This window comes from Triticum urartu, chromosome 4A (genome assembly GCF_056163025.1).
Source record: "Triticum urartu cultivar PI428250 chromosome 4A, HENAU_Tu73, whole genome shotgun sequence".
Taxonomy (NCBI): Eukaryota; Viridiplantae; Streptophyta; class Magnoliopsida; order Poales; family Poaceae; genus Triticum; species Triticum urartu.
Genome location: NC_141876.1, coordinates 595,919,347 through 595,989,659, shown reverse-complemented (window position 1 = coordinate 595,989,659; position 70,313 = coordinate 595,919,347). Strand labels below are relative to the sequence as shown.

The 70,313-nt window shown below is 45.8% G+C and overlaps 5 protein-coding genes, 1 non-coding gene and 4 pseudogenes across 10 annotated transcripts; 4 read left to right on the top strand and 6 right to left on the bottom strand.

The window, feature by feature from the left end:
• Positions 1–4,091: 4,091 nt before the first annotated feature.
• Positions 4,092–5,794, bottom strand: LOC125553108 (uncharacterized). Its single transcript, XM_048716883.2, has one exon. The coding sequence runs from the start codon at positions 5,687–5,689 to the stop codon at positions 4,397–4,399; it is 1,293 nt and encodes a 430-aa protein (XP_048572840.2). The 5' UTR covers positions 5,690–5,794; the 3' UTR covers positions 4,092–4,396.
• Positions 5,795–15,702: 9,908 nt separating this feature from the next.
• On the top strand, positions 15,703–18,583 carry LOC125553107 (uncharacterized). Of its 2 annotated transcripts, XM_048716882.2 has the most exons (3): positions 15,703–15,882; positions 17,026–18,128; positions 18,253–18,583. In XM_048716882.2, exons 1-3 carry the CDS (start codon positions 15,788–15,790, stop codon positions 18,390–18,392), a joined length of 1,338 nt encoding a protein of 445 aa, XP_048572839.1. In that variant the 5' UTR covers positions 15,703–15,787; the 3' UTR covers positions 18,393–18,583. The 2 variants fall into 2 exon arrangements, with proteins under 2 accessions (XP_048572839.1, XP_087375268.1); XM_087519142.1 differs by having other exon boundaries at positions 17,026–18,393.
• Positions 18,584–31,115: 12,532 nt separating this feature from the next.
• LOC125554957 (prohibitin-1, mitochondrial-like) lies at positions 31,116–43,604 on the top strand. 4 transcript variants are annotated; one of them, XM_087519145.1, is made up of 13 exons: positions 31,116–31,359; positions 31,467–31,580; positions 32,454–32,616; positions 32,720–32,932; positions 34,237–34,569; positions 35,214–35,359; positions 35,467–35,712; positions 40,281–41,020; positions 41,114–41,178; positions 41,330–41,443; positions 41,577–41,660; positions 42,117–42,245; positions 43,074–43,604. In XM_087519145.1, the coding sequence occupies exons 3-5, from the start codon at positions 32,563–32,565 to the stop codon at positions 34,357–34,359; spliced, it is 390 nt and encodes a 129-aa protein (XP_087375271.1). In that variant the 5' UTR covers positions 31,116–31,359; positions 31,467–31,580; positions 32,454–32,562; the 3' UTR covers positions 34,360–34,569; positions 35,214–35,359; positions 35,467–35,712; positions 40,281–41,020; positions 41,114–41,178; positions 41,330–41,443; positions 41,577–41,660; positions 42,117–42,245; positions 43,074–43,604. The 4 variants fall into 4 exon arrangements, with proteins under 4 accessions (XP_087375271.1, XP_087375272.1, XP_087375270.1 ...); XM_087519146.1 differs by having other exon boundaries at positions 34,233–34,569; XM_087519144.1 differs by lacking the exon at positions 34,237–34,569 and having other exon boundaries at positions 42,117–42,228.
• Positions 35,725–38,447, top strand: LOC147977017 (uncharacterized; annotated as a pseudogene).
• LOC147977016 (uncharacterized) lies at positions 39,038–39,815 on the bottom strand (annotated as a pseudogene).
• LOC125553109 (two-component response regulator ORR24 pseudogene) lies at positions 39,841–41,104 on the bottom strand (annotated as a pseudogene).
• A 1,631-nt stretch (positions 43,605–45,235) lies between the features above and the next one.
• Positions 45,236–45,428, bottom strand: LOC125555205 (U2 spliceosomal RNA). Its single transcript, XR_007304638.2, has one exon. It is a non-coding gene; the product is annotated as a U2 spliceosomal RNA (small nuclear RNA).
• Positions 45,429–45,641: 213 nt separating this feature from the next.
• LOC125554958 (uncharacterized) lies at positions 45,642–48,356 on the top strand (annotated as a pseudogene).
• Positions 48,357–48,997: 641 nt separating this feature from the next.
• LOC125553106 (putative FBD-associated F-box protein At5g53640) lies at positions 48,998–52,042 on the bottom strand. The gene is made up of 4 exons (XM_048716879.2): positions 51,724–52,042; positions 50,265–51,161; positions 49,893–50,042; positions 48,998–49,622 (listed from the first exon to the last, which is right to left on the bottom strand). The coding sequence occupies exons 1-4, from the start codon at positions 51,751–51,753 to the stop codon at positions 49,296–49,298; spliced, it is 1,404 nt and encodes a 467-aa protein (XP_048572836.2). The 5' UTR covers positions 51,754–52,042; the 3' UTR covers positions 48,998–49,295.
• Positions 52,043–62,040: 9,998 nt separating this feature from the next.
• On the bottom strand, positions 62,041–63,249 carry LOC125553111 (uncharacterized). Its single transcript, XM_048716887.2, has one exon. The coding sequence runs from the start codon at positions 63,181–63,183 to the stop codon at positions 62,326–62,328; it is 858 nt and encodes a 285-aa protein (XP_048572844.2). The 5' UTR covers positions 63,184–63,249; the 3' UTR covers positions 62,041–62,325.
• Positions 63,250–70,313: the final 7,064 nt, after the last annotated feature.

The window sequence follows — 70,313 nt, the reverse complement described above, 5'->3', positions numbered from 1 at the left end:
ACTCATTCGGAAGCCCCAGCCGAGCCACATACCGGGTCTGGAACACAATCCGGTCAGACGCACTCGTGTGTCGTCGCCGCCATGTTCCACAGGTCTTCAGATCATATTGAGGCTTCTGCCTTGTCTGGCCACTCTGCCATCGATGTCACCATGACGCCAGACAACAACCTCCTCCTGCGCGAGTCCAGCACCACGCATCGGGCGCCGAGTCTCCACTGCACCACACCGCCGAGATCCGCCGTCATCAATGTGCAGGATGAAGCACCGCTCCACCAAAAAACCGCCCACTGGTCCCTCGAACCCATGTACGCCTCCAAGAATGACGCCCCCAAGGAGGAAACGACACCAACACGCCGCCGTCATCTGATCAACTGATCTAGGGTTTCCTCCGGAGGTAGCGGATAGAGGTCTGGAGCTTCTCCACGGCGAGGCCTTCAAGAAGGTAATGACACGAGAAAGTGCCGCCAACACCGGTCTTGGCATCAAGCCAAGAACTAGGTTTTCACCCGGATTCGCTGAAAGAACCGCCATCCAGCATCGTGTGCACGGGTCGCCGCCGATCTGAGCCGCCGCACATTGTGGTCGCACTGGCCAGATCAGATCTGTCCGGAGGGCAATCCACACATGACGCCGACCCAACCCAGGCCCTCCATGCCGCCTAGGGCCAGAGGCGCCGGGGCCTCCACCACGCGCAGTCGCCCTGCCACCCACGCGGTCCAGGACGGCCAGCACCGCCACATCCCGTCGACGATGCGCGCCCACCAGATCCGAGCAGAACGCCCCGATCCGCCGCCAAAACGGTCATCCGCCGCTCCTCCACCGCGAGGAAGAGAGGAGGGCACCGCCGCCCCAGCATCCAGCGCCACCGCGCCATAGAAGAGGCCGGAGGGCCAGATCCATGCCGGCGCACAGCTCCGCGTCGCACGGCGCGCCGTCCAGGGCTGACCTCCATGCGTGACGGGAGAGGAAAGGCCCGCCGCCGCCGGCAACTGCACGGGCTTTGCCCGACGGGGACGCTCGACGGCGGCGAGGGGGAGGGAGCAAGAGGGGGGTGGCGGCGGCGGCGGGGTTAGGTCACCCGAGCCGCCCCCCTGGAGAGCGACGCGGGTCCTTGTCCTTTTAAAATGGGGAAGAATTTCACTTCACCGGCCTCTGCACCAACTAGGGATGCATACGACCATTTTAGTATGAGTACCAAGATAAACATGGTCCTCAGAAATTTTTTAAATGAGTATCAAGATATTTTTCGATGAATGGTTTCACCACACACCAAACTTGATCCTCGATAAATGAGGGAAAACCCTGTGCATCACCTGTCAATTCTAGAAATTGAACTCAGATCGTTAGGCTGCACAACCGCACGCCCAACCATTGAGCCAAGGCTCTCTTTGCATGGCATGTTTACTGCTGTGCCAAACCGGTCTATACAAGTTCAAGGTCGAGATTGACCGGGATCAATGAGTACAGGGTATCGATTTCAGAGATTTAGAGTTCAGGGTTCAATTTCGACTAACCGTATGAATTTAAGGTTTAAAATAGACTTTACTCTTGCGAGGACATTCGGCTTAGTGCAATGTGCGCCGAGTGTTTTCGGTAAGCCGACCGTTTTTTTAGGCGTGTCACGGCGTACTTGGATGTACGCCGAGTCTCGTGGCTTCGCCGTGCTCCGCAGATGCACTGCTTATCGCCTTGTACGCCGGGTGGCCGATATAAACTCTTGGCGTGCGCGCGTTGACACAAGGCGAAAATGATTTTCCTGTAGTGGCGCTCCTCCGCCCGCGCCGTGGCCACCACGTTGATTTGCCGTTGTAGTGGCCATGCCAATCGGTTGTGCCCCTGCGTGGTGGCCCAGTGGCCACCGGAGCTCCACAGCCGGTCGCCCCACCGCCACGGCTGAGTGGAGGGTCGGCGACATTTGGGCGGCAATGGCGCAACGTCTCCGAGTTCCGGACGCATAGCCGCCGTTTGCATGTCGAGGTAGCACTTCGTGGCCGTTGTCCATCCCCTCCTGACAGCCGCAAGCCACCGACAACTCGCCGGCCGGATTTCTCCACCTCGCACAATAGGTGTTAGATGAAATATCAACAAAGGTAAAAAAATCTTTTGCACTTTTTATATGCATTTGTAGAACTATAGGTCGATAGATAGCTTCGTATTGGATGAGTTCTTGCGACTCCAACTATTACAATGATTCCAGACTATTTTTGTACAATCTGTAGTTTTCGATGCAAATTTGTAACTCTTTTTTCCATGCAAATTTACAGGTTTTTCAGGCCAACTACCTTTTCCAAGCTCGAAAAGTACTTACCGACAAAAACAGTGTGAAATGAGTGTAGCTAGGAGACCGGCTTTTCTACCATGCACGGGAGATACCATGCATGGCCAATCAACTCCATTATGACAGTCAACACACCTACTTTACCCTATTCCCTACTTATATCCCCTCTCTCTCTCTCTCCTCAATGCACCCATGCATTTAAGTTTACTCTCAAATTTAAAACTGTCATAGTTTTTAAACAATCTTTTTGCTTTCTGATCTGTTTAGATATTTGCATTTACGGCGACGAGATCTTTTCAACAAGATTAAACATGACTATATTTCCATCAATTTTGAAATATGATGAAACTATAAAAACTGTGATTGTTAGAGTAACCAAAAAAATTCTTGTTTCATCGTGTTTCGGAGCGCATTATAATGTTATATTCTGTGTCGGTGTAATACCTTGGTTTTACCTTGTTCTGTTATATTTCATTGTGTTGCACACCATTTTCTACATGTTTCACCGTGTTTCAAAAACTCAAAATTCAAAATTGTCAAAACCCATTAAATATTAAGCTTGTTTCCAAGATATTATTGAAAAAAAGACACACGTTCAAAGGGACTGTTTATCCTATATTTGTTTTAAAATATATGGTTATTTAAAGAGGAATAAAAATAAAATCTATGTGCTAGTGTGCAGCATAAAGAACTAGTACTAGGTGGGAGAGAGGAATGAACTGCATCGCAGTACTTTGCCGTAGCATTTCTCCATGAAGTTGTCAGAGGACTTTAGATACAAGATTAAATATATGGCATAGGTGCATGAATCTCTAATAAAGATGGACGCCTCACCCGTGCATGGTAGAATCACTTTTCTCGTGTAGGTAGCACAAAAACAGCGTAATTTTTTACAGACCGCGTCTCAGACGCGTAGGGCTGCTTGTGCAAGTGCTGCATGCATGTATGTCCGGCAGGGAGCTCATGCAAGTGAAGGAAAGGAATAAAAACAAGGAGAATTGCCATCATGGGAGAAATTTTACCGTAGGAGAAAAAAAAATCAAACATGGATGCATGTCACAGACAGAGAGAGAATGCACGAGGAGGAGGAGGATGTACGTGGAACAAGAGGAGGAAAATAAGGAGGAGGAAGAAAAAGGACAAAACAAAACCAATAATTCTCTGCAGCCAGTCAAAGCCATGCATGGACACACATGACTACATGAGAGAGAGAGAGAGAGAGACCTCCAAAGCCAGTCAAAGTCAGGTCGAGAGAGAGAGAGAGAGACCTCCAAAGCCAGTCAAAGTCAGGTCGAGTGCAGCTCATGCAAGTGGGTACATGCGAACGTCCAACCCATCTGTATATGAACCCTGCACTGCCACAGCCTCGTCGTAACCTCAACAATGCTACACATACAAGTTTTTACAGAAGTTTACATGATTAATTTTACGTGGCGGTTTTTGATTGGGTGTTAGTTGGGGAGCCCATGAAAATCAGGGGGGGAGGGCGATGTTTATGAAGTTTCGAAGGAGCCTGTAAACTCTTGTAAAACCCTGTAGATGTAGCATTTTTGTCGTAACCTAGCAACAACAGCTTATCCTACCCAACTTCAGTCCGTACCCACTTCCCCACCTCACAATTTGTATTTATCCGCAAAGAATAAGCTGTTGTTGACAATTAGCACTAATGGCGCTGAATAGCCATGGCCAATTCGAAACTATCAAGTAAGGGATCATTCAACAGGATTCACACATCTAATAACAATAACCACAAGCTGTGACAAAGACATTCATCGATAGACGACGAGTGCATCGTTGGATATAATTCTCATGATAGGCTGGAAGTTAACATTCATATTGCAAGTACAAAAATACAAACTACTCCATCTGTTTCTAAATATAAGTCCTTTTAGAAAATTTAATACGGATGTATATAATTGCGGAAATTTAAATATGCTAAAAACAGTAAAGATACAAAAGATCTTTATGGTGCCCTCCCAAACTTGGAACAAGATATTGGAATGGGGTCCATGTACCCAGGTTTTCAGTTCTGAGTGAAGAACGTCTTCTGTTCACGACTCTCTTTGTTGTGCTCTGGGATCTCGCACTTGTAGATGGAATCGATCCACTTATAGACCATTAACCGTCGGTTACAATTTTGTTGCTCCCGGATACGACATGGTTGCTCCCAGATACCGTATTGTTGCTTCCAGATACGGCATTGTTGCTACCGGATACGGTATGGTGGCTCCCGGATACATTATTGGTGCACCCAGATACTTTATTGTAGCTGTTAGTTACAATATGGTTGCTCCCAGATACGACATGGTGATCCCCAGTTAGAACATTGTTGTCCCCACATACAAGGGTGTTGAAGCTCCCAGACACAGCGTTGTTGTCTCCGGATATGACAGTGTTATCATTCCCAGACATGCTGTTGTTGCGCCCAGATCTGACAGTGTTGTTGCTCCCCGTTATGGTATTTGGTTGTTCCTCGAGTGCTCTTCTTTTGTCATTTACATACAATAGCATGTTAGTGAAAACCATACCCGATGAACGACCAGCGGTGGCGAGGCCCTTGAGCCGTAACAAACTTTTGGGTACCTCGCCAACGAATGAATTATTTGAGAGATTCAAGTACCAAAGGTGGTCAAACTCACCAATCCACGACGGGATGGTGCCAACCAATGTGTTGTTGGCAAGGTTGAGCGACTTGAGCTCACCACAGCCCGCAAGGCTGGCCGGGAGCCACCCAGTCAGGTAGTTTGTGGAGAAGTCAACGGAAGCAAGAAGTGGCATGCCGGAGAAGCTAACACGAGCAATCGGGCCGGACAAGGTGTTGTTCCGGAGGTTGAGCTCACGGAGAGATGATAATGATGACAGAGACGGCGGTAAGAAGCTGGAGAAGCCATTGGAGTATGCGGCCAAATGTTCTAGCGATGTGAGATCGTCGAACACGTCCGGGAGGCGGCCGAAGAAGCGGTTGGCGGACAAATCCAACAAGGTGAGGTGTGTGAGCTTGCCGAGGCGTGAGCTCACCTGGCCGGTGAGCTTGTTGGATGCGAGTGAAAGCTTCCTTAGCCTGGCGAGGCCGAAGAGCTCGTCTGGGAGGACGCCCACGAAAGAGTTAGAGCCGAGGAAGAGTTCCTCGAGCCACACGAGGCCCGCTAGAGAGGCTCCTGGGATGGGCCCCGTGAGGCCGTGCCGGGGGAGCCGCAGCACCGTGACGCGACCGCTGGTGCTATCGCAGCCCACACCTTCCCAGCTGCAGCACGAGGCGCCGGACCATGCGGTGCGGAGCTGGACGGCCCCGCCGCTGAGGTCTCCGGCGAAACCCCGCAGCGAGCGAAGGTCGTCGGGGTGACACGGCACCGCGCTGGCCGCCGGCCAGAGGAACGCCCAGAAGAGGAGCAGCAGGCAGCATCTCGCCATGGACTCAGCTGTGGTATGCTACGTATCCGCAAACGCAACTACTAGGCCGGAAGCCTTTTCTGGAATGCAAAGTGATTCCCAAGTGTTGTTGGCAAAACTGCTTGGGCGGTGCATCTATCTTATAGCGTCTGCGCGCGCGCGCAGTAAGCATGCGTGCTGCAAGTGCTTCAACACTATCCATTCTTAAATAAATATAAGAGTGTTTAGATCACTATTAGTCTTGGCCACAATTAATTCAATCTTGGTTTTTGTTGTTGTCTGCCGACTGAAACCTGTGGGTGGGATGGACTCATGCTGGCTAGTCCTCCTTCTCAACTCTAATTGTCGTGGACAGTTTCGGCCCTAGTCCATCAATGCGTGCGGATGTTTCTCCCTGGAACCTACAGGGCAATGCTACTGTATACTCATGGGTGTCATGGGCTCAAGCTCGTGTAGTGGCAACTAGACGAGCACAGCTCCGCCATAGTCCATCAATGCTTGTCGTGGACAGGATGCTGGAGAGGAGATTTCCTTATGCAAGCACAGGTACGGCTCTTGTCACATATGCCTAGTTCACTGATCCTGTGCGGGTGCGGCCACAGTTGCAGTCGTCAAAAGTCAGGATGCACTGTGGCGCTCGTCTCGTCTCATGTACACCACGCGAGAAGATCTTGAAAGAGACGGCCGTATTGTGACCGGCCTAGGGCAGGCAAGGGCTACATTGACTTTCCTTACGCCGACTGATTATATCCGATTATATATAAGAAAATTGTGGGAAAATGCTGCAGCGCTATAAATAAATGCTCCCTCTATCCCAATTAGATGCCGCATAAAATAAGTCAAAAAATCAACCCTTTCTAAGTTTGATGACTTTGACCACATCTACAGAAGAAAATATCTACAAGAAAAATATCGTCGGTGCGCTTGCGTGGAGCCTTTCGATCAGAAAAAAAAAACACCGTGTCATCCTCTTGCAGGTAAAGGCGAGCGGACGCGTCGGTGCTGGTTGCGGAGGTCCGGTAATGCATGTGTGCCGGCCAGAGAGGTATAGCGGCGGCGTCGAAGTGGGAGAGTGCGGATGCAAAGTAAGGAGGAGAAGGGGCGGAATGGAAGGAAATGGAACCGGGAGGGGGATTTAGTGAGACGGTGGTGTCGGAGTTCCGCAAAGCCCCCCCCCCCCCCCCCCTTTGTTTCCGGTTTGCAGGGAAAAGTGCGTCCGGATCGCTCGGCGAACCAATAGAGACCCACGTTGGATGGCATAACATGTCCGGACAGCGCGGTCTGGATGTATGCAGGCGGTTTAAGAGTCGGCGTTGGAGACGCCCTAAGATCAAAATCACAAAGGAACATGTTCGTTTTATCTTGAAAAGGATCCAGATATATTATAAAGGTTCATCAAAAGTATAAAACACACAAAAATACTGAGAATTACATCGAGATCCTTGAGCCATCGAACGTCCATTACCGCAAAAACGAGACTTTGACGTGCCATAGTCACCACTGATTACAGAAACGGACTTAAGTGTTGTGCATGTGCCCTTTGGGACCAGTGTGCCAATGCTGCAGCTTTTGCCATTGAGATCTTGAATTGAACCGAAGTGGCTGACACTAAATTTCGCCGTCTTGCACTCATGACTGGAATCTACACTGCACCTTAGTTGATTTCATCCCGATGAATAAACTCGAGGAGGATCAAAACCCGAAAGACCAGCTCAAAGATGAAGCGACGCCATCAGCCACAGTACCACCTCTGCGAGGACTAAAAAAAACTCTAACCAAAATTACTAGCCGGACCATGCAAGGCACCGAGACTCCCCTCCCCCCGTCAACCACCAGAGCAGCAGACGGGGGGGGGGGGGGGGGGGGTCCGTGGGCTCATGGAGGGGAAGGAATAGATTAGTTTTTCATGCCTGTATTCTTGTGTGCCCATATATTTCTGAGCGAGGGGTCTTCATTGCAACATAATTGTAATGTACTCCTTTTGTTTTTATTTACCCCGCGTATTAGTTTTGGTCAAGGTCAAGCTTTGTAAACTTTGACAAAGTTTGGAGACAAAAATATTAACATATACAATAACAAATCAATACCATTAGATTCCTTATTGAATGTACTTCACATCATATAAATTTATTATAGTAAATATTTATATTATTTTCTCTAAACTTGGTTAAACTTTGCAAAGTTTGACTTTAGTCAAATCTAATATGCAGACAAATAAAAACAGAGGGAGTAATTAGCAAGCAACAAGTTCGCTACAAAGTCTAGATTGCCCTCTAATATAATTCCAGATAATCGCATCATGCACTTCAAAAACAATAATACATCATGTTGTACTCTCAATGGCATGTGTAATAGTTACAAAACTAGACAGAAATTGAAACTTGGTTTTTATTGTTGTCTGTCGATTGGACCTCGTTGGACTATAGTCAATTATTCTAGTTATATCAGAAACCTAGGGAAATGTCCTAAAAAAAACCTAGGGAAATGATGTTGTATACTTAAATCCCGCAAAAAAAAGATGATGTATACTTGAAAATTGGAATACGTTGGACTCTAGTCCATTAAATAAGATAGAGGAGATTGCTTTATGCAAGCACAGAAATCGGTTAGAAAATATGTAGCCAATATTTTACGGAAATCGGTCAGTTAAACGTATTTTCATCACCATGGTCCCGTGGCTAGCAGTTGCAGGTTGACAAAAAGAAGAATGACCAATTGTCGAATTCATCCGTCAATTCACTTGTTCTGACCCTCGCCAGAAGAAATCACTTGTTATGAGATAATTACAGCATATATTTATCAGAATTCATGGGAACGGTACAGTTTTTGGACACGTCCATGCATCAGACTTTGATCAGCAGATTGTCCACACCCCATGCGTGCTGCTGGTGTAGAGAGGGGACGAGCGGAGGGCTGCCGTCCACTTCAGGGCGTCCAGAGGTCGCTGAGTAAGGCCAGACCCGCAGTCACCGTCACTCGGGTCCTTGTCAAGTATCCGATCCGTTATCCCACAAAAAAAAAAGAATATCTGTTCCGTTACGGATCAGATCTGCAGCACATCAATTGTTTCTTCCTCGGCGATCTTTCCCAATACATTCACGGTTGCTGCGCGGCCCCGTTGAAGACAACGTCGGTGTGGTGTGTCCACAGACTCTAGAGCACAAATATGATTTCCGTATACATGTCCTTTGCATAGGCGAATGAACACCGGAAAAGGAGTATCTATTGTTTAATACTGAAATAGATGTATTCGAAACAGATGTATCTAGAGCTAAGGGTAAGGGCCGAGCATACATGCAGGACATGGAGTCAGGATCAGGATAGAGGAAACATATGGTGATAAGAATGGAAAATGAAAGGCCGTGTGATGGTTGCGAGAGGGGGCAAGCAAGAGGACAATGTAGCGGGGGAGGCTACCCATTTGTGCAATTGTGCAATGTATGACCTTTCAATAAATTGTTCAAATTTATACGTCTCCTTGTTATTCCAAAGCAAAGTATGGTCGGGTGGTGGTTAATTTCATGTTTGGTGAGACCATAATAGACCTCAATAATCTCGTAATTATCACCCATACAAATGAAGAGCACATAATTTGAAAATTAAGGAGAGTTAATTATATATGCATTTTTAACACGGTACAATCAAAGTCGCACACATACATAAGCATACACTCACCTCTATAAACGCACACACGCACATCCTACCCCTATGAGCACCTCCAGCGACTTGAACTCTGGTGGACAGAGGATACCACTGTCCTCCTAACCATCCAACCACAGGTTGGTTCGCATTATAAATGTAGTAAACATAAGCAATATGGACAATAGCAGCAAGCATCCATAGGAAAAAAAACATACTATAGCAGTGCACTAGCAAGACAACACAACATTGATCAGCCCCTATTGATGCCAAGTTTCATGTCTTCAGCTACATTTACCTTTTCTGGAATTATAACACGATAAGCTCAATGTTTGGGGTCGAGTCTTGGCACCCTAATATTTGGGATGCCTTTTCTTTTCCCCGGATAAGATCTAAAAATAAACTCATTAATACAAATAGAATTTCTCAACTCATTTTCAACAACATTTTCATGCATCTGCAGTTCAAATTTGAAGCATATCCGTTAATTGTTTAGAAAATCACTTAATAACTTAAAATATAGCAAACAAATTCTGAAAATGCCAAATTGTGACATGTAGCATATGATGGCGTATGTTGAGTGTAGAAAAAAGTTTCAAGGTCCAATAAGCTCAATGTTTGGGATAGAGTCTTGGCCCACTAATGTTGGGGGGATGCCTTTCATTTTCTTCTATCAGGTCTAAACATAGACGCAGTAACACAAATAGAGGATTTTTAACCCATTTTATCAACTTTTTCCTGCATTTACATTTTAAATTTTAGATTATATTTTTAATGCCAATAAATACACTTAATTGCTTAAAATATAGCAACAATTTTTTGTAGAACATGCCTGATTTTTGCAAATGGAACTTATTACATTGTGTTGCTAATGCCAAACTTGCCATTTTCTGGAACCATTTGCTAATTTGAAGACATGAATTGCATTTCTAGATATTTATCAAATAATGTCCAAATTTGAACTATATGTATAAGAATAATGATATATAATTTAAAGAAAAACAATCATTTTTAGGAACTTATATATATTTAATGTGCCCTCCAAAAAGTAACTCAACATTCAAAAATTGTATCATGATAATTCAAATGAACACATGCATTTTATTGCTTTATTTTTTGCCAAGTGTCTTATAAAAACACTAGGCAAAGACCTTACTTTGTTGAATGTAACACTCGGCAAAGCATATGTTTGCCGAGTGTCATTTTTTTCTTGCTGAATGTTGTCGTCGATACCCTCGACAAAGGGCTTATTTGTCGAGTGCTCGATAAAATACCCCCGGCATACAATATTTTCCCGTAGCGATGCTTGAGATCTAAGCCTATAGTCTAACAAATATCTTAATGGTGGTTTCTAATGTACTATTAGGTAAGTGTATTTATAGAAAATTGTAGAATGTAAATTGAACCATTGGCATTGCCTTGCAGGGTTTTTTGGGGGAACCATTGAGCTTTATTAATCACCGAATAGGACTACAATCATGCTGAATAGTATCAGCATGGAAGGTTAGGTTTGGTTGACAACATGTGCATGCTTTGTACTTGATGTATTATGGTAATCACTAGTGGTTGGGGCGCCACCCTGTGGCGCCGCTTGAGAGGAAGTTGTGCGCATATTTTTATTTTAAAAAATACATAGAGTCCTCGCCTCCATCTAAAAACACATCTCAAAAAAAAAACCCTCACCTTTATCTAAAAAAGAAGTAAAAAAGAAAAAAGAAAAAATTACCACAACAGCCTACCGGCGAGTGCCACTTTGCATAACCCTCCATTTAAAAATACCAGAGGTCCTCATTTTCATCTAAAAAAATACATTTTAAAAAATAATCCACACCTTCATCTAAAAAGAATTCCAAAAAATTTCTCACTGCGGCCAACTAGCTTGCGCCATGTGGCATAGTTGGTTGATCGCCCTTCACGCGTAGCTTAATGGTTTTAATAAGTGAATGTAAAAAATGTCTTCAGTATTTTTGCATTCATATAATTTGATTTGTCCATCTACAACACATTTCGTCTCATTTGGAGTAAATAGCATAAAACTACTACTTTACAGGCTAGGGTTCCAAAAAACTACCGGATTTTATTTTTTCTCAGAAAACTACCAAATGGGTGGTCGGCTGTTTCAAAAAACCCAAATCGTCGAGTCTTTATCAGTTGATCACGATTATGACAGGTTGAGCCCACAGCTAAACAAACCGTTTGTTTGACCGTTTACTTTGACCGTTAACTTACATCTAGGTCCCATATGTCAGTTTTGTAAAAAGCAATCGGGTCCCTACAAGTTTTCTAAAAAAGCAATCAAGTCCCTATAAGTTTTCTAAAAAAAGCAATCGGGTCCCCGTGGCAGCCTCGAGCTCGATCCCACTCGGCAGGGCAGCGCTGCCTCCTCCGGCCGGCGAGCCGCGCCCGCAGCGGCCGGGTCCATGCCGGCGGCCGGCGAGCCACGCCCGCCATGCAGTGCCTTGCCTGCCCTGCAGCCGCCGCCACGCCATGCCTCGCCTGCCCCGCGGCCACCGCCACGCCATGCCCCGCCTGCCTCGCGGCGGCCGCCGCCACGCCGTGCCTCGCCCGCGGCCGCCGCCATTCCCTGGCGCGAGCTCCTCAAGCTCAACGCAGATGGCTTGCACCGCTGCTGGAGTGCCGCGGACGAGGCCGGCCTTGTCGCAACCGTCGCCACCAGGAGCTCCGGCTTCGCCGGCTTGGGAGGGGAAGGGGGTCGCCGGCTTGGGAGGGGAAGGGGGTCGCCGGATTGGGAGGGGAAGGGGGTTGCCTACTCGGGGGGGGGGGGGGGGGGGGGGGGGGGGGAAGGGGGTCGCCGGCTTGGGAGAGGAGCCTCAGGGCCGCCGTGCCGCCAGAGGAGCGGTTCCTGGTGGGCAGGGTCGAGCGACCGAGGCATAGCAGCGGGCGGCGACGGTGCCGCACTACCCGTGCCGGATTTCGCCGGCCCCGTGAGAGAGGAAGTGGTTGGCGACGACTCCAAGTGGCACCCCATGGCTCGCGGCAGCGTCTCCAGCAGCGCCATGGTGCGCGACGGCGACCCCGAGGCGTGGATTCTAGGTGGCGGCGACATGGCCGGGGATGGCCGGCGGGATTTACTGGGCCGGATTGCTTTTGTAAAATTGTTGAGGGGCTTGATTGCTTTCTTTAAAATATTTGCAGGACCCAGTTTTTTAAAAGAGACAGTGACATGTGGGCCTCAAATGTCAGCTAACGGTCAAACAAACAGTCAAACAGACGGTGCGTTTAGTGGCGGGCCCGACTTGTCATAAACATGTTTAATTTTTTAACAAAGAGGATTTGGGGTTTTTTGAAACAGCCGACCGCTCGTTTGGTAGCTTTCTGAGAAAAATTAAAAAGTGGTAGTTTTTTGAAACCCTAGCCTGTAAAGTAGTAGTTTTATGCTATTTACTCTCTCATTTGGGGTGCAAGAACTTCGGCAAATTTTTTGGAATAAAAGGTTGTGCATGAACTTAGAAATCTAGCAATACAATCTAGAGGACGTCCATCATAGAGAAAATAACAAGCTAACTAAACTCACCGTCGCGAGATTAGTTTGTTCTACTTTTTTTTTGAGAAAAGGTCTAAAGCCATATATTAAGTGTCAAAGGTCCTTACAAATACACTCTTCCAGAAAAATTGAAATACATTCAAAATCTTTGGGGTGACCAAGTGTTCTTGTTGCATCCACGGCGGCGCGCCGTGAGCATAACTTGATGCCACTTTTGGGCATCTGCCTCAGTGGTGCAAACATTTTCAAACCCATGTGCTTGTAGAAGCATTGACCGAGAAGTCGTCGATGTAGATTAGGAGGCGCCGACGATCACGATCTACGAAGAAAATTGTCGCCCTAGAGAAAAAAACATCAATAAGAGCATGTAGAAACTCCGAAAGCCAGCCGAATCTAGATGGATTCATCGGAAACCTAAACGGACCGGATCCCAGAAGACCCACCGGAGTCACAGCTCCACACGCCTCCACCGGTGAAAGACACACCAATGCAATCGGGATAGGGTGGAGAGAACATTATTCCTACCCCTGGGCAACGCCACGGCTTTGTCGCCCGACCCAAACCAAACATAAAGAGAAAACCTGAAAAACGCCCATGTCGTTATTCGATAAGTTTGGATCTGATGTTGAGCTCGCTGTCAGTTAGAACTGTGCACCGACGCCTTCGTCTCTGATGCTCTGGCCAAGCCGGGCCACCGATGAATACCTTCGCCCTAGATCCCACTGATCGTCGTCGGCTTCACCAACACGAATGTCCCGCACTGCCGTTCGAGCACCCATGTCTTTCGCCGTCCCACAACAACCCTCCAATGCCTCCAAAGTAGCCCCCCCCCCCCCCGATACGGACCTCCCCGCCAGCGTCGACGACGCGCCTTAGCGGCGGCGAGAGGAGTAGATGAACGAGTGACAGCTAGGGTTTGTCCGTCGCATTCTTAGTCATTTTGTCCCTGCCTGATTGGCTTGTTCTACATACACACACCATTGGTCCATCATGTAGAAAGTTCTACAATAATCATGTGCGCACTTGCGAGAATGGTTAGCTTCAAGTCTAGTCAGTAGAGGTCTTTTTTTAGAACAATTGTTCGATGTCAGAATGAGCAATGTGACACCACAATCGCCTTCCTGCTTTTGTTTTCAAATTGTTCTGTCGTCACGAGGAATGAGATTGTGGAACTTTTCAAAATGCATAGCAAGGGTTTGGCAAGGGAGTGGATGCGGCGCATACGCTAAGGCGGTGGTGAGGACACCAAAGGGGCCACCGACAGATCATAGTGAGGTGCAGGATGCATCCTAATTTTGCTTCTTTCGAGGTCCTTCTTGTAATTGTGCTTTATATGTTTATTGTCATTTATAAAGCAGGATTTTAGTATTCAAAAAATATTTTATTCTAAATATTTTTATGTCTCTCATAACCTGTCTTTGCTTTTTGAGAAGAAGAAAATAAAATATACTCCCTCCGTTCCTAAATATAAGTCTTTGTAGAGATTCCACTATAGACTACATACAGAGCAAAATGAATGAATTTATAATCTAAAATGCATCTATATACATCCGTATGTGGTCCATAGTGAAATCTCTACAAAGACTTATATTTAGAAATGGAGGGAGTATAATATAAAATAAAAAGGTGAAGTGGGCCGACTTGTTTATCTGCTGGCTGAGGCCCATATATCTTTACCTATACTAATAAAGCGGCTATCGCTTCTGGTCGTCTGTCATTAAAATTACTCTTCAATTTGATAAAAATTATCCATCAATGCCACCCGTAAGTGAAAAACGATTCATTTTTTCGACCAAAAATCGCCGCCTCCTACACTGTTTTATAGGTGCGAGACGAGTAGAAGTCAATGAGTGATGAGTAGCAGGGTGGTTGTTCGATTGCTCCTCTAGCGACAAGACTAGGGTTCGATCCCCAGCTTCTAAAATTTTGTCGTTCTTTTCTCACGCATGACCCATCTATGCATTCATGGGCCGGCCCATATGCGGGACTTTACTCCCCTGTTTCTTCTCATTTTACTTTTTTGTCTTTTCTGTTTTCTTTCTTCTTTAAATTAATTCGGGATCTAATATTCTAAAGTTACGAGTTTTCAAACAAAATGTTTGAGAAATCATACAATATATGTGAATTCAAAAATGTTTAGAAAATCATAAAAAATTGCAGATTTAAAAAATGTTGGTGGTTTTGCAAAATTGTTTGCAATCTTATAAAAGAATCACAATTTGGAAAAATGGTCGGGAAATAAAATCATGTTCATGATTTTGAAAAAAATGATCGTGTAGTCAAAACATATTCGAAAATCTGAAAAAAAAATGTCCATGACATTTTAGAAAATGTTCACAAAAAAATTATTTTTAAAATTTGTTCCCCAATTTTAAAAAAAATCATCGATTCAAAAAATGTTTGTTGAGTCAAAAATGTTAATGAATTTGAAACCGTTTCATACATTTAAAAAAGTTTGTAAACAAAACTAAAGCTTATTATTTTTTTGAGAAAATAAAAGTTTCAAAAAAACATGTTTGTCGATTCGAAAAACTGTTCACTGATTCAAAAGTATTTTATGTTTAGGATTCGATTAGTTTTTTGAAAGTCTTTATATGTCTTGGCGTTGGGAGTAGTTCGTAGTCAATGAGATTTGTTTTTAAAGTTTTAAACGTTCCCTTGCGCAACATAATAACAAATATGGCATGCACTGGCAAACTCATAGCCTTGTGATTTACTGCATCGAATGTATTATGATCACGTGGACATCGCGATCATCGGCTAGGGTGAGAAAAAGAATAGAAACATGGTGATCCACTGTGTTAAAATAGAGTATGCTTATATGTCAGGATATTGAGTCATACTTATTTGGTTAGCCATATTTTTTTGTCTTCCGTGCAACCCACCGGCATATTTGCTAGTGCTAACCAAAGCCAGTGCAAGGTCTCCCACGAGGGACGAAGCGGAGGGGAAACTTATAGTGGTGCGCCGCCCCCATGGCCGGAAGCCGTCGCCGCCGCCGCGCTAGAGAGCTGCTGCCGCAGCAGGGCACCGAACCCTCGCCGCCGGAAGACGCCGCTCTGAGCTCGAGGTCTGCACCCTGACCGCAACCGTAACCTCGCTCGTCTCTCCTTTTTCTTCCAAATTTTATCTAGGGTTTGTTTATTTATTATAAGCGGACGCGAGTGGTCCATCGAAACTAGAATCAGTACGCGCTCTAGTGATTTCGTAGTGAAATTTAGTAGTGGTTGTAGTGCACTGGCCTCCCCTGAATTTGGATCTGCAGCACTGTCTAGTGTCTACCAGGTGCGTCTGTACTAGCAATGTAACATTGAACAATTTCACTCGGATCAGTTGTTGATAACTTCATTGTCTCTCATCAGTGAGATGGTTTCGTTCCTTAACTACAATGCTGTAGATGCGTATTACAGTTTTGATAGCTTTTGTTTTGGCCGTGGTCATATTGCTGCCTTGGTTCAGTCAGCCATGAACTGAAACTCGTTGTCAAATGTGATTTGGTGGATACTTTTAGAGACTATTATTGAGAAGGAATAAGTTTTAAAAATTATCGAACTTGTCCACATAAACAGGGGACGGATTATCATCCTTTTTTGTGTTATGGAAATGTATATTCATCACTTGATGTGATTCAATTTATTGCATGGTTGGGTTGGATCCAAAGTAAAATCAGCAATGAGTGCGTCTCATTTCATCAGCATATGGTCTCTTGTTCATTTGGTCTTTCTCATGGAGCATGGTCATGGTGCTGCCATGAACAATAATAGATAACGGCCAAGTGAATTGCAGAGTACCATGAAAGACTCATCACATAAAGTTTTCTAGAAGAAGGGGTGCATACTATTGCGTTTTTAGCAAAATTATCACAGAGACCAAGTAAATTGCAGATAAGAAAAATCATCACATAAAAGTTTTCTAGAAGAAGGGGACCATACTATTGCGTGTTTGCGTCGAAGAAAATCATCACTATAATGCACCCCCTCTGTCAAGATATATAAAAAAAGCAAGTAGAAAAGGAACGCAAGTCGTAGGTGGTGCTGGAATAGCTTCTTCTAATTGAAGTTTGGTGTGTCACAGTTGACATTCCTGTTTGCCTTATTGTTCAGTTAAAGCGTATTGCATTTCTTGTAGTATATTAACTCCTGAAATATTCATTAAAATATTTATGTTCCAGTTCTTTATTTTGATCCATTATTCTTGAATTTCTATGTGGCAGAGAAGTTACCACTGTGGAGAGTCCCTGCCCTGCCTCAGCCTCTACCTCTTCGCCTTTGTCTGGACCTCATGTTTGTGCAGATCTCCTGGACAGCCTGCTTCACGAAATAATTGCTCTCTTTAACTCATTCCAAGACTTCCTTGCTTTCATTGGCACCTGCCACTCATGGCGCACTGCAGTCTCTACCTTTCCCTTTGTGTATACATTCAGCTTCCCGCCACTCCATTTCAAACCAGATGGTCCATATGTTCATCCACATAGTGGCGATATCAAGCCCATCCTTTTATCTAATTGCAGATGGCAGCTCAGTGATCCTACCAAGAAAAACTTATCCCTTGTGTGCTCAGTGCCTGAAAATAGTCCAAATGCAATGCACTATTTGGGCTGCTCATATGGGTATCTTATCTTCTCCTACGAGGAGCACTGCCTCCTTGTGGATGTGTACACTGGTAGCAAGGTGAAGCCCCCCAAACTCCCACCCAACAACAATCTTGGGTACTTTTGTGGCATAGGCATCCTTACGGCTCCATTAATTTCAGCCAACTCTCGCCTCCTCCTTTTCTCGAGGGCTTCCATGTTTGAGTGGCAGGTTGGAACAAACTCCTGGTCAGAGCACCCTCTTGATCTTGGCCGCGAACGCATCTATCAGATTGTGTTCTTCAAAGGTGATATCTTTGCCATAGATGCTCTTATGAGGCTCCACACTATACACTTGACACCTCGGTTCAGCATGCGAGAAGTACCAATTCAATGGGAATTCCTGTCTATTAACTTATGGTTGGTGGTCTGTGGTGACATGCTCCTCATGATTGCCCAGAGGTTAAACTCTGGCGGATTGGATGGCTCATCCTTTAAGGTCTTTCGACTCGACTTCACTGTTGAACCAGCTAAGTGGGTGAAGGTGGAGAAGTTGGAAAATATTGCCCTGTTTGTTAGCCTTGATAGGAAAGATCCTACATTTTATTGCATGAGCCCAGAAAGATGGGGAGGAAAGAGTAACTGCATTTATTTTGCAAGGCTATCTGAAGATCCTGAGGAAACTTGGTCTGCCGCTGAGCTTGGTCAGCTAGTGCCAAAAAACGCAGTTCACCCCATGTTCTATGGTATGTCATTCCCTCCCGACTGTGGTGTACTGAGTAGCCTATGGGTGTTCCCCAGTTTAATTTATGGTTCTGGCTAGTGATCCTGTCACAGGGTTTTTATCTTAGTTAGCAATTGGTTTTGTAGCCATGATGGTTTCTGACTTTGGGAGCAACGTTTTGTGTTCAAGTACAATTGATCTCTATTGGCATGCTGCTCTTACGCCTGGGTGTATTGTGCATTTGTCATGTGCTTGCACCGGGTTTCATCCACGTGCTGATAAATGAGACATATTGTCAAGTATAACTTGGGTACTATTCTGGGCAAACTCATCGTGTATTCAACTTCACTTTACCTACCTTATTATGTGTACATGCTGGGGTGCTCTAAACCACCACCTTGGATAATTTTTCTTTTTGCTGGATTGGATTGAATCGTTCATTGTTGAACTGGATGTAATGTACCGGATGGTGGTTTTCTTCCCCTTTTTAGTTGGTAATTTGTTGATGGAGCAGGAGAAAGCTTGCATGTTTACTCAGGAACCACTCTGCAAATCACGTCTTGTGCTTACATCTTATTGGGTGGGGTCTCTGTCTTAAGCTTGTGCGTCTTGTGCTTACATCTTATTGGGTGGGGTCTCTGTCTTAAGCTTGTGCCTCTGTATTCTGTATGTACAACTTGGGCAAGCAATGGCTCCATCTCACATAACGAACCAGTTTTCTTTTCTCACGTACAAGTACATCACTAATAGACTAGCTCATCATTTTCATTTACAAAAAACATTCAAAATGACAGGACTAAATCAGCAATATGTATGTTTGAAACAGATGTTAGAATAATCCGAGGCACTCCGTCTTCTACCAAGGACCAAGCAATCACACAAACACGACACCGAGATTTGTTAACGAGGTTCACCATCATGGTTACATTACATCCCCGGGGCCTGACTACGGGCGCTCCTCCCCGTGACACCGTCACAATACTGCACCCCGGCTGCACGGGCGCCGGCACACGCCACCGGCTCCCCCGCGTGCCCGTGCTATTATGTTGGCATGGGTTACATCGTGTGCCTACCCCTGATATATATGAGAGGCCTAGGATACAAGTGTCCTATTAGGACACACCTCCTACCCTGTCTACACACAGTCCAAACCAAGTCCAACTGTAACCTACCTTGTACAATAATATTCGACATAATTCTAACAAACTCCACATTGGCGAATATTCTCCACCATCTTGAATTCGTCCGTGCGTCGAACCTCCATGTATATTGGACTTGAGATACACCATGAGCACCGCTGCTACTCCCAGACTCCATGTGACTCCACCTGTAACTGTAGTCCCTTCTCGTCTTCATCACAGTCAACACTCGAGCAAAAATTAAGTTCCTTGTTACTCTACTTTATGCTCCCAACTTCCGGAGTATCCGCTCAACGCCATCACACACTGATCATTAATCTGCGTGAAAATGAACAACTCACATATTGGGTGTCACATATAAGAGTTATCTGAACTCAACATCACCGCTCTTTCATGACCGTCTGTCTGAAACTTGAAGGAATTTCACCGTCGCCCCGTGTCACTTTGAGTCAAATTCACAGTTGTCTCACCCTTTTCCCCGGATAGTCTCTGACATGTCCCACAACTATAGCACTCAACCTCCTTCTGTACTTGTCACCCGCACTTTGCCATGTGCACCGAACACCACAGAATATACGGCCATGTACTCTCTCCGCTTTTGACAATTTCAGACTTTTCGTCACTTTCACAGATTCTCCATGGTCAACTCCTGTCCATCTTCCGGCACCGATAAACCCAGTCACCAACTTGAATCCGGTACTCGTCAACACTGCTTCAGCACCCATTTGTCTGACCACCAGTGCCTTGGCCTGTCGCTGTGTCACTGTGCTTACCGCACGCCTCGCCGCTATCACCGCGTCGAGCCTCTGCTGTCCTGGTCGAGTCTCCCGGGTAGCTAGCCCCCACTATCTCAACTCCCACTGCAGAGAACCATCGATCATCACCGACCGATGCCGAGTATCACGCCTCCATCAGACCACTGGTACCCAGTCCGATCCACGTGTCTCTCGCTATCCCGCTGAAATAGGCTTCGACTCTCCGAATTCTTACGCCGTAACCCCTCTATCAGCACAGAGTGAAGTCATCCGTCTGACTCCAGCTCCACCTTCAACATGACTCCATGGTGGTTGTACGTGCCACCCTCCCGCGCCCTGTCGACTCCAAGCTCTCATGTGCACCGTCTTGAATCAACCCTGCGCCATAGTCTGTTGAAGCCGCACAAGCCCTCAAGCCTGCATCACGTGTTTCCACGCCCCAAAAGCCGGCCACCATCAGCATCACGCTCCTGTGTCGTCATCGCTGAAATCACCGCCGTCTTCTACTTTGACCGACATTCCCGTCGATCCATCAGACTGTCCAGTCCAACCCAGCCGAAATTATCCGACTGCAATCATGCTTCACCCTGCGTCGTGTCCGCCTGCACATCTTCATGCCTTGCTTAACGCCTTGTGTATGCATGATCCTGCCACGACGAACTCCAGACTCCTCCGAGCCTTATACGCACGTCGCCATCCTCGCCACATACTCTTTGAACCCTCAGAACAATCTTAACGGAAAAACTTCCATGCAAAATACCTATTCCTTGCACCATAATTTTTTCATATCCATTGCCCAGTACTTGTACGTGTACTCTAGCAGCAAGACAAATTGTTTCATCTCTCAACTGCCCCTGTACGCAATCAAGTTCCGTATGCATGTGTCGACAGGCACTAAAGCCTTCTTTTTTTTTAACCACAAATCTCACGAACCAGCCTCGCCACGATGCACCCTCGACCTGCAACTTGCACGCCAGCCTCTACCCAACTCGCACACGCATACGGGCCTCTAGCGCAGCAAACCCACACGACCTCGCCTAGGCCTGTTGCCGGGCTGCAACGAGCCTAGCTCCTCCACGACTGGGCCACCTTGGACGCCACCTAGGCCACGCGCCTGGCTCTGACTTGCCGTTCGCTCGACCCTACACGACGCTTGCGTCAGCCCCTGTCGTCTGCCAGCGAGCCCTCGCCAGCCGCCGCATCGCGTTATGCCCGAAACCAATCTGACGATCACCAAAGTCGCCGATAACCTGCTGCCTTTCGCTGATTCCGTCTGCTTTCCGATTGTTCTCCTCTAGATTAACAACCAGCGCTCTTCTCGAACCTTGCTCATGATACCACTTGTTAGAATAATCTGAGGCACTCCGTCTTCTACTGAGGACCAAGCAATCACACAAGCACGATACCGAGATTTGTTAACGAGGTTCACCATCATGGTTACATCCCCGGGGCCTGACTACGGGCGCTCCTCCCCGTGACACCGTCACAATACCGCACTCCGGCCGCCCGGGCGCCGGCACACGCCGCCGGCTCCCCCGCGTGCCCGTGCTATTATGTTGGCATGGGTTACATCGTGTGCCTACCCCTGATATATATGAGAGGCCTAGGATATAAGTGTCCTATTAGGACACAACTCCTACCCTGTCTACACACAGTTCAAACCAAGTCCAACTATAATCTACTTTGTACAATAATATTCGACATAATTCTAGCAACAGAGAGCCAAGATTTCATTTCAAAAAGACAGAGAGCCAAGAGTTGACATGTTCTGTGGCCCTCATGGACCGCCATCTTGGAGCGCAACTCTGTCAACTTGTCTCTGATGAAAATAACCCTGTTGATTTCTACGTGTTCGCAAGGATGAGAAATTACTAGGTATCACAAGGCAAAATACCAAGCAATGATGCATGTTGGATGATATTCAGCGAATCTACCGGTTAGAAAGAAGCTGCAGGTTAGGTAGGCCAACGGCACGCATGTCATGACGTCAGTTACGGAGTCGGTCAGAAGTCAAGCGGGAGACTTTCTGGGGAGAAGCTGGCCGGTCTGATAGGCCACCGGCGGCCACCCGGTGATGGAGCATCTGCCGGTGTGGGCAATGTCGATGGGGAGGCCGCGATATGTGGGCCAATTTCAAAGGGCGTGTTTGGTATGCGGTGCGGGAGCATCATCAGTTGATGGAGTGAGTCTTGAGATCACTCATTATCTACTAGGTTGGTGCAGTGACACCATTAGATTATTCATGGGACTGAAATCATACAGTTTTCGTCGTGTTTTGGAAGTTCTTAGAGCTAAGGTTGTAGGCTACGAAGAGAGTTAAATTCTGTAGAGACCGACAGCTGGACACGTCCCCCCTGATTCCCATTGAATTTGGAATTTCATATTGAATGTGTTACAAAAATAATCATCCCCTATTAGATTGCTATGTTCCAAACAAAGTAGCTTCCTTTCGGCAGTACTCCACAGTTTCTATCACAGTTCGGTAAAAAAAAACTAAAGATTTTACTCAGCATACATTTATTTATAGGTTCCCATAGTAGCACTTAAAATACATACCACATGTATAATATTTGCCTGTGAAATTTTTACAACATTTTATCGACTAGGATTCTACAAACATCGCAAACTTTGAAGAAAACTTAATTGTTTGCTGTCAAAGTCCAACCATTGCGAATCGGAAATAGTCTTTGAACCATGCAAGCAAAAGGCTACGATAGGAACCATCTGCTTTAAGATTAGCAGAACCGGGTGACAAAGCATGTTAGAGGGGGGAGATGTACTGAAAAAAGGTTAGAGGGAATTTGTGCCAAACCTCACATTTGGGGCATTAAACGGACTTGTCTCGGAAATGGAGCATACAAATTGTTTCTTATAAGTACTGAAAATTAATTGCCCTCTCTTTTTATTCATAAACAAAATATCATGCTGTGTTGTCAATTGGCCACACAACATTTTGACAAAATCTCCAAACACATGTAAAAAACTGCAAAATATAGAATAAACTTCTTAACCACACATGTATTTGGCATCACAAGTTTAAATTAACGTCACTTGCCATGCCCATCTAAATGCTGTAAACAAAAAGAAAACATTTGCCTTCAATGTTTTCACATTTTATATTTGAACGTGGTGTCCTTTTTATGGTACCAATTTCTTTTTGTACTTGCGACATTTTTCATACTTTGCGTAACAAGTCTGAATGATGATTAGTTATGCTACAATTATGTGTGACATGTTGGCACACTGATTTTTGTGATTTCTTATTGTTAGTGAGTTGTTTGAATTATTATTTTTGAGCGCTAGTGAGTTGTTTGATTTTTTTTAGGCGCGTGAGTTTGATGGCAATACGATTTTCCCGTGACAGTCTTGGGCCTAGATAATCAAAATTGAGCAGCACGCAACAGACCATTGTCCTTTTTGGGCTGGCCTCGAAGGGCTCTTAGATTTTGTGCTTTTTTCTTCTCTACCATATCTTTCAGTTTTCTTTCTGTGTTTTTTCTTTTTTCTTTTTTGATGAAGTTTGATAGGATAAGTCAGATTGAAGCCACTTTTAGGGGCACCTCTCATGCCGATGCGGTTCATGCTCAAGCGGCAAAATCATTGAGGTCAAAATCATGATTATTCATCATGAAGACCTAGTAGATAATAATTGGACTTCCCGCATGTAAAATTTTGATTTTATTTTAAATTTATGAACATTTTTAAAATTTATGAACATTAGCGAACGGACACATGTTTTCTTTTTCTCACCGAAGGGCGTAACTGCGAGAGAGCTATTCTTGTAGGGACGCGATGATACAGAGGGACGCGAAGGGAGAGACGCGTCAGTTGCCTGTTGGCAACGGCATGGCAGTTAACAAGGGGAGATTTCCTTCCAATTAAACATGTGTGTTTAATTCTAACAGGCTAGTAACCCCCGCACTGAGCTACTCTTGGCTTGGCTTTGCCTCCCAAAAATAAAAAGACACTCGTCACGCACAGTGTGGAATCGATCGATGGTGTCGTCTCCACACTCGGCGACCCGGGCGGACGACGCTCGCTTCCTCCGGCGATGGAGATCGCGTCCAGCGGCTAACTAGTCGTCGACGCATCAGTTCCTCGACATTGGCGCGCTGTTTTTCGTTTTCCCTTTTCCGGCGGGAGCAGAGCAGAGACGGCAGCACGACGAACGTCGCTCGATCGGCCAGCATCATCGCTCCTCACCCAACATCTCGTGATTCTTGACGCGTTGCTTTGGTTGGTCTTAAATCAATTATTACTACTCTGTATTTTTTGACGCGTAGTAAATCACTCTGCCTCTGTCTCTGTTCTAGCCTGGCACTGGCAGCCGTGTGGTCGCCGCGCCCGCGCCCGCGCGCTGCTCTGTTCTAGCAGTCACCATGCATCACGCCGGTCGGTCGGTAAAATTCGGTTCGTTTCAAAAAGGAAACTGATAGGTATTGGCCCAGTATATATATACGCCGAAGAGAGAGATAAAAACCTCGCTAGGGTTCGTCCGTCCCTTGTCAGAGCTCAGGGCTCGGCCGCCGCGCCCTATGCTTCTCTTCTCCGCAAAGCCAGCCAGCCATGACCCCCCTTCTCCTCCCCCTCCGGTAAGGTACGTACGCGCGTTCCAGTCCATCCTGGATTCGACTCTTTCTAAGACGGCGGTGAATCTGAATGAATTTCAGGGGCCCGGGTCAGTAGCGCGCCGGATCTTTAAATTCCCGCGGGAGGACTCATGTGCCGCACCTTCCAGTTCACGCCGGATTCGACTCCGTTTATATACCTCTCTCTATATAACGCTGGGGTGAATTTTTGAATTGAATTTCAGGGCCTGTCCGTCCGCATTTCTTTCTTCTTCATCATCATGGGAGTAATGCTGCTTATCAAATTATTTATATGACCGGATCAATAACACAGCAGCACAAGCAGAGGATTCCACCTACGGAGTGCAAGCCAACTCGGTTTTACTCCGGTGTACGGATAACTTATAATTTTTTTTGGAATAATAATAAGAGTAATAATCGGCGAGCTCGTGTAGCTGCAGTCGGATTAGGACCCTCCCTCCCTTTCCGACTGGGAGGGGGCTTTAATTGCTGCTCCCGGTGCAGCGCTAGTCATTATTTTATAAATAGTGGCAGAATTAGGACCAGGATTGGCCTGTGATAATCAAGCCTCCACGCTCGCCTCAAAGATTCATTCCATTCAGACCGAACCACCGAAATAGTGCTACCCACAGCTCCAATGGAGCTGAATAATAGCGATAACAACGACGGTTCCCTCAGCCAAGTAAGTTCCCTCTCTTCTTGATCGCCATGCCTCTTTGTTCTCAATCTAACACTGTAAACTCTTAACAGTTATTGTAGCTAGCATGCCATGTAAATGTTGACTGTTTTATCCTTTAAGTTGTTTGCCTAGCGTGTTATGAGCCAAATTACCTATATCACGTGGTTTTGACAGACTGAAATACCTCTGAATAATCAGAGCCAAAAACTATGGCCAGATTTGGGTTCAAAGTTTTGCCATGCCGCGGTGTTTTCGTTTTGTTTTTGGCCCCCTTCAACATGCACTAGTAGAAAAAGGGTCAAATGTGAGACCAGGGCCAAGTCTTGAGATTTCGGGGGCCCGGGGCGAAAGTAGAACTAAGGGCCCCCTAATATAGACATCGAATCGAAATATATAGTATGTATATTTGATGTCCCTTCATTTCGCTATCAAGATTATTTCATATTCTTATATCACAAATATTCATAATATTTTTTTATAAATGCTACTAAATCTAAGCAAATAAATTAAATATGGACTCATGATCACTCAAATAATTTCAAATGTCTCGACTTCGGCAGCATATCTTCCATAGGGCCTTCATCCTCTTGATTAACAATAGTTTGCTTTTCCACAGCAAATACCACCGCCTCATTCAGATCACCTGAATCGCTCATATTCCTCTTGAAAACAATATTAGCGGAATATATATATATATATATATATATATATATATATATATATATATGAAGTAAACAATTAGTACATGTAAACCACAACAACGCCTGATAATGCCCTTTCACAGCAATAGAAAAGCAATATTGATAGTACTATTTATGAACTTGTATCAGTTTCTATGGGGGAAAAAATGCTACGGCATAGGCTACCTCATCTGGCGTACGTGAGGACGGGGGATGTGGCGAGGTTGTCTAGGCGCCGCTGCGCCGATCGGCGTCGTGGCCTCACTGGGCGATGAGGACGAGGTACAGGCACACAGCCGGCAACCACGCAGATGATTAATTGAGCAAACTGTAGGAGATGAGGAGAAAATTGACACCCGGCAATAGCGTCGTGCGTGCGCCGCCGCATTCGTTTGCTTGAATCGCCGATCAGCCGATGCGCCGGTAACTCCTCGATCCGTTCGTGGTGCGTGGATATGCATTATTTTTTTTCCTTTTGAGGGACGTGGATATGCGTTACTAACAACCCTGCTAATTACTACTTGGGCTAGGCCCACTCGTTTCCTAAGCTGTGAAGAGTACGCTGCCCCGCTGGAGAAGGAAGGTGTGTGCGCCCCTGAAGTTTCGCCCCTAGTTACAGACTTCCCTGAATTCCCCGACGGATACCTGCGTACGTACCTCGGTACCTGGGCGGGGGCCTCTCGAGTTTGGGGGCCCCGGGCGGCCGCCCCCCCGCCCCTCCCCAGGGCCGGCCCTGTGTGAGACACATTAGCCCCGGTTTATAACAGAACCGGCACTAATGTGTCCATTAGTGCCGGTTCTAACGGTCAGGCGTGAGAAGATCTTTAGTACCGGTTCGTGATGAACCTTTAGCACCGGTTCGTATCACGAACCGGTACTAATGAGAGTAGTGGCAGGATGTTGTCAGAGTGGGGCCCCTCCAGCACCTTTAGTACCGCTTCGTGTCACGAACCGGTACTAAAGGTCGTCTTATATAAACCCTTCGTCCACCAGCACTCTGTTCTTCCTCCTTTCTCCTCTCCCTCTCCTCTGTTCTTCCTTTCTCCTCTCGAGTTCATCACAAAATTTGCCCCAAATTTGTTAAGATTTGCAGGCCCCCATCCATTCAAATGATCACAAAGGTTAGCAACTTTGTCCTTTCATCTCCCATTGCTAGATTAGCTCTTGCATTGGTTTATATAGCGATTAATTGTGGATTTTAGTAATTTGGGAGGAATTATATGTGGTAGTATTTGATTTATATGCAAATTAAGGTCAAAATAACACTTAGTTTGCATATGTAGGTGTGGTTTACTTAGTGCCTTCTAAATCTCCGTCGTAACCACCGTCGATCGCCCGCACCGTCCCGTCGCCGGCACCACCTTGTGGTGAGCCTCTTGTTCATGAAATTTTATATAAAAAATTGATGTTTGTGTGATTTGGATATATAGTTACTCGTATAATTATCTTACCCGTACGTTGTTTGTTATACATAGTGCCATGGTTTTGATATCCGTCCCCGTCGGCCCTCGTCCTTGTTATGATTCAGATGTGGTATATTCTCTTTTAAAACTATTTGTTGCATTCCGTGTTTATGACAAATTATGCCCATCAAGCTGACATAGATATTTGTATGTAGAAGGTAGTTGAACAGGAAATTCCAACCGACCCTATTGTCGAGAGGTTAAATTTAGTTGAAAGAGAAAACGAGGATTTGAAAGAAAAATTGAAAAGAATTGAGGGGGAGAAGATGGAATTGGAGTTGCATGTTGCTGATGTCGTCGATGATCACAAGATTAAGATGGAGAAAATGCGCTTGAAGATTAGAAAGATAAGAAAATATGCCATTCATAGTGAGGCTTGGTATTATTATGCTGTTGGATCAATTGTTACCTTAGTTGCGATCTTGATCGAATTTGTTGTTGCATTTAAATTCTTTAGCTAGAGAGTTATTTGTTTGTTGCATTTAAGTGTTGTATGAACTTTATGTATTGTATCAATTTGGTGTTTTCGGTGTTGTGTATTGAAGATGAGCCGGCAATGGATGTACGATAACCGATGCTCTCCCGAGTTCATTAATGGCGTGCATACTTTTCTGCTTGCGGCTGAGGCAAACAAGCGGGCGGATGGTTTTATGCCTTGTCCATGTGCTGGCTGTAAGAATGGTCACAATTACTCTACGTCAAGAACCATTCACGTCCACCTGTTTGAGTCCGGTTTTATGCCCCACTATAATGTTTGGACCAAGCATGGAGAAAGAGGGGTTATGATGGAAGACAATAAAGAAGAAGAGGACGACGACAGCTATCCTGGCCATGGGTTCCCTGAATACGATGATACAACAATGAGGGGAGAAGCTGAGCCGGTAATGCGGGAAGAAACTGAGCCGACAATGCGGGAAGAAGCTGAAGAAGAGGCATCGGATGAGCCCGTTGATGATCTAGGTCGGGCCATTGCCGATGCAAAGAGAAACTGCGCAAGTGATTTGGAGAAGAAGAAGTTGCAGCGCATGTTAGAGGATCACAAAAAACTGTTGTACCCGAATTGCGTAGGTGACAAGAAAAAGTTGGGCACCACACTGGAATTGCTGCAATGAAAGGCAGAGAATGGTGTATCTGACAAGGGATTTGGAAAGTTGCTGGTAATGATAAAGAATATGCTTCCAAAGGACAACGAATTGCCCGAGAGTACGTACGAAGCAAAGAAGGTTGTCTGCCCTTTAGAGTTAGAGGTGCAGAAGATACATGCATGCCCTAATGATTGCATCCTCTACCGCGGTGAGTACGAGGATTTGAACGCTTGCCCGGTATGCGGTGCATTGCGCTATAAGATCAGCCGCGATGACCCTGGTGATGTCGAGGGCGAGCGCCCCAGGAAGAAGATTCCTGCCAAGGTGATGTGGTATGCTCCTATAATACCACGGTTGAAACATTTGTTCCAAAATAAAGAGCATGCCAAGGCGATGCGATGGCACAGAGAAGACCATAAGAAAGACGGAAAGTTGAGAGTACCCGCTGACAGGTTGCAGTGGAGAAAAATCGAGAGAAAGTACGGGAAGGAGTTTGCAGATGACGCAAGGAACGTATGGTTTGGTCTAAGCGCAGATGGCATTAATCCTTTTGGGGAGCAGAGCAGCAACCATAGCACCTGGCCTGTGACTCTATGTTTATATAACCTTCCTCGTTGGTTGTGCATGAAGCGGAAGTTCATTATGATGCCAGATCGGAGTTCGGAGTCCTGGATGAGATCGGGGACATGACGAGGAGTCTCGAAATGGTCGAGACGTAAAGATCGATATATTGGACGACTATATTCGAACATCGGAAAGGTTCCGAGTGATTCAGGTATTTTTTGGAGTACCGGAGAGTTACGGGAATACGTATTGGGCCTTATTGGGCCATACGGGAAAGAAGAAAAAGGGCCTCAAGGGTGGCCGCACCCCTCCCCTTGGTCTGGTCCGAATTGGACTAGGGAAGGGGGACGCCCCCTTCCTTCCTTCTCCTTTTCCCTTCCTCTTTTCCTATTCCATATGGGAGGTGGAATCCTACTAGGACTAGGGAGTCCTAGTAGGACTCCACACTTGGCGCGCCCCCTCCTAGGGCCGGCCTCCTCCTCCCTTGCTCCTTTATATACGGGGGCAAGGGGGCACCTCTTGACACAAGTTGATCCACGTGATCATATTCTTAGCCGTGTGCGGTGCCCCCTTCCACCATAATCCTCGATAATATTGTAGCGGTGCTTAGGCGAAGCCCTGCGACGGTAGAATATCAAGATCGTCGCCACGCCGTCGTGCTGACGGAACTCTTCCCCGACACTTTGCTGGATCGGAGTCCGGGGATCGTCATCGAGCTGAACGTGTGCTAAAACTCGGAGGTGCCGTAGTTTCGGTGCTTGATCGGTCGGGTCGTGAAGACGTACGACTACATCAACCGCGTTGTGCTAACGCTTCCGCTGTCGGTCTACAAGGGTACGTAGATCACACTCTCCCCTCTCGTTGCTATGCATCACCATGATCTTGCGTGTGCGTAGGAAATTTTTTGAAATTACTACGTTCCCCAACACCTGTGACCCGCGCTATATAAACAGAGGTGGGGGCCGGGGCACGACTTACGAGGTTAATCGCTGCCACAAACCCCACCGACAATCCCTTCCGATCTAGGGTTAGCGCGGCGCTCACGGGAAGCTCCACCACCGCCGCCATCTCTCTGCCATCACCGGCCCCTACTTCACCATGGCCGACGCTGGATCGAGTTCGTCTGCACCAGCAGAAGGTAGGTCTACCGGAAAGATTTAGCCTACACGACCCAAGTGGGTCTATCATCCTGCCCCTCAGCCGCCGCCGCAGCCTCGTCGGCGGGAACCTCGAGGGCGGCTGCCGCTTCCTCCTCCTCCCTGGCTGCCGCCGCCGCCTTCTCCTTCTCCCTAGCCGCTGCCGCTGCCTCCTCCATGGCCGCCGCCGCTGCCCTCTCTAGGGCCAACAGCTCGAGCTCGGCCATGAGGGCGCGGACGGGGTCGTACCCGGTCCCGTGCACTCTCCTGAGCGCAGCGTTCTTCGCCTGGAATGCCGGGCGGTGCGCCTTGCCGTCCTTGCACTCGACCTTCCTCCGGTGCCCCTTTCCGTGTCGCATGCGCCGCGCCAAAGCAAACAAATCGAATCCGTCATGCGCGAAACAGAGCAGCTGAGCAGTAGATGTGCACAACGCGCGAGGGGAAAGAGGGCTTACTTTCCTCTGCCCATCGACGCCCGCGGGGGTCTCTCCGGCGAAGGCGGTGGCGGGAGACGCGCGACGAGGAGAGCGTGGAGGAGGAGGAGGTGGCTCCGAGAAGAGAAAGTGATTGGAGCCATTCCGATGCGGCGGTGGTATTAATATAGAGGGAGCAGGTGAGCTTCATCGGACGCCCAGGGTTCTTTCGTGGTGGATGGGAATTCACGGAGGCCGTCCGATCTGATCCAGCCCCGCGTGTTGCAATTACACCTGCGCGAGTCGGCCGGTCACACGCGAGAAAAAAAATGCCCCAAAACCATTTCCTGACGTGCGGGACCCACGAGTCATGAGCACAAGACTATCTTGCGCCGGAACCGGAAGCCGGCGGCCCAGCGCTGCCCGACTCTCCCATCCGTGCCGTCCGTTTGAAATCGGGCGTCCCCGATCTCCGGCCCGGACCCATCTACCTCTTCCTCGGCCCGCCTCCTCCTCCTCCCCATCCCATTCTCCCCCAAATCGGCCGAGTAAACCCTAGCTAAACCCCGGCCTCCGCCGCCCCTCCCCACTCCGGCGAGCCAGCGATCGCGACGAACTTCAATGGGGGCGCGGACGCCGAGCGCTCCGGCGGGGTCCAGCGCGCTGGTCAGGCTCGGGCTGCTGGGCGGCGCGGGGCAACAAGACCCGCCACAAGTCGTCTTCAAGCGTCTCGAGGGGATCAAGCAAAAGGTAACCCTCGGGCCGATCCTTGGATGGCTTTGCTTGCTCGCTGTTGTTTTCTGCGCGATTGGTCCGTGGTTGATTTCTGGTCGCCCTTGGGCGTTTGCTCCGTGCAGGTGTACGCCGAGGGGACCCAAATCGTCATCAGTGGCTCCAGAAGCCGATCATCTACGACGTCTGCGCACGACCCAACCCAAGCTGGTGGAGAACACCTTCGGGAGCCGGGATTGGTAACGTTCTCCTGTCTCGATGCCTCGTCGCCTAGAACAGATGCGTGATTTATTGCTTACCTGGGAGCCAAATCCATGTTTAAGAGGGTTCGATTTTAGTTGTCCATGTTGATGTTGTGCAAGTGTAGCCTGTTTGAGGTTCAGACACATGTGAAGTGATTAATTTGCGAGCGATTTGGACATGTGGTTGGGGTCTGGTACAAGTAAAGGGCTTTGACATTGTCATTTCTGAGCATATTGTGTAATTGTAGACTGTAACAGGGTCGTGCATATAGCAAATTGGACAGGTTGATGGGGTCTGATACATGTAAAGGGTCGTCGCATTGTCATTTCCGAGCCCTGTAATAGGATTGGACACATCTGAAGTGTTTATCAATTTTGATAGGTGGGTGGCGTCTGGTACACGTAATGTGTAGTTTCCGGTTGCTGTGACAACAGCTGCTACCGCATACCTGTCGTTGATGGAGTCAATTTTGGTTGACTCATTTGGATTTCAATGCAACCCATGTCAGCTGATCTATGAAATCCTACGGCATTGTACCATATGCACTGTCTAGTGTCTACTGCTCTGTGAATATGTATTGTGGCTAATTTGCTTTTAATTTATTAACAGTGGTCAACATAATATATTGCCTGTGAATATGCATTTCAACTCATTCGCTTTGATATCTCAACAGCAGTAACAAGTACCTTTTTTTTGCTTCGTCATTATATGCCGCCGTGACGATTTAAGATGGTTGGCTGATGCTGAACAAGTTATATCATTCTGACTATGTGGACTTGCTAGTGGCCATGCGCTTCTTTTCTTTTTGAAAGTAGCGTTTACACGGCAGTTCCTTGCATATATTTGATACCGCTTGATAATTTGGACAGGTGAGAATTAGTCCCCGTGTTCTTACACGACCAATGCCAGAGACCACCAACTATGTAGAGGACCCACTGGGATAGAACTATAAGGAGAGAGTGTTGCCTTCAATCATTCATGAAACACCCAGAGCTGTGGTTGCCCAATACAGTGCTAATCACACAGAGAGAGGTACAGCTTCACCATGTTTGCTGTGTGTACATGCTTTCCATGCTATAGTAGATGCTGGTCTTACTTGAAATATGTTACTAACTTATCCTTCATGTAATGGCAGGCCGTGAGCAGGGAGATCAGGAAGGTGCTGACAGAGAGGGCAAAGAATTTCAACATTGCTCTGGATGATGTGTCCATTACCAGTCTCAGCTTTGGTAAAGAGTTCACTCATGCCATTGAAGCCAAACAGGTTGCTGCTCAGAAGGCTGAGCGTGCCAAGTTCATTGTTGAGAAGGCTGAGCAAGACAAGAGAAGTGCAATTGTCAGGGCACAGGTAAGCAAAACAGGAATTAGATATTTCTCTTTCACACTACTAAACCTACTTATCCTGTTTATGGTTTCAATCATAGTTACCAGAGGCATATTGCCAGTGTTCTTTATGTATTCATAGCTTCATCATATATTCCGTTACACTTGTTGAGTTTTGGCGCATTTGAGCCTAACACTGGTAGCGCATCTGAGCCAAACACCGGTAGAAATGTACATTCCATCTGTTGAGTTTATGGTACATAGTTTCCATACGGTTTCACCTTTTTTCAGACTTCCAGTGGTAGTTAGTAGAGGCATATTGCCAGTGTTGTTTAAGTCTTCGAGCCCGTTCGGCAACCCTCCACTCCATAAAAACCTGTTGCTCCGCTCTGCTCCCCGCAGGAAGCGCTCTCCCGATGGAGCGCCTGTGTTCGGCTGGCTCCGCTCCGTGAGAACGTGGGCTGGCAGCGCATTACGGTCAAGTATGGGCTGTTCAGGTGGGTAAGAAAATCCATGAGTGGAGCACCAACTGCTCACGCTGGAGAAAATAGATTCGTACCGTTTCATTCGTGGCACTTGGCGGTGGCACATTTTGTAATTTCGATCAGATCCTGCTTCTGCTGAAATGAGGAGCGAGGGTCATGCCGCTCGGTCAAATTGCACTGCACGCCGCTCCGCTCTCCCGTGACAGAATCGCAGAGCTGATGCGTTCGGCACGCTCCGCCCGCTCCGGTCGTGGAGTTCGGAGCTGGAGTGTTACCGAACAGGCCCTTCATATCTTCATATATGTCCCTGCATTTGCTGAGTTTGGGAGCGCTTGAGCTTGGCTCTAGTAAATTTGTACATTTCATATGATGATTGGATTGCTATGTCCATACTTTAGTTTTAGACTTTCAGTGGTATGTTTGTACGATTGAACATAGTTTCAGACTTCCAGTGGTATGTTGGTATGACAGAACATAGTTTCAGACTTCCAGTGGTATGTTCATACGACTGAATATAGTTTCAGACTTCCAGTGGTATGTTCATACAACTGACCGTAGTTTCAGACTTATTCTATGTTGATAGTGTCACTTCCAGTCATCCAGTGGTAGTTAGTAGAGGCATATTGCTAGTGTTGTTTATATCTTCATAGCTTTGTATATTTCCTTACATTTGCTTAGTTTGGTAGCACTTGAGGCCAACACTGGTTGTCTTCTACATTTTGCTTGTTGAGTTTCAGAGCACCTGATCCTAACACTGACGCGTCTTTCTGTATCTGAACACTGATGCGTCTTGCTCATTGGTAATGCCATCGCCAATAACCCTGCGTTCCTCGCGCTCAGGCAGATTGCAGCCGCCAGGGACATTGCCCACATCATCTCAGCCTCCAACAAAAAGGTGTTCCTGGAGTCGGGCGACCTGCTGCTTAGGCTCCAGTCGCTCAAGGTCTTGGGCAACATGAAGAAATGAGACCGCTTCTTGTCATGCATGTTATGGTTACCATTGGCCGTCTCCATGGAAGAAGAGTACTTTTGAGAGGAATGAACTCTTAGTCTCTAGGACTCGCGACCTGAAAACAACAAAGACGCCTTTGCTACTGTGAACCGTTTGTGCGCTTTTCAAGTGAACCTGTCAGCTACTATTTCTATGTGTAGCTTATAACGTCTGGGCGGTTATGTGGTGAGTATGTTGGCCTTTTCTTGTTCATCTTGGCTTGTTTCTTTCATGCTGCGAATTTCATTGCTGCTACGAGTTCTACGAGGCATTGCATCTGTTGTCTGTTATTTTACACAATTCAACACAGGACAGCTTGATGCCCAGGACCATAAACTTCTGTACTTCTGTGGTTTTTTGTAATCTTTTCTAATTGTCGAGTTACCGTGACAATGGTTGTCATAGCTTACCTGCCATCAATGAAGTATATTTTTGTTGACTCACTTGGATTTTACTGCAGCTCATGTCAGTTGATCTATGAAATCCTACAGCATTGTAGCCTATGGACTATCTAGCATCTACTGCTCTGTGAATAAGCATTTTAGCTCATTTGCTTTTAATTTATTAGCAGTGGTCACCATTATATATTGCCTGTGAATAAGCATGTCAACTCATTCGCTTTGAATCTGTTAACAGCAGTCACAAGTACTTCTTTTGCTTCATCATTATGTCTTTCCATGACGATTTAAGACAGTTAGCTGATGCTGAACAAGTTATATCATTCCGACTATGTGAATTTATTAGTGGTCATGCACTTCTTTTCTTTTCAAAAGTAGAATTTACACTGCCGCTCACTGCATATATTTGATACCGCTTGATAATTTGGGCAGGTGAGAATTGATATTCATGTTCTTACACGGCCCATGCCAAAGAGACTACCAACTATGTACAGGACCCTGAGGGAGAACTATAATTTGAAACACTCAAAGCTGTGGTTGCCCAATACAATGCAAGTCAGCTAATCACACAGAGAGAGGTACAGCTTCACCATGTTTGCCATGTGTACGTGTTTTCCATGCTATAGTAGATAATAGCTGGTCTTACTTGGAATAGGTTGCTAACTTATCCTTTATGTAATGGCAGGCTGTGAGCAGGGAGATCAGGGAGATTTTGACAGTGAGGCTAAGAATTTCAATATTGCTCTGGATGGTGTGTCCGTTACTAGTCTCAATTTTGGTAAAGAGTTCACTCATGCCATTGAAGCTGAACAGGTTGCTGCACACCAAGCTGAGCATGCCAAGTTCATTGTTGAGAAGGCTGAGCAAGACAAGAAAAGCGCAATTGTTCTTTATGCCCTGTTGACAGTTTCAGTCATAGTTACTACCACCGGTAAGCAAAACAGGAACTAGATACTTTTTCTTTCACATGACTTGTCCTGTCGACAGTTTCAGTCATAGTTACTATATTCATATTGCCAATGTTCTTTATGTCTATATAGCTTCATCATATATTTCATTACACTTGTGGAGTTTTGGAGCATCCGAGCCTAACATTGGTTGTTTTGCACATTCCATTTGTTTAGTTTATGATACACGGTGTTCATACGACCTCCTATTTCCTGCGTCGATGGTTTCAGCCTTTCCTGCGTCCATGACATATTCTAGTGTTGCCTATGTCTTCATACCTTCATATATTTCACTGCATTTGCTGAGTTATGGAACACTTTTGCCTGACACTAGTAATTTTGTATATCTCCATAGTTTAGTTTCAGACTTCTAGTTGTACGTTTGTACCTCTGAACATAGTTTCAGCTTCCAGTAGTATGTTCGTTCGACTGAATATATTTTCAGACTTCCCGGGTTTTGTGGGTTTTGTTCATATGACTGTACATAAGTTTAGACTTTCAGTGGTACCTTCGTATGTTCATACTAGTGAACATAGTTTCAGACTTAACCATTTGCTATGTTGATAGTATCACTTCCGGTGGTAATTAGTAGAGGCATATTGCTAGTATTGTTTATATCTTAATAAATTTCATTGCATTTGCTGAGTTTGGTAGCACATGAGCAACACTCGTTTTCTTGTACATTTCCACTACTAGGAAAAAGCCTAGTAGTAGCGCGGGGTAAAAGACTAGTAGTAGCGCGGGTGCCCGCGCTACTACTACGGCGCTACAGCTAACTGGTAGTAGTAGCGTGCCTACTTCTGTTAGTAGTAGCGTGGGTGCCACCCGCGCTACTACTAGTTAGTAGTAGCATGGGTCTGGACCGTCGCTACTACTAACTAATTAGGAATTAAAAAAATAAATTCCAGCCATGGCTACACTGCTTGGCGTCATCGTCCTCTTCATCCATGGCCGATGCTGATCCTGGAGGGGATGAAGTCGTCCATGGTGATGGTGCTTCCCCATCCAACTCTTCTCCACATCTCCTTTGCTGCTTCTACAAAAAAAGAGACAATGATTAGAAGAGGAAGAGAGAGATAGAGAGGAGTAGGTGCAACAACTCACCGGTGGCTGTCGTAGTTGGGGCCGAAACCCTAAATGATGCCATGGGTTGCCTCCATCAGAGATCTGGCCATCGTCATGGGCAGTGCTCTGCTAGATCTCCCTCTCCTTTCAGTAGCGGAGGAGGGAGGGGCAGGGGAGGGGGCTGCGGTGGAAGAGGAGGTCGCTGGATTTGAGGGAGACGTCGAGGTGTGAGGTCGGCAGTTGCGGTGGGCGAGGAAGGGCATCTCAGGTGGGAGGGAGAAGTGAAATCGAGAGGGTGTGGGTCTGGGATTGGGCCTCCGTGTGCTATGTTTATACATGTGTCGGTGGGTTGATAATAGTAGCGTTGGGTTTATACCCCACGCTACTACTATGGCATGTCCCGGGGGCACGGTGGAGAGCACTTACTAGTAGCGAGGGTTTATAACCCGCGCTACTACTATCAACTTAGTAGTAGCGTGGGTTTATAAACCCGCGCTACTAGTAAGTAGCAGTAGCAAGGGGTATAAACCCACGCTACTAGTAAGTGTCTACCTATAAGCTTTTCCCTAGTAGTGTTTGCTTGTTGAATTGTAGAGCACCTGATCCAAAACACTGATGCGTCTTTCCATATCTGAACAACCCTGCTTTCATCACACTCAGACAGATTGAAGCTTCCAGGGAGATCACCCATACTATCACAAGCTCCAACAACAAGGTGTTTCTGTACTCGAGCAACCTTACAGAGTATCACCCATACAGAGATGGTATTCAGAGCACACGTTGACCGTAGGAAGTACCCCTAGGATCGGAAAGCCATAGGAAGAATTACTACATGTTTTATTTTTCGTATTTCTCCCTTGTTCATTTCTGGCTTCTCTCCGATTTTAACATTCTAAATGGCCGCCGAGTTCAACCCAGTCCTGCTACCGGAGTTTTGCCAACTGGATGAGACGATGCATTTCGGCAAGCAGCTGATTCAGATCATCAAGGAGTTGAAGATTGCTCTGCCCTCTATCATCGAGACTCGTACCAACGCACTTTCGGCGGATACTCGCTATAGGATTGTGGTGCACATTCCAGGGAAGGTCTTTCGGAAGCTTCTCAGAGCCCATTGACATCCAGTTTACCCCCCCTACTTGGATCCTCGGGAGGGACATGGCTATTCATCGTGCACTTAGACACATTCAGGAGGAGTACAGGGCCGAGCTCATCGATTCAGACCTCACCATGATCTCCCGCAAAACTACAAATGGAGAGATCGTGCGCACAGTGAATGACGACTCCATCCTCTCATATGTCCAAGACCTGGAGACTCACATTAGGACTCTGGAGGTTCAGACGCATAGAAGCTTGAAGATGTTCAGGAAGCTGCTGTTCCGTGAACTGGAGTTGGAGGATAAAGCATGCAAGGACCACGATGAGCATGAAGAAGTCAAAGACCTTCTGGAAAGAATCCAGAACTTGAAGATATATTGCCGAGATGGAAGAAAAGATGGACCTGGGAGAAGATCTCTATCCGAGTGGTGATGATGGGCCCGTAGTGAGCAATGATGAGGACTACGACGAGAGCTCTGCTGAAGGACACACCACCGGAGGACGCAACATCGAAGACGCATCGCTGGAGGACGCAATGATATCTGAGGAGGATACTTAGTCATGACTGCCATGTTATTTTTATTTTATCGTTGATCGATTAGGCCGATGTTTTTGATTTGTCGTAAGATTTGTATGCTGAGTTTGAACTATGATTAAATTGAATAAATAATGATTGGTGTGATAATGTTTGTGCATGCATATGGGTATTGTATTTTCCTCTTTAGACCCTTATTTTATTCTAATTTCTCATCCACTCCAAAGCATCATATGCCTTCGAGACGTGACCCCGGATTCAACTTTCCCCCGGAGCTCACTCAACTGATCCAACAACAAAATGCCTTGATGCAGATGCTCATCCAGAACCAAGGCAACAACAACAACAACAATCCATTGCCACCCGCCCTGTCGATAACCTGACCCGTATGTTGAATTCGGGGTCACGTCTCGGAGGCATCTGATGTTTTGGAGTGGATAAGAAATTAGAATAGAATAAGAGTCTAAAGAGTAAAATACAATACCCATATGCATGCGCAAACATTATCACAACAATCATTCATTTATTCAATTCAATCATAGTTCAAACTCTGGATACAAATCTTACGACAAATTGAAAACATCGGCCTAATTGATCAACGATAATATAAAAGTAACATGGTGGTCAGTCATGACTAAGTGTTCAACTCAGATATCTTTGCATCCTCCGGCGGTGCGTCTTTCGGTGTGCGTCCTTCGGTGGTGCGTCCTTCAGCAGAGCTCTGCTCGTAGTCCTCATTATTGCTCACTACGGGTCCATCGTCACTACTCGGATAGAGATCTTCTCCCATGTCCATCTTCTCTTCCATCGCGGCAATATAAGTCTTCAAGTTCTGGATTCTTTCCAGAAGGTCCTTGACTTCTACATGCTCATTGTGGTCCTCGCGTGCTTTGTCCACCAACTCCAGTTCATGGAATAACTTCCTGAACACTTCAAGCTTCTACGCGTCTGAACCTCCAGAGTCCCGATGTGAGTCTCCAGGTCTTGGACATATGTGATGATGGAGTTGTCATTCACGATGCATACGATCTCTCCATTTACTGTTCTGCGGGAGATCATGGTGAGGTCTGATCCGATGAGCTCGGCCCTGTACTCCTCCCGGATGTGTCCAAGTGCATGATGAATAGCCATGTCCCTCCCGAGGATCCAAGTAGGCGAGGTAAACTGGAAGTTAATGGGCTCTGAGAAGCTTTCGAAAGTCCTCCTTGGATTGTGCACCACAATCCTATAGCGAGTGTCTGCCGGAAGTGCGTTGGTAGGAGTCCTGGTGATAGAGGGCAGAGCAATCTTCAACTCCTTGATGATCTGAATCAGCTGCTTGCCGAAAGGCATCGTCTCTTCCGGCTGGCAAAACTCCGGCAGCAGGACTGGGTTGAACTCGGCAGCCATCTAGAAGGTTGAAATCGGAGAAGTCAGAAATGAACATGGGAGAAATACAGAAAATAAAACATGTATTAATTCTTCCTATGGCTTTCCGATCCTAGGGGTTATGTCCTACGGTCAGTGTGTGCCCTGAATACCATCTCTGTATGGGTGATACTTGTTGTTGTTGGAGCTTTGCTAGATATGGCTTTCGCTTCAATTTTGAATTTGGCATTAAGATATATTCTGCTGAAAATGACAAAACTTACTATGTAGATGCAAAATAGTAGCAAAATACATGAAAGTTTGGCATTAAGATATATTCTGCTGAAAATGAAATACAAAAGTGGATCATACCGGCTTGAACATGTCAACAACAATGTCATCCAGACCACCACTGAGCTCCCTTTGCAGCCCACTTGTCCCCACGAGATCATTGATGTTGTAATTGAGCTGATTACCAACAGCTTGCTGATCAATCTTGCCATCCTGCAGAGAGGAACACCGCCTGTATTCCCGCCATCCAGAGTCTGCCTTGGCACAACCGAATTGTCAATGCGAAGGTTTGGCAATGAAGTGTTGATGCCTGAATTGCTAAACGCAAGGTTGCTATTGAGCGTCTCTCTCAAGTTTGTGCTGTTTCCAAAGGTGAATGGCGCTGCACCCTGATTGAATACCATTGGAAGGGTATTGCTAGCTAGTGGTGCTACTTGGTTCTGCATATCATTTCCCAGAGATGTAATCTGATTTGATGGTGGTGCATAGCTTGAGACAGGTTCCATCCTAGGGCCATTCCCATGCAAGCTTGCTTGGGACATGCTGCCGTTCTGACCAAGTTGCTGAATGTTGGACGGCACTGCAGTTTGCCAGGTGTTACTAATTCTTCCAAGATCTGGAAAGTGGGGAGAATCACTAGCGAATGAGCTAAATGAGCCTGTCGAAGACGAATTTATCCGACCAAGGTGTTGCCTGTTGTTTGATTCAAGAGACTGAACTGCCCTATTTGTAGGAGCCAATGGTGCACCATTTGAAATGTTTGCAAAAGAGTTACCAGAAGTACCAGTCACCATGGTTGACATGTGTGCACCCCTGATCAGGTTACCATTATTGACATCCAAATCGTTCAGGGAAGTGCCCAGATTATTCTGGGCATGGCCAAGGTGAAGTGGCTGCGACTGTGGAGACAGCAACCCATGCATTCCGTATGCAGAAGGGGAGTTCATCCTTGCAACAAGGTTATAGCTTCATTCATTTGGGTTATGAAAGAGCAGTTGTTGTAGTTTTGTTGCCAGCACATGTTTGTATTGCTAAAACCTCATTTTGTTCAGCTCCTGAAGCCTGAAGTATGTGAGTTATCAAGAAGCACAATTTACATGATGCTAATCATGATAAGGTATGGTGTAGGTATTCCCAATTTGATTATAAAATTATCACAAGCATTTTACTTGGTTCATGATTTGGTACATGCCTCTCTTATCTCACTCTCTACATTGGTTGTGCGGCCATCGGCGATGGTGACCTTGACCGAACTGATGAAATTTCAGGACCATAATGCCTCCCACATCAAGGGGTTGCTGATCAATTTCATCCACTCAGAGTGGCCATTGCTTCTCAAAGTTCCTTCTTTCTTGGTTGATTTCATTACTCCAATTATCAAGGTCTGCAACTCTCTCGGTCATTCGTCACATATAATTTTTTCTTCTGAAGATACATGGTTATACATATTTCAGTATTAAGTTTTGTCATTCTGTTGGTTTTATAACTCCTATAAACTTTTCCTTATTTGTCCAGGCAACCAATAACTAGAGCATAGCTGTCAAGTCGTTTTATTTATTGCCAGACTATGAAGCATGGAAAGAGCAGCTAGGAGGAAATGTAAGTTGTTCTATAAAGTTCTACAGGGTGTGTTTTTGCCATTTGCTTATTAAGTTTCGCCCTTGTTTTTCACTGGATGGTACTATCATAAAGATGACTGTACTTGTATTTGGTCTTCACTGAGTTAGTGCGCGCTTGGAGTTCCTTCAGAATCAAGACAAGAAAAGCTTTGGGTTCAGAGAAATTTTCAACACTGTTTTATTATTTCAATTTTTGCGATTTCTGACGTTCGAGTCAAGGATGTCAAGATTTCCTTGTTTTGTTATTGATGGAAAATGTATATGCTCTATTGGGAACCTTTTGTTCTCTGTTTAGTCTGTACTATGTAAGTTTTCATTCTTGGTAAAGAACTAAATGATGTTTTGCAGCTACACTCTTATAATGCCTTTTCTTGAAGAAGATTATATTAATTGGTTGGTGAGCTGATCTATCTGTGATTTGTACCTCGGTTGACAGGATATCTCATATATGAAACCATGAATCAGGGATCGTTGGGTTATCTGAGCTGGTATAACTCCGGAACGACAAAGTGGTTCAGGTCTGTGGCCATGACGATCCAATACTTCAGGTGACATTGTGAACCAGGTTATCCCCATTGAGCTTGTTGACACCCTTCCTATTATTTGCTGCTCTGTTTGGTTTGGAGGTACCCCCATGTTCCATGAGATAGCTTGGCTGGCTGACGCATCCATGTTTTATGTGTTTTATGTGGTGTTCGTTGTGAGACAAAGTTTGAGCCTTTGAGGTTGATCTGATCTGTAGCTATTTAGTTTGAGTACATGCATTCATAGATTTGGGTCCTCTGGAGCTTGAGTTCTTTTTGGGTGCTATTTGGGTGTGGCTTTTTGTACACATGATCACATGATCATGCCATGAGTGACTGGGGAACTACCAATGAGAGCCTTTAATTTTTTCCTTCTAATGGCTAATACTTCTCTTCTTAACGTATGTTTATTGTCCAAGAGAAGGAGTGGATATTATCTACTCAGATTTAGCCCATTTGAAATTTCTAAAAAACAAGTCAGACCCTATCGACACGCTTGCTCTTCCTGGTGCATGTCTTCTTCAAAAGTGTCACAACGATCGCCAAAAGATACCGTGGAATGGACGTTTGCCTATATGGCACAGCACAAGCACGCCTCAAGCGGCGCACCCAACCCCTAGTTTCATATGATAGATGACTGCTATGTCCATAGTTTAGTTTCAGACTCCCAGTGGTATGTTCGTATGAGTGAACATAGTTTCAGACTTTCAGTGATTTCATACCACTGAACTTTCAGACTTCCATTTGCTATGTTCATAGTGTCACTTCCAGTGGTAGGTAGTAGAGGCAACACTAGTTTTGTATATTTCACCTGTTGAGTTTTAGAGCACCTGATCAGAACTCTGATGCGTGTTTCTATATCTGCGCAGGGAGAGGCAAAGAGTACAGAGCTCATTGGTAAGGCCACTCGCCAACATCCCAGCTTTCGTCGCGCTCAGACAGATTGAAGCCGCCAGGAGATCGACCTGCCTGCTTGGGCTCCAGTCGCTCAAGATCTGCAATAACAAGAAATGAGACCGTTTCCTGTCATACACGTTACGGTTACTGTTGACCGTCTCCATGGAAGAAGAGTACTTTTGAGAGGAACAAACACTTACTCCCTCCGTCCCATAATATAAGAACGTTTTTGACACTAGTGTAGTGTTAAAAACGTTCTTATATTTTGGGACAGGGAGTAGTTTCTAGCATTCCTGACCCGAAAGCAACAAAGACGCCCTTTGCTACTGTGAACCGTTTGTGCGCTTTTTCAAGTGAACCCGCCAGCCACTATTGCTCTGCGTAGCTTATAATGTCTGGGCGGTTATGTGGTGATTATGCTGGCTGTTTCATGTTCATGTTGGCTTGTTCCTTTTGTGCTACGCATTTCATTGGTGCTGTGAGTTCGCTTGAGACATTGCTTACTTCGCTTCTGTTGCCATTTATTTTAGATATTTAGTTGCAAAATGGTTAATGCACAGCCCTCTTGGGTACATAGAACTGCCAGCCAGGCTGCTTCTGGCCCCTTCAAGGATTACTACAGAATGAAGATGAATCACTTTCCATCCGGCTCTTGAATGTTGCGAAGATGGCGCCAGAGCCCACTCGTTTCATGCAAAATCAATATACTCCATTCTCTCATACAAGGCCACTTCATATTTTTATGTCTAACTTTGACCATTAAGTTTACCAACAAAAAGTGAGTTATATGCCACAAAACGTATTTCATTGGATGCACATTTGAACGAACTTTTTGATGATATATCTTTGATGACATATAATTCATATTCTATTGACCAAAATTATAAGTCAAAATTTGACACGAAAAATGAAGTGGCCTTGTATAAGGGAATGGAGGGAATATCTTATTACATAGTCACATTTTCTTTAAATAATAGTCACTGTAGGTTATGCAGTTAGAAAGTACTCTTCGTTTCTTACCCTGCAGATTTGGTTCTAGGTTTAGAAAAACATGTATGGAACATTGGAGCTACAGGTACAGAGCTTTTCATATTTACTACACTCCTCGCAAGATGAAATAAAGATAATTAAACAACCGTAAATGTTTAACATGGCAATTTTTATTTTGTAGATCATACGACCTTTTTTATATCACACTCATTGTAATTTTATAAAATTAGAGAGATGACAGTTTTTATAAAGTAGCATGGCGTTTTTTCATAAATTAGATCATGACAATTTATTTGAGGGTCTTCATTTGTGTTACTTGCATTTTTTTCAAAAGAAAAAACTAAATGGGCCTCTGGGCCAACAAGAGGCCGCGCTAGAGAGAACCATCTGAAACGACGTTTGCCGATAGTGTTTTTGGTTGGAAGGCCTCCTAGCTAAACAACTGGGTCCTTAGGGTTCCCTCAAAAAAAAAAAAAAACAACTGAGTCCTTAGATTTGGGGCTCCTCCTCAACCCGGCACACCTACGCGCCGCCGTTTCATCCAGCGACCTCCTCCCTCCTTGCCCATAAGACGCAATTCCAATGTCACGACTGACTGGCAGTAGCCACTTACCAGCGACACTACACTACCGCACGTGCCAGCTGAACGCCAGTAGTAAGCACATTCACACGTCGCTAATTAGGGGATTCTATACTAGTGCTTGTCATTGTTCGTCACCACCACCGATTTGGTCAGGGATGGGGGCTTGACACATCACCGTCGACAGAAATCCTCGTGTGTTCGGCTCTTGAATGTTGCAAAGATGGCACCAGAGCCCAAACACACTTGGCCACACTACACTCAATCATTTTGGTCTTCTTGAATCTTTGATTTTAACAATTTCATGGTCGTCAATCATGCTCTCTCATTTCTCTCCATGGGCTCACACATCGCCCATCCCCCACAATCGTATCCCTGAACAAAGCCTTCATCCACTCATTTTTGTCTTCGTACAGTCTCTCGTCTTTTCCCTCTTTCTCGCCACCATTTTTTCAGGCACTTGCTGCCGCAATGACAACAACGACGCCTCTAAAATATCATCCATGTTGCATACACAGAGGAACAACATGTGGACGCATGAAATATGCTTTTCAAGGTTAACCATTTTATTTTATTTTGGTCGGAGTGTGCCTGTTCCAACACATAATAACCATCCATGTGGCAAGCTACATAAATAGGTTCTCCCCATAAATAAATAAATTAATATCATGTGTGGATTCAAAGATCCACGTATCAGATATTAAACTGATAAGAACAGATACTGCACTTGATCTTAGCCGAAGGCCGAGAAAGGTATGCTTTAATTGGTGACTCTGCGTCCACTTTTATTGCTCCCTGAACCGCCTCTCCCCAGGTGCAAAAGCAACATTGGACTATTCCAACAATATGGGAGTATTCGCTAGAAAAACAAAAGGCTGCGCTGGTCCAACCAGCGATGCGGGCCGGGTGGGCCAGCCTCGCTGGGCTGGTCCTCGTTTTGGGATCGGGAACCTACGCAACGGCCCAATTCCCCTATGCCAAAAGACACAGTCGCATTGGCCGAAAGCCGCCGCCGCCGCGGAAGAGCGCGGCTGCCGCAGCAGGGTGCCGAACCCTCGCCGCAGGCAGAGACCGCTCTCAGCTCCACGTCTGCACCCTCACCCCAACCGTAACCTCGCTCGTCTCTCCTTTCCCCCTCTTTTATCTTTCACACATCTTCGTTAGTTAGGGTTTAATTAAAGTAGAATCGGGAGAGGCAGTAATCTTGCCCTAGCGAATCCGTAGTGAAATTTACAGTATTTTGGCGAATTGGTAGGAACATCTTGATGATTTTACAGGTGATATTTACGGCATTTTTGTGAATTAGTGGTGGTATAATTGACTCACTGGCCTCCCCTAAACTTGGATCGCCACCACTGTCTACAAGGTGTGCCACTCGGTTCAGTTGTTGATAACTCCATTGTCTCTGATGAGGGAAATAGTTTCAGTTTTCCTTAATTGCAATGTAGATGAGTATTACAGTTGCTGCCTTGAACTGTGCTCACTTGGTTCAGTGATTGCCTGAAACTCAGAGTCCAATGTGATTTGATCGATTCTTTTACTGTGACTGTTATTGGGAAGGAGTAAATTAAAATTTCTTATCAAAGCTGTCCGCGTAAACATCAGAGGGATTATCACCATTTTTTTTTGTTTGTAAAATGTATATTGGTCACCTGATGTGATTCAGTTTAGTGCGTGGTTGGGTTGGATCCAGAGTAGAATCAGCAAGGAGCGTCTCCCATTATATCACTTGATATGATTAAGAGTGTTGCACGCTTGGGTTGGATAATGTATATGGCCTCTTGTTCGTTTGGTCTTTCTCATGGTCATGGTGCTGCCATGAACAATGTTTACTTCTGTTTGATGACCAAGTGAAAAATAGATAAGCAAATGATCGCTATGCAAGTTTTCTAGAAGAAGGGGAGCATGCTATTCCGCTTTTACATCAAGCAAAATCATCACTTAGAACAATTTATTTCAAGGATACTCTACAAGGCACCCCACCTGTCACGATATGAAAGTTATATAATTGTATATAGCGTTGTCTCACTGAAGATATTATAGCTAGAGTATGTTATCTTAGAAAAAAAGTCAAGGTGTAGGTGGTTCTAGAGTAGTTTCTTTTGATAGAAGTTTGACATGTCTCAGTTGACACTCATGTTTGCCTTATTGTTCAGCTAAAGCCTGCTGCATTTCTTGTACTGTATTAACTCCTGAAGTATTTATTAACTCCAATTATGTTTCAGTTCTTTATTTTGATCCATTATTCTTGAATTTCTATGCAGCAGAGAAGTTACCACTGTGGAGAGAACCTCGAAGAACGCCTGCCCTGCTTCAGCCTCTACCTCCTTGCCTTTGTCTGGCCTCATGTTTGTGCAGATCTCCTGGACAGCCTGCTTCAAGAAATTCTGCTTCATGAAATTATTGCTCTGTTTGACTCATTCCATGACTTCCTTGCATTCATTGGCACCTGCCGCTCTTGGCGCGCTGCAGTCTCTACCTTTCCCTCTGTGCATACATTCAGCTTCCCGCCGCTCCACTTCAAACCAGATGGTCCTTATGTTCATCCACATAGCGGCCCTATCAAGCCCATCCTTTTATCTGATTGCAAATGGCAGCTCAGTGATCCTAGCAAGAAAAACTCATCTCTTGCGTGTTCAGTGCCTAAAAATAGTCCAAATAAAATGCACTATTTGGGCTGCTCGTATGGGTATCTTATCTTCTCCTACAAGGTTCACTGCCTCCTTGTCGATGTGTACACTGGTAGCAAGGTGATGCCCCCCCAAACTCCCACGTAACAGTGATCTTGGATACTTTTGTGGCATAGGCATCCTTACGGCCCCATTGATTTCACCCAACTCTTGCCTCCTCCTTTTCTCAAGAGATTCCATGTTTGAGTGGCAGGTTGGAACAAACTCCTGGTCAGAGCACACCTTACACCTGACACCTGACACCTCACTATACACCTGACACCTCAGTTCAGCATGCAAGAAATAGCAATTAAAAAGGAGTTTGTGCCTATGAACTCATGGTTGGTGGTCTGTGGTGACATGCTTCTCTTGATTGACCAAAGGTTCAGCTCTGGCGGATTGGGTGGCTCATCTAACACGATCTTTAGGGTCTCTCGCCTCAACTTCTCTGTCGAGCCAGCTAAGTGGGTGAAGTTGGAGAAGCTGGATAATTATGCTCTGTTTGTTAGCCCTGACAGAAGGAATCCTACATTTTGTTGCATGAGCCCGGAAAGATGGGGAGGAAAGAGTAACTGCATTTATTTTGCAAGGCTAACTGAAGATCCCGATGAAACTTGGACCGCGGTCGAGTTTGGTCAGCCAGTGCCAGACAGTGCAGTTCGCGCCATGCTCTTCTATGATATGTCGTCCCCTCCAGACTGTGGTGTACTAAGTAGCCTCTGGGTGTTCCCCAGTTTAGTTTATGGTTCTGGCTAGTAATTCTTTCTAGTTCGCAACTAGTTCTGTAGCTGTAATGGTTTTCTGACTTTGGGACCTGTCCAAGTATGATTAATCTGTATGGGATTGCATCTGTCATCTGGTTGCGCTGGTAGATGCAGCAGTAGAATGGTCACATGTGTTTCAACCATCTGCTGTTAAATGAGACATATGTACTGTCAAATGTAACCTGGGTACTATTGTGGACAAACTTGTGGTGTATTCAACTGTACCTCTCTTAAAAACGGCACCTTGGATCATTCATGTGCTTTTCATTGTTTGCGGGATTGGATCATTCATTGTTGAACTGAATGAATGTACTGATTATGGTGATTTTCTTGCCATTTTTAGTTCATAATGTGGTGATGGAACAGGAGAAACCTTGTCTGTTTACTCTGCAAATGACGTCTTGCGCTTTCCTCTGTGATCAAATCATAGGAATGCACTGTCCTCTCCTCCAGTTTGTTATCTCTAGCCTAAGACTACTCTTGGCAGGATGATCTGCAGCCTGCATTTACAAGATGGCTGCATTTCAGCAGCTAAATTAATGTGTCTTTTGACTGAACTTTAAGCCTAGATAGAGGCAGCAAAACAGTTTTGCCCCTCAACTTTAAACCTGGATGTATAGAATCCAACGGTCTTAGAGATCCTGCCAACTCATAAACACACATTCAGGATGCCATTGGAGAACTGACCAACTACTTTTCAGGAACATAAACTCTACCAGAAATGTTTCTATGATGGAGAACAACACAGCTGTGCACGCTGAGGTTACATACAACCAAACTACTGTAGGCCATCTCCTCTAAGTCCATTCGCATACTCAGCATGATCAAACATCACATCACAGTTTACATCATCTAAGCAAACAAAAAGGCAGAAATATGCTGAGCAGGGCACATACAGAAGAGTCAGGTAGGCTTATTTGCAATTCTCAATAGAAAAGAAAAAGAATACATTATTTGCTGGTACATAACAGCTCCAGAATTGATGCAACTGTTTGACTAACATACACTCCCTCCGTTCCAAATTACTCGTCGCAGAAATGAATGTATCTAGAACTAAAATACATGTAGATACATCCATACCTGCGACAAGTAATTCAGAACGGAGGGAGTAGAACGTTACATAAGGCTCATCCCCAAGGGAAACGATCATTCATGGAAAATCACCCGGGGTGAGGATTTGCCATCTGTGATTCACCTCGCCACCAGTTCTTGCTCATCCTCACTCTTTGGAAAGGAAGACTCTGTTGAACAACACGACTTGGTCTCAAGGGCATCGCAGTACTTGCATTGCTCAGCTCCTTTGAGAAGTATCGCCTGCAAGTTGGGAGCTCGGTCCAGCAAGGCTCTTATAAACGCAAACTGCTGTTCTAGCGATCTAAAGCCGACAAACTGGAGCTCTTTCAGTAGCCCGTTCTTGGAGCAATGGAAGTCCATCTCCCACTGAGGATTTTTCCTTTCTGCAAATACCGACCTTCTTTCCTCATCGTTCACAAATGCGCTGCATGCATGGTCCCATGCCTATATTTGCATGAACAATATGTTACGGATGTAGCTGGATTACAGTATTAAAAAACACTTCTCTTATTATGTATTGAGCAACAACATGCATTTTTTGCTGCGTGTTCGAGGAAAGAAAAAGGAAGGCAAAGGAAGGGACACCTCACTTCAATTTTTACAAAGATGGAAGGTAGAAATGTGTTCATAAATTTTGAAAAGGAGAAAAGCTTACAAAACATTAAAATGAAAGGGAAACAACAAAACTGGAATGGTAGACTGAAACAGCATTACCTCAATAATTAATATTTCCATGGAGGGTGCCGCCTCAAGGAAGGCTGTTGTCCATATAATGTCAAATTCAACAAAGGTACCACGCAAAGTCAGCTTCCTTAGCTTGTTGAATGCGGTGTAGAGTTGCTTCATTTCAGGTTGGATCCAAAGCTGATCACAAAATTAAAAGAAAATAAGAACAAAGCAGTTCATAAGCATCTATAAGAAACAGTTTAAAAGCATAGAGATGTATGTTATCAAATTATTTACAGGTATGTGTGTTCTCCATCATGTAAAATACACATCCATGGCATAACTAGATAGCTCTGACCATATATAGAAAATACAAATGTGTGACAGTATAGCGAATACAAAAAATGAACTAGTACGTACGTTTTCTCCTTGGAAATCCAATGTCAGAGTATGTATGCTTGTGGTTCCATGTAGAAGCTCACTTAATTTAAATACTGTATTATAATATGTTAAAGCAGATGAGAGTTTTAGTTCCCCAAGAGACGGGACATCGCCAAACGACAAGGGGATATATTCGGACACCCAAGTATCCCAATGGAGCTTCTCCAGTTCTGGAAGGCAGACCAAATCAATTCTCTCAAAGCAACATGTGTCGATTTGCAGAACACTGAGTTTTGAGTTTGGTGCATCTATCTTCCACACAGAGCGGCGACCGGCATCACAATAATGGAGGCTTAGATGCTTCAGTTGTGTGCAGCAGTCAAACAGGAGATGGTGCATATCCAACTCGATAAAACAAACCCCATGAAGAGAAAGTCTTGTGAGACAACAGAACACACTGGGGTAGGCATTGAAGAAACCATACATGTCTTTGGCGAGCTGTAGCATGTGCAGCTCAGAAGAGTCACCAGGTTTCAGATCATCAAGAAGGCAAAGGTCCAAATCTTTCAGCAAAGCACTGTCAATCGCATCACCTAATAGTGGGCCAATGTCGCTCAAGAAAGTGCTGATCAAGTAGAGCTGAAGCTGCAGTGTTGTGATGGTGGATTTTCTCTGAGGTTTAGCAAATAAACACTTGGCTGCTTTGGTTAGAGCCACCATAGCTTGCTGACAGTCATTTGCCGCAATCGAGTATGGGCATGGAACAGGTAGGAAATGCCTGACATCAATGCTGAGCTCAGGCAGCAGCCAGGGCAGCTGCCTCCACCGTGTTGACAGCAAACTCGTCCTTACAGCAGAGCTTATGTCGACTTTCCGCAAGATAGACAGTAAAACATCATCCATCAGCACGCTCAACCTATCTTCCTCCTCTGGCTGCTGCATACAGAAATATGGATCCAGTTACTTTGTCACTATCAGTTAACAAAATTCAGAGACTCGAAACAATTATAGCGTACAAACAAACAGTAGTCCCAAGCCATAAAAATAAAATGACAGGAGCTAGGAATGTGTAGCTACCGCGAGACCCAAACTAGCACAAAGTCATCCCAAAGCACATAAAATCATGAATTTCCACCACATTTGACTGAGCACCCCAAAAATCTCACTAATCCCAGTTAGTGTCAATCCCCTTCCAATACACCAGACCCGCAGCCCCCTAACAACTTGATGCCGCCCTAGTTGGGGGTCGAGGAGAATGCGGCGGACAATGCGACGCCGGCCGAAACAAGTACTACACCAAATCCTTCAGGAGTCTGTTCTGTTAATAAGGGTTGATATCAACCCTGCTTTCTGTAATTACCCTGGTCATCAATGAAGAACTACTACACTGTTTCGATTATAAACCGGTTGTTTTCTAAACGGCGTCCACCGAATCGCTGCATAAATCGAGAGTATAGTAGTAGAAGAAGAACGGCGACAGGATCAGGGCGATTCTCACCGTCGCTTTCTTGGCCACGGGGGACTCCATCCCCTCGGTTCCTCACGGAGTGGCGGCCCTTCCCGACGCGGCTGTTGCGCTCGATCTCGCCGCTGTAGGCGGCTCACACCAGCCCGGTGCGGCGCCGGCCTACCCCACAACCCTCGATTTGGTAGGCGGCGGCCCTCTTCCGGCGGCGCTCGATGCGGGGAGGTTACAGGAAGAAAATCTCGATCTGGACAAATTACCGGCGAGGTCCCAGATTTAGGGCCCGTTCTGGTCCCCCGCTACATAGGCCTGCCGCCCAGCCCAGCACCGCCCAGATGTAGCGGGGACTAGATGGAGGGAGCGCCTACTCGGGGGAGCTCCTAGTTGGCGCTTCAGGCGCCAGCTAAGGCAGCTGGCGCTCACAGCCGCCGAATCGTGGGCCGGCCCATGTGGCGACCACGCCCGTCGCTCGCTAAACTCGCCCGCCTGGTCCCTCGCTGGATCGAGAGCCTCGAGGGCTGTTCATACGGTCGCGGTTGACCAGTTGACTGACTGGTCAACTGTTGACTTTAGAAAAAAAATGAAAACTTAAAAAAAATCACAAAAAGGAAAAAAATCGACATTTCAAAAAAGTTCACAGATTTGGAAACCTTCATCTTTTTTTTAAATCATCAAATTTGTAAAAAAGGTCACAAAAATTTAAAAAAGTTCATCAATTTTGAAAAACAGTTCATCGATTTTGAAAAAGAGTTCATCCATTTTTAAAAAAGTTCATCGATTTTGAAAAACAATTCATCCATTTTTAAAAAAATTCATGAATTGTGAAAAGAGTTCATCGGTTCTGAAAAAAGAGTTCATCAATTTAGAAAAAAAGTTCTTTGATTTAGAAAAAAGTTCATCGATCTTGAAAAAAAGTTCATCGGTTTTGAAAAAGAGTTCATCAATTTAGAAAAAGACTTCATCGATTTAGAAAAAAGTTCATCGATCTTGAAGAAGAGTTCATCGATTGTGAAAGAAAGTTCACTGATTTTGAAAAAGAGTTCAACGATTTTGAAAAATAGTTCTTTCAAATTAGCAAAAGGAATATAAACCCGTTCCGAAAAGAAGAAAAAAGAAGAACAAAAAACATAACAAAACCGTTTCGAATAAAAAGGAAAAATAATTAGGAAAAAAGAATCATTGTAAGAAGAAAAGGTGAAGAAGCAGTAGTTTATAGGCAACTAATACGAGTTAGTGCGGTGGTTAATGCATGAGATGAATGACCGTGAGGTCGCAGGATCGAATCCCAGCTAAAACCGGCGCCTGCAGCGCTAAATAGGAAATGCCCCGACTTGGCGCCTTCAGCGTCGCCGAAGGCAGCTCCTGGTGGGCCGGCCCATGAACGCGCATGAAGAAAAAAAATGTATTATTGTGCGAAAACCATATACTCCTATAAAGGTGGCTCTTGGTGAATTGAACTCGCGACTTCATAGTTGTCTTTGAGTTTAGCTATCCGGTACACATACTGGCTACTAGTGATTCACTTCAGCGCGACTTTTATTTAAGAACTAGCGTAGCAGCGCTACTTATCTAGCTTAGTTTTTTGAATTATTTGAAAACATTGCTGAAAAACGTGAATGTATGGAAAATATGTAAAAAAAATTGGAAAGTTGATGAACATGCATAAAAAAGTTGGCCAATGTAAAAAAGGTTCATGTATTCAAATAAGTTCATGAATTCAAAAACAAAAGTTCATGAAAGGGAAAAAAGTGCACAATTTTTTTAAATAGTTCACAACAATGAAAAACGACCACGAGTTCAAAAAAAGTTCATTGAATTTGAAAAAAGTCCACTAAATATGAAAAAAGTTCATCGAATTTGAAAAAAAGTGCACTAAATTTGGAAAAAGTTCATCGAATTTAAAAATAGTTCATCAACTGTTCAAGAAAGTTCATCGGATTTGAAAAAGACTTCAGCAAATTTGAAAAAAATTCTTCATCCAATTTGAAAAAAAGTTCACTGAATTTGGAAAAGCCTCATCGAACTTAAAAAAGTTCATCAACTTTTCAAAAAAGTTCAACGGATTTGAAAAAGAGTTCATCAAATTTGCAAATTCTTCATCAAATTTGAAAAAATGTTCACTTGATTTGAGAAAAAGTTCATTGATTTTGATAAAAGTTCATTGAATTTGAAAATAGTTCTTCAAATTTGGAAAAAAAAGTTTATAGAATTTAAAAAAGTTCATCAAATTTGAAGAAATTTCATCAAAATTGAAAAAATGTTCACCGTATTAAAAAAACATCATTCGTTAAAAATTGTTCACTAGAAATAAAAAAAATTCATTGATTATGAAAACAAAAGTTCATCAAATTTGACACAAAAAACACCATCCATTTGGAATAGTTCGTGCATTTAAGAAAACAAAAAAAAGAAAAAAAGCAATTAGGGAATAAACCAGGAAGATGAAGAAAGAAAAAAATAGAAAACAAAAATGGAAAAAGGAAAACGAAAATAAGAAAGAAAAGCAAAAAAATAAAAGAATAGAGAAGCACAGAATGAAAGGAATAAAGAGTTTTTTTTGACAATAAAAGGAATAAAGAGTTGAAGCTTAGCAATGTTTTCATGGTGGTGGTTGTACGAACGAAGCTGCAAGTGTGAGGTCATCGGTTCGATTCTCGTTGAGCTCGCCCATTTTTCTGCATACGAAAATACACAGTAATGGGCTGGCCCAGCGCGGGGCGCTGCAGGCGCCTGTTTGTAAATTTGCTTATAATGGACGCCTGCAGCGCTAAATAGGAATAAAATTATTACGAGGCACAGGGGTCTTCACATTTTTCACATGTACATATTCTTTGAAGTACTTCCTCCATTCCAAAATAAGAGTCTTAATTTTTTATTGTAAAATAATAATTTTCATTTATTATTCATATATACTTTGTAATTATTATTTTTTGTAAAAATATCAGATCTATTATAAAGATTCGTCGGAAGTACAAAGCACCCAAAACATAATAAAAATTACATCGAGGTCCATAGACAACTGAACGGCCATTGCCGCCGCCAGAACGAGCTGCCGATGCACCGCTGTTGCCGCTCCGATACCGGAGCCAGTTTGACCTTGTCGATGACAGCCTAAAAGTCTTCATGCACGTGCCCCTAAGGACCAGTGTTCGGGAGCTGCAGTCGTCGCCACTGAATCCTTAAATCAATATGAAGAATCTAACACCAAATCTCGCCGTTGCGTATGCACGATGAGAAACCCTAACCTCGTCGCTCCGAGGAGCTGGCATGAATCTATGTCGGAGCTCCGCCTAATCCGTCCCGACAAATGAACTTGAGGAAGATCGGAGCCCGGAAGACTGACTCGAAGAAAGAAGCGCCGCCATCCGTTCGGAGCGGCAGGTGGAGGGGAGGCGAATCCGCGGACTCGCGACGAGATCGAAGGGAAAAAGACTTTCCCTAGTGGCCTTGTGAGAGTGGGAAAAAACTTCAGACAGGCATGCTACGACATAGAGATACTTTGTAATTACTTATTCTTTCTTATTACCCGGGTAAAGCTATTGTAAAAATAATATTTTGCATTTTTTATTATCTGCATGAATATGACATCCTATAAATCTAAATAGTTCATCCCTATTATTTTTATTATCTTAACATGCACGCATGCCACATCATCAAAGGTCCATTATAATATGCATGCGAATTATTTTTTCATTATTAATTGATCACCACTAATTCTGTTTAGGTTAACAAGCACACATGTCACCTCATCAAAGGCTCACTCAACATGCATGGGAAAAAATTTCCATTATATTATAATGCTTATATTAAATAAATATTTTTTAACTACACAATAATCCAATACAATATATAATGTGTATTTTTAGTTTTTTAGTATATTTTATTAATCTAACTGTTTCAAACAACCAATTTTTATTGAAATATATTGCAACAAATTTTCGCCGTAACCCGTAGGGTATCATCTAATTTGCTTGAAAAGGGGAAAACAAAAGGTAATAGAGTCCTAACATCAAGCTGCGTGTGCCAGGGCAAAAACTCAGGTACCATTCAGGTACCACGGCAAAAACTTTCATACAATTTGCTTCACAAACACATCGATGGTCAAGCCGGGTGTGCTGCTCTAGCCTATATTCTTCGACGATCAATGTTCGATTCTCCTTTTAAATGGGGTGTCCTGTAATGCTCACGATTAAGCTCTTGGTTCTACGGGAATTTTTAGCCCAAAAAAATATTTGTGCTCGTTGCACTATATTGTATCGGTATATCGAACGATCCGGTCCATTACCGAAAAAGGCTTTCGCCCCGCTTTATATATAAAGCATCAAACCACAAGCATCCAGTACAACCACACGCCACGCCACCGCAACACACGCACACATCCAAGACATGATACATAGGCGCTGAGCGCAGCAACACCACTCTTAGCACTACCGCTTCGAAGAATGAAGCTACATATGACGAACCATGCGCTCCAAGGCGGCGCCTTCAGGAAGGATACGACGCTAGGGCGCCGCCACCGCCCGATCCAAGGATCAGAGTTTCCCCCAGAGCCGCATGACGGGCAATGAAAGCCGCGACGACGCCTTCAAGAAGGGAACGATCTTCGCCGCCGCCGGTCCGTCCGAAGATAGAGCAGGTTTTCACCTCGGCCAACAATCACTGCCACCGAACGCCACACCCCGGCAACCACGCCGCCCATATGACCATGGTGACCGGGCAGCACCAAGGCATGGGCTTTGTCCAAGAGCACCGCGCAACCACCACCACCAGGGCCGCCGCCCAGCATCCAAGACCACGACACCACCTCACCCGTGACCCGCCGCACCCCAACAAAAGAGACGAGCGGAAAGGTCCCACCTTTCGCGCCCCTGGGCGACCCCCAGCATCGAGACCCAATAGGTCGGCCAGAACTGGCATCCACCGACCCATCCTGCTGCCCCAAGCGCAAGCTGAGCTCGGTCCTGCAGCAACGAGAGGGGGACGAGGTCAGTCCTGCTGCATCATGCGCGAGACGAGCTCAGTCCTGCTGCATCGTGCGCGAGACGAGCTCTGTCCTGCGGCATCGGGTGCGAGACGGGCGGTGGACCGCAGCTGGGAGAGGACCAGCCCTTTGATGGGAGAAGCGCCCGGGCGACGAGGAGATGGGGTGAAGGTCGAGACGGCCCGAACGCAGACAAACCGACGCCGGAGAAGCCGGCCGTTGCCGCAGACAGATCCATCGAGCCACTGTGAAGCCGCCACGACACCGGTAGGCCACCGAGACCTACCCATGCCGCCGCCCACGGCCGGAGCAGCAGCCACGCCCGGCCGCTGCCCATCCGCGTCGCCCGGCGAGCTCCAAGCGCCGGAGCCGCCGGGCACGCACCACCGGAGCCACGCGCCTTGCCGCCCCCTCCCGGAGACACTGCCACCACCACCCGCGTCGACCGCACGGGCGCCACCGCAGCTACCACCAGATCTGTAGCCCCCCCGCCCGTACAGCCACGCCCCGCCACGAGCGCACCAGCCGGCACGCCGCACCATGCTGGAGGCCGGCCCAGCCTAGCTGGACACCGTCCCCAGCCCGCGCCGCCGCGGCCCGCGGCCCTTGCGCCTGGATCTGACGAGGAAGCCCCGAAGAAGCCAGCACCTCGCCCTCCCCATGCACAAGCCCACGCCACCAGATCCACGCAGCCGCCGCCGCACGGCCGCACCACCGGCGCGCCGCCCGGATCGCCGCCGCGCCGTCCCGCGCGAACGACGCGCTCCTCTCCGTGGCCCTGCATCTCGCGCCGCCGGAAGCCAAGGAAGAAGGGAAGAAGGCCCCGCCGCCGCCGACGCCAGCCGAGCTTCGCCCGGCGGCGCCCTCGGGCGGCGGCAGGGGGGAGGAAGGGTTGGGGGAGGGCCGCTGGCCGGCGGCGGCTAGGATTCGCCCTGCCGCCCGCGAGAGCGGCACGGGCAAGCGGTCCGATCCGGTCCATTAGATAAAGTCGGATGTATTCATATTTATTAGATAAAGTGCTCACCTATTTGAGTTCACTACGGGGACAAATAGGCCAATCTCTGCTTTTTTGCTACATCTCCTTCGAATATCTGGCTCTTTGACATGCTCGTGATTAAGCTCTTAGTTCCATGGGAACTTTTTACCCTTGGCTGAAAAAATTCTTGTGCTTGTTGCACTATACTATACCGGTATCGAAGGATCTGGTTCATTAGATAAAGTCGGATGGACGGTTCATTTTTATTTGCCCATGCGGTAAATAAAAGAAGGGAAACGTTTGGGGACGGCGCACCGGCCGAGTTTGCGCCGGTCGCACGCTGCGTCACTCACCACGCGTCCTCGCTAGCACACGCTACCTTCACCGCGTCCGCACGTTTTCTCTCTGGGCCCACGCCTGTCCCTCCCCCTTTTCCCTCTTTCTCATTCCTTCCTTATCCTCTTCCTCCGGTCATTCTCCTCCCCTCATTATCTCTCTGCTTCTCCCTGGTCTCATTTTTCCTTCATGGATCTCTCCTCCTGTTGACCACCAGCCTCCGCTGCTACTAGGAACCGGACATGGCTGTTCCGGCGAAGCATCCGCACATCCTCCTCCACGCCATGGCCGTGAGCCACCTACCCCTTGTCCTCATGGCACACTACTAGATCCCCAGCTTCCTGGCCATGCTACTACGCCCACTGGCGCGTGCTACAACTAGCGATCGACCGTGCTACAACCGGCGATCGAATATGCTGCAACCGGCGACGGTGAGATTGTGGCGGCGACGACAGTGCGCGATTTTTGCTACAACCATCAACAAAAAAGCTACCTCCGATGACGTGATTTGCTGCAATGACAATGACAAAGTTTTGTGGTGGCGACTGAGGTGTTGCGATTTTTGCTACAACCGGAAGCAGTAAAAGCTACCACCGGCGGTCATTTTTGCTACAGCCGGCAACGAAGAAGCTACCATCGGAAATGTGATTTGCTGCAACGGCACAACGAAATTTGTGGTGGCGACGGCGGTGCTGCGATTTTTTGCTACAACCGACAGCGTGAAAAGCTACAACCGGTGTCACGTCTTGCTACTGCCGGAAAAACCCGACGAAGGTTGAAGCAAATCGTCGTCGCCGCCGTGACTGTTGACATGAATGGTTGTAGCAATTCCCGTCACCGGTCGTAGCAAAAATGAACAATGGTTGAAGCAAAATATATCTGTACGTGGATGATGAAGCAGAAAGGGATGGATGGGCGTGGCCATGGCGACAGGGCTGCGGTGAGGGGAAGCAGAGGAGCTACAACCTGAGCTACACCCATCGCTGCTGAGAGCTGCAACTGCAGGTGCGGCTGTTTCATGGGTCGAGGCGGCGACGAGGACGGCCAGCGAAGGTGGGGAACGACGACGAGGACGGCTGGGAAGGATGGGGACCGGCAACGAGGACGGCCGGAGAGGGTGGGGACCGGCGACGAGGACGGTCATCGGAAGGGAGGCGAGGCGCACATCAAGCGGGAGATGCGATTCTAGCGAGAGGAAGAAGAAGCTGCGGGGCAAAACGGTTTTTTTGTCAGATCTAATCACCCAGGCGGCTCAAATCCAACGACTCCGATGCGACCGGCCGAACGGTTGGGCCAGCGCACCGGCGCAGATTAGTGCCTAAGAAAGAAAGTGCTCACCTATTTGAGTTCACGTCGGGGACAAATAGGCTAATCTCGGCTTTTTTGCTACATCTCCTTCAAGACTTGCACTAGAGATATTTTTTGCGAGAAGCACGAGAGAATTTTGTAGCTAGTTGAATTTAAACACTTCAAATTCATCATGTGAGCGAGACGCCCACGGTCGAGGAGGAATCCATGGCTCTCGCGACCCCACGGCCGCGGCCGGCGGCGCCGTGTTGATCTCCCTCCTTCGGCCGTCATTTCAGCCGCCGAGACCAGATCCGGGTTGCTCTCCGCGTCCTCTCCCAGCTGCACTCCCTCTCCCCTTCAGGCTCTCGAGGTGCTGCTCATGGCCCTCGCGTCTGCGTCGTCATCTCTGACTCCGTCGGAAGCCTCAATTGCTGCCGTCGCGCTGGCCGCGGCTGCTCTTGCCTCCCGCATGGCCGCCTCGACAGCTGGAGGTTGTCTGTCCGGTGCTGGACTCCCGCCAAGGGCAGATGTGGCAGCACCTCCGATGGCGCAGTCGGGCAAGCGCTCCCTGCCTCGCCCCCGGCCTCCTCCGAGCAGCGTCGCCGCGTTTTCTGCCCTGGACGCGGCGCGTGATGCTCCAGATCATGCTCCTATCTTGGTGGTTGGAGGGCTTGGATCCCCTGCCTTCGCTGACTCTCCTCTTGGCAGCACCACGCTGTCAGCCCCGACTTCTATTGTGTGCACGTCGTCCCCAACTCTTGCCTGCGCTGCTACGGTGTCCTCGACTCTTGTGGAAGCCCCACCGCCACCCCTGGCTGCTGTTGCTGAAGCGCCGTCCACGACTCCGGCTGGCAACACCGCATCGTCCACGACTCCTGCTGGCACCACCGCACCGTCCCCGACTCCTGTAGAAGTGGTGCCATCCTCAACGCCTGTCGGCGCTGAGCCGGGTCTGAACAAGGCGCGATATGTCTCGTGGAGCTCCCTTACCGACAATGAAGATGAAGAGGATGACGATGTGCTGGCCCCGCCGACGCTGCCGCCGGCTACCAAATCCTCAGTTTCGACAGCTCAGCCGGGCATGGCGTGCGATGCGGATTCATGCGGTGGTTGGCAAAAGGTGATGCCGCGACGCAACGTGCAATGCCCTGTGTCACTAGGCCCTGCACTGGCTCCCCGTCCCATCCCCGCTTGGCTTCATGGTAGATGTTGCAGATGCCTCTATCCTGGACACCGTGCAGCGGAGTGTCGAGATCCTTTTAGGTGTTCTCGATGCCTTGAGAATGGTCATCGAGCGCGTGGGTGCCGCAATGCCCGGCGTCCCCTCAGCTTTTTGGGAAGCCCTACTTTGTCGCCATTGCCCCGCCTCCCTGTCGGACACCAACAAGCTTCAGTTCCTTGCAAGGTCCGGAAAGAAGCCGCGCCCCTCTCGAAGACGTTTGGTCGTGATTCTTGGGCATCGATCGTTGCTGCTCCTGCTAGCTCTGTGGCCTCTGAGGATATCCCAGTGCGGCCTGCCTTGGAGAGGCAAGCCGAGTTGTTGCGCTCTGAGCTCCTTGATATGGCTTCCTTCCGGTTTGAGGAGATGGTCCAGCCTCTGCGTGATGTCGTTGACTCCATGCAAGGTTGGATGTTGCGGATGGAGAGTTTCATGGAGCGAGTTGAGGCTGCACTAGGAGGGCTCTCCCTGGCGTCGCCTGTGTTGCAGAGTGCTCATGTGTTGTGCCCTTTGATTGTGCCTAATGGCAGCTTCGAGGTCGAGAGGGGAGACGAGCTTCATGGCTGTTTCTCCCCTCGTGCTAGAGCCAGCTCGCCGCCGTCGGCCTATGAGGGTCTAGGCAATGATGTGGTTGTGACTCCGTTGCTGCAGATCATGCCTGAGCTTCGGGAGCTGTGTGGAGGCTCGGTTCTGCCCCTGTCCATCGAACAACCGAAGGTAGACCCTCCTAAGATCTCAATTGTGGCTTTATCGCCATCGTCACCCCTGGATTCTAGCCAGATACCTGATGCTGAGGAGTGTGGTGATTTGGATGTTTCAATCTCTCCATCTCCTAAGTCCATTGGGTGTCAGGCGTCAACCAGTCTATCTCTTGGTGTCATGGAGCATGGAGTTCTAGATGTTGCTGATGTTCCCTCATTTGCGACCATGGAGCAGGTGATGCCTGTGAGTGACATGACCATTGAGCCAAGTGTGTTGGCACCTACTCCAAATCCAGATGCTCTCTTCGCGAAGGAACTTTGTGACTTGCTCGCCAGTGTGGAGGTTGCTAGACCTGGTTTGGGCAGGTCGATTGCTTGCCTCTTGACAGGGACACCAATAAGGGGCAAATAAAAGAAGGTGGGCAAAGAAAAGAGTGGCGCCATGGGCAAGGCGTCTCTCACTGCTTGATGGATGACCTTCGATCTCTCGGCCTGTCCGCTTTGATTGGGTTGTCGTCGAGTGTTGGGAGGTGCCTGATGTCTTGTGTCGAGCTGTTCTTGTCGGGGGTCTCTTGGCGTAGTAGCAATATCGGGGTTTGTGGATGTTGTGTATTCGGAGAGTCTGGGAGGAGCCGCATGTGCTGTTGTGGGGTTTCTTGCCATGTGAGGAGTTAGTCCGTGCTCCATTTGTATTGGTTTTCGCCCGGTTTTCCATAAATTAACTGAGCAATTCTCTTCTTCTTAATTAATCGATGAGGCAAAACTTTTGCCTCCGTTTCGAAAAAAATAAAAATTCATCATGTGATGCACAGCCCAATCAGCATAAGAAAACATCACACATAACAGCGAATACAAGAGATGGAATAATCACCCCATCTTGACATCCAGGATGCAAATTTGTTCATAAGCAAACACGCTTCGTCCACATCAGCTGCAAGCCTCCGTTGACATTCAGCTCATCATGTATGTAAGATACTTTAGGGAAATCTTATTTAAAAGTAGAAATAAGATGCTATATATATCCATGAAGTTACATAACACGATTGGCCCCACCAAGTGATTGTGAGCTACACCGAACTTGGACAACCACAAGAGCTTCGTCAGGGAAGATGGAACCATTTCACTTACAAAATCATTGATCTCCTACGACTTTGTTGCTCCCAGATACGACATGGTTGCTTCCGGATACGGTGTTGTTGGTCCCAGATACAGTATTGTGGCTCCCGGATACGGTATGGAAGCTCCCAGATACATTATTGTCGTTCCCGGATACGGCATTGTTATTGTCAGTCACGATATGTTTGTCCCCAGATACAACATGGTTGCTACCAGTTACGGTATTGTCGTTCCCGGTTACGACAGTGTTGTTGCTACCAGCCACATTGTTGTTATTCCCGGATATGACAGTGTTGTCATTCCCAGAAACAACGTTGGTGCTTCCAGATCTGACAGTGTTGTTGCTCCCAGATATTGTATTTGGTTGTTCGTCGAGTGTTCTTCTATTACGCTTCGCATACAATGGCATGTTCGTAAAAACCATACCTAGTGAACGACCAACGATGACGAGACCCTTGAGCCGTATCAAACTCTTGGGTACCTCGCCAACCAATGAATTATCCGACAGATCCAAGTAGCAAAGGTGATCAAGCTCGCCAATCCACGATGGGATGGTGCCGACCAGTTTGTTGTTGGCAAGGTTGAGCTCCTCTAGCCGTGCAAGGCCTGCCAAGGATGCTCCTGGGATGGGCCCCACAAGGCCGTGCCCAGGGAGCCGCAGCGCCGTGACACGGCCGCTAGTGTCGTCGCAGCTCACGCCTTCCCAGACGCAGCAGGAGGCACCAGACCAGGCAGCACGGAGGAGGACAGCCCCACCACTGAGGTTTCTGGCGAAGCCCCGTAGCGCACGGAGGTCATCGGGGTGGCAAGACGTCGCACGCGCCGCCGGCAAGAGGAATGCCAAGAACAGGAACAGCAGCCCGCATTTTGCCATGGATTCAGCTGTGGCAGCAAGAAAGCCTTTTGGGGTGCAAGTGATTGGCAAGTGCTCTTGGCAAAAACTGTTGGGTGGTGCATGTTATCTTATAGTGTGTCTGTTTGTAACCATGTGTTGCAAGTGGTTCGGTACTATTAGTCCGTGGTTCCAAGGCCCATGACTGCCTCCCAATTCAAACTTGGTTTTTGTTGTCTTCTGTCGACTGAAATGCGTGGTGGCATGGACTCAAGCTGGCAACTTCTACTCAATTCAAACTTCTTCTACTCCATTATTGCCTTGTCGCCAGCTGCCATAGTTAACAGTGATCCCATGCGGCTATAGTTCCAGTGCACTGAGAGAAAAAGGGACACAGGCAAATCCTAGGAAAGATATTATTATGCGGACGTTAAAAGAAACAACACCAATCTAGATAGTGTGGATGACATGGTATGGCTGAAGACACCCATTGTGACCGGCCTAATTTGAGGAATATCTTGACTTTTCTTAAGCCGAATAATTCTACCTAATTATAGAAAACTTGTGGGAAAATGCTGAAGCGCCATCATTAATTACCAAATACTACTCCTTTCGTTCAAAAATATAGTGCTTTCTCTATTCCCGTGCTTCAACTTTGACTATAAATTTAACCAACGAGACCGATTGCGGCGGGAGCAAAAGTTATACCAGTGAATTCGTATTTAAAAGAAGTTTCCAATTATATAATTTTTTCTCCTGCCGCAGTCGGTCTCGGTGGTTAAATTTATGATCAAAGTTAGACCTCGGGAAGCGCGGGCTCACTATATTTTGAAATAGAGGGAGTAATATGTAGTGTTTGGCTGGACGTGAAACAAGAATTTAAAAACATATTGTTTTCTAGCAATCTATTGTTCATTGTTTTTGGTATATATATAGCTCACCATTCATGCCGAATGGTCCGTTTTCTAGCACTCAACCGAGGCTACCAAAGAACATAGGGTAAGGTAGATGTCATTGAAGACTTGTCCATTGCAACATTATTATAAAGTAATTGTAACATATTATATTTGAAACGGAGGAAGCACACTGCTAATAATAGTAATGCACTGTAGTCTGCTCCAGTTTATTGTCTAGTACAAACGTAAGGCACATGAATGCACTGTACTGTGCTCCAGTTTATTGTCTAGTACAAACGTAAGGCACATGAATGCACTGTACTGTGCTCCAGTTTATTGTCTACAAATCGTAAGACACATGAATGCACTGTAGTCTGCTCCAGTTTATTGATTTTTTGTGCGAAATGCTCCAGTTTATTGTCTACAAACGTAAGATACATGAATGCACTGTACTCTGCTCCAGTGTATTGTCTCCAAACGTAAGACACATGACTGCACTGTACTCTCGCAGGATGTTTGGTAGACTGCACTTACGACCGACACCTTCGTCGAGCGCCTCTCTGTTAACTTGGCCATGAAGAAAATAATTCTGTTAATTTCTATATGTCGGCAAGAATGAGAAACTACTTGATGCCACCACAAGTATCACAACAAGCAAGGCAAAATATCAAGTAACATGTAGGCTGGATGATATTTAGTGAACCTACTATACTAGAGTACAAGTGCAGTCTGCCATAGGCTTAGAAAGAAGCTGCAAGTTCTCTTGTGAGATACGGAGATGGGAGTACATGAGGTGTACTACACTAGGTAAGGTGTGAGAAAATTGAGCTACGAGCCAGTGGCGCAGCTAGAGGGTTTGGCAGGATGACGCATGGACCCTGGAATTTTCCCATAGCCTATATATGCCCTCTATCCCAAAATTTATGTCGCTTAAAGTTATCCTAAATTAGCGACACTTATTTTGGGACAAAGAAAGTATATCATACAAAATATGAGATTTTCTTTTAAATAAGTAAATTCATGTGAATAGTTCTACTCGTGGATCGTCCTAGGCCACTACTATGAGCTGTAATAGGAAGGAACTGGCAATTGTTTTGTCTTTTAAACGATCCCAATGTTTCTTTTACCCAGAAACCGTAGAACAAACGCTGCTCCTATGCAGTGGCGAATCTAGCATGACAATGGAGGGTAGGCTTGAAAGATTAATTTACAAAGCCTTGTTACAAAATACATTGTAGTTTTTTCATGTAAAGCACCTCAATATAATTATCATGTGGTATATTTTACTAAAATGGGATTTTGGAGGGTAGGCTCAAGCCTATTAAAGCCCCCTGGTAGAATCGCCACTGCTCCTATGGTATTTGTCCCAATGTAATTAAGTCAGTTCTAGTACTGCTATGCAATGGTAATCATAGAAGTGCAACGTACTCTCTGCTCCAGTTTATTGTCCACACAGCTTAAGACACAAATGCACTGATGATTACTGCCATCTTCGTTGAGTGGCTTTCTGTCAACTTGATTCTGACGAAAACAGTACTGTTGACCTCTACATGTCGGCAGGAACGAAAACTACTCGATGCATGCCGCCAGAAGTATCACTATCATCACAAGACAAAATACCAAGCAATCATGCACGTGGGATGATATTCAGTGAACCTACTAGCCAGTGGTCACATGCCTGTACTAGCTAAGTCAGGTGTGAGAAAATTCAAAGAAGCTGCAGTATCTCTTGTGAGCTGTGAAAATGAAGTACTCCCTCGGTCCCAAAATTCTTATCTTAGATTTGTCTAGATACGGATCCGTATCTAGACAAATCTAAGATAAGAATTTTGGGACGGAGGGAGTACATGGGACGTACCTACCAGTCACTAGATAAGGTATCACTGAATATCTAGATGAGGTGTACCTAACTGTCCATACGGTGAGATCTTGTAGTTTAGCTAGTAGCCTATCTTCGACGACGCTCTGCTCGACGGCACCCATCACAGCAAGCTTTGTACACCGGGGCAAAACCTTCTTTGGCAACCCTCACACGTCCGCGCGCTTCTTCATATGGCTCCTCGACCACGATCGAATTGTTCCAAACGCGCGAGTCAGCGTCTTCTCTTGCGCTATATGTTTCTTTGGCGGTTGAGACGACTGAGCACCTCCCCCTTCACCGCACCGCCTAACAATTTTGGGCCCACCTAAATGTCTTCTCAAATGCAAATCTTTTCTTTTTTGCAAGGTCACAAATGCAGCATCAGCTGGATGCAAATTATGTTTGCTGGCAGTCATATCCTTTGGCAGGGCTGCACATGAGCCGAGCCGTGTTGGACTTTGGTGAACCAAGCTGAGTTAGCTCGGAAGCTGTGATGAGCCTACTGAAGCACCTTGCTCGAGCTTAGCTCTGGCTCGGTCCGGCTCGCGAGCCTCTAAGGAGCAGTTGTTCAGGAGTGGTCCAGGACCTATATTTTCGGCCTTTGGAAGCAAACTAAAAATGTATATTGAACATGTATGACTACATATATCTAGAAATTGTCATAGTACAATAAAATGATTATATTTTCCTGTGAGAAGTGTAGAAACTGAACCGATAGCCAAGTAAAGTTAGCCACTGTAGCATCTTTCCATTCAAACAGACAGCACAGAGAAGCAATCTATTTGTTAGTTAATAATAGGGCCGCGAGACATTCGCAAAAATTTAAATAAAAATATTAATAGGGCCGGGAAAAGGATAGATATCCCACATGCCTAAAGTTAAAGGGATACATTTAGGCTCTACCACAATAACATAAACAGAAGTCTTAAATGGGTAAATGATGATAACGACCCCAAGACAAAGTTTTTATACATCCAATGCAAAAAATAGAAACATACACATGATAAGACCACATATGAGCAAAAAGTCACTTTGGAGGACGAGCTCTAGTGAACCCTATATTTTGAATAGTGTCAAAAAGGCATTTTGAAGTTCCGAAAAATTCTGAAAAAGTAAACATGTGCAAAAATTTGGTGCTGAAATAAGTAACCATCTGAGTCACACAAAAATATAGAAAAATCAAGATTTTGGAAAGATGGACAGTGCGTGTATTATTCACTCTTTAGAAATCAGCATTTTGGCATTTTTTATAGCTCATATGCTTACTTATATCATCACGAAACTCTACACATGTGTAATATACATCCATATAATCATGTAGAATTCTTTTCGGATTTTTTTGAAACTTTAAATGTGATTTAAAACTATTTAAAATAAAGTCCTCCAATGCACATGGGCTCCAAAAATTCACACCTGGGCTCCAAAAATTCACTTTCATGACCAAAATTTCACTTTGGAGGACGAGCTGCAGTGAGACCTATTTTTGTAATAGTGCCAAAAAGGTATTTTGAAGTTTCGAAAAATTCTGAAAAAAATACAGCCTCAGCAAAGAAAGGCTTGTCAAATTCTTTCCTGGCGCCAGAAGCAATTTCAACCATGTTTTGACTTGCAGGCCAATATATCTGAAGATAATTCTAGATTCTAACACTAAAGTTACATTGAAAAATAGATGATTTCTCTCCTCCAAACATCTGTTTATGTTATTGCATTGGATGAGCACGAAAGGCTTGCCAAATTCTTTCCTGGCGCCAGAAGCAATTTCAACCATGTCTTGACTTGCAGGCCAATATATCTGAAGATAATCCTAGATTCTAACACTAAAGTTACATTGGAAAAATAGATGATTTCTGTTCTCCAAACGTCCGTTTTCTTCGGAGATTGAGACGGCTGAGCACCTCCCCCTTCACCGTGCCTTCGCCTAACAATTTTGGGCCCACCTAAATGTCTTCTCAAATGCAGATCTTTTCCTTTTTGCAAGGTCACAAATGCAGCATCAGCTGGATGCAAATTATGTTTGCTGGCAGTCATATCCTTTGGTAGGGCTGCACACGAGCCGAGCCGTGTTGGACTTTGGTGACCTTGCGACCTTGTCAAATTCTTTCCTGGTGGGGCACATATATTGGCCTACAAATCATCTACATTGGAAAAATAGATGATTTCTGTCCTCCAAACATCGGGTGGGGTATATATAGGACACATTGTGGAGTATCCTTAATTTTCCAATGCCTACTCAACACCATATCCTTGGTATTCAATCTCCATAAATTTCTCACAGAAATAACGTTTAGACCCGCATGATTTAGATGGAGAGGGCGCCCGGCGGTGGAGGGATATCCTGATGCAAATGACTCAGTCAAAAAACTAATTCCTTGTGTTATATGTTGTTAATTCTCATGTGTTATATATGGTTCTACAAGTCTGATTATTCTGCTATCACAGGAAACTAATTCCTTGTCCGTTAGAAACTAAAAAGGGAATCGAGGTACATTTGGTATTATTTATAATTGTTTTATTCATTTCAAAATTTGTACTATTTAGTTATTCCCTAGAACTATTTGGAAATGGAAAAATAAGAACACACATGCTAATTACATGCAAACTTTGTATGAATATGTAACATGAAATATTAATTGAGGCTATTAGTAGGCGCAACATTAATTTACTAATACTCGATACACTGAGTTTAAGTCTCATTATTACTAAGTGAACAAGCCCGACTCTAAAGTTTTTGATAAACAAAATATCACAATCACAATTTGATAAGTGAATTGAGATTTAGCACATTTAATATAGTAATAACATCACAGTATCCGAAAGTGGCAGACATATTCTCAAGCTTCTCTACGCCCTTGCAAAGAAACTTTGCCAACACACTCAGATCATTACTTCACTTGACTGATCAACTACCGAGTAAGTCTATAACTCCAGATTAATTGCTCATAAATAAATTTCACACTCCTTTCTTAAGACCCGTGTGAACAAATCATTAGTCTGAATCAGAACTTACAGAACTTCAGAAATGATACAACAACAACTTTAAGGGCAAAAATGCGTCTGTAAAGTGTAACCATACCACAGCATATTAGAATGTTAGATATCTTACTGACCTATCTTCGGAACAGTGAACTATCCTCCACAACCCTATTTACATGGCGGTAACTGGATAAGAAATCACTACAACGAATGTTATTCAGCGTTCTCTCGGAGTTTGTATGTGGTAATAACCGAGTACTCATCGCAAGAACTCGAAGGAGACAAGATATTGGTCCATAGTACTCAAGCTTAAGCCACTGTGAAACATTATGCATGATCATTTCTTTGGCATGATCCCATCACTAGACAACAAAAGTTTCAACAAGCAATGATTGAAGTAAAGTTCTTTAGAGCCTTGATGATGAGACACTCGTGGGTGTGTTAGCAAGTTGCTCTAGTATCATGTTGTCTTTACATACCGTTCACTCCCCAATTTATGTTTTCATTTCTAAAGAAAGAAAAATTCTATTTCATGCGTTCTTGGCAAACAAGTGTTAACTAGAGTACATATAGTAGAAGTTACTTTATTATTTTGTCTAGTTGTGCAAGAGCTTTGTGTCGATTATCTTGGAATCACGAACATTTACATAATAACCATGCCACCGCTACAACTATACTAAGTTTTCAGGTAAAGAAAGCGGAAGGCTATCTAGGCATACCGATCGTAAGTGAATCAAAACCTTCTCGTTATTTCGATTTAAAGAATTGAGATCCTTAGGATTTGGAATCCATTGAGTCTAGGATAATGTTTTTATTACTTTAAAATGTGAAGGATTGGTTCCTGCCGTATATAGAAATAGAAACCCATTGCTACAAACCAAAGGGCTCCAAAAAAATCTACAAAAATTTCTATCCTTTAGAATTCTACAAAATTCATGTGAACCAAAAGAGACCTTATTGTCTATAGCGTAAGACACATGAATGCAGTGTACTCTGACAGGATGATTGTTAGACTGTATTTATGACTGCCACCTTCGTCGAAAACCTCTCTGTCAACTTGGCTATGGTGAAATAATCTTGTTGATTTCTACATGTCGGCAAGAATGAGAAACTATTTGATGCCACCACAAGTATCACAAGCAAGAAAAATAATATCAAGCTACATGCTGGCTGGATGATATTTAGTGAACCTACTACTAGAGTACAAGTGCAGTCTACCACAGAAAGCTGCAATTTCCTATCATGAGCTGAGGATATGGAGTAGCACATGAGGTGTACCGGTCACTAGATAAGGTGTAAGTTTGGTGTGAGAAAACCGACCTATGAGCCAGTGGCATAGATAGAGGGCGGATAGGGTTATACATGGACCTTGGAATTTTCCCATGGCCTGTATAGCGTACTAAAAACTACTCTCTCCGTTCCAAAATAAGTGTCGTGGTTCT

Coding starts and splice junctions, on each gene's coding strand:
- LOC125553111 (XM_048716887.2), bottom strand. CDS start 63,183: ATGGCAAAATGCGGGCTGCTGTTCCTGTTCTTGGCATTCCTCTTGCCG.
- LOC125553108 (XM_048716883.2), bottom strand. CDS start 5,689: ATGGCGAGATGCTGCCTGCTGCTCCTCTTCTGGGCGTTCCTCTGGCCG.
- LOC125554957 (XM_087519144.1), top strand. CDS start 32,563: ATGAAACACCCAGAGCTGTGGTTGCCCAATACAGTGCTAATCACACAG. Junction 32,617..32,719: donor TGCTAATCACACAGAGAGAG/GTACAGCTTCAC, acceptor ATGTAATGGCAG/GCCGTGAGCAGGGAGATCAG. Junction 32,933..35,213: donor GTGCAATTGTCAGGGCACAG/GTAAGCAAAACA, acceptor TAATTTGGGCAG/GTGAGAATTGATATTCATGT.
- LOC125553106 (XM_048716879.2), bottom strand. CDS start 51,753: ATGGAGTCCCCCGTGGCCAAGAAAGCGACG. Junction 51,162..51,723: donor CCGTGGCCAAGAAAGCGACG/GTGAGAATCGCC, acceptor TTCTGTATGCAG/CAGCCAGAGGAGGAAGATAG. Junction 49,623..49,892: donor TGGAAATATTAATTATTGAG/GTAATGCTGTTT, acceptor ATGCAAATATAG/GCATGGGACCATGCATGCAG.
- LOC125553107 (XM_048716882.2), top strand. CDS start 15,788: ATGGCCGGAAGCCGTCGCCGCCGCCGCGCTAGAGAGCTGCTGCCGCAG. Junction 15,883..17,025: donor GACGCCGCTCTGAGCTCGAG/GTCTGCACCCTG, acceptor TCTATGTGGCAG/AGAAGTTACCACTGTGGAGA. Junction 18,129..18,252: donor AGTTCACCCCATGTTCTATG/GTATGTCATTCC, acceptor TTGGTTTTGTAG/CCATGATGGTTTCTGACTTT.